The sequence below is a fragment of the Trachypithecus francoisi genome, unplaced genomic scaffold (genome assembly GCF_009764315.1).
Source record: "Trachypithecus francoisi isolate TF-2019V2 unplaced genomic scaffold, Tfra_2.0 Lachesis_group1, whole genome shotgun sequence".
Lineage (NCBI taxonomy): Eukaryota > Metazoa > Chordata > Mammalia > Primates > Cercopithecidae > Trachypithecus > Trachypithecus francoisi.
The window spans coordinates 111,974,852-112,046,940 of record NW_022681454.1 but is presented as its reverse complement, the minus strand read 5'-3'; the positions used below and the strand labels follow the sequence as shown (position 1 = coordinate 112,046,940).

The window sequence follows — 72,089 nt, the reverse complement described above, 5'->3', positions numbered from 1 at the left end:
ATATGTATGTGTGTGTGTATACATGTATACACTAGGGATCACACATTATGAATCTTTTAAATTGTTAACTAAGGTTTGTATTAAAAGCACCTATTTCTAAATTATTGCTTTTGCTTTATCAATTAAATTAGACTATTACTATAGATTTTTTATTATGTTTATCCATTTGTCAACTTCTGAAAATTCTAATTTTTCACTTTTTGTATTTTGAAATGATACCATCAGGAACATACCAATATATGATCACTATAGCATTTTTAGGGGCTTCTCTTTAATTATTGTATTATGTTCCTTTTTTAAACTTCTAATTATTCATTTTTACCTTAAAATCTTTTTCACTTATGCCAATATTGTTACCACAGTTTTTCAAAAATTGGCTGTTGATGTTATTTTTGGTGAATATTTTTCTAGTTAGATAATTTTTTCTTTAGCCTTATGTTGAAAACTTTCACTGAAGTGCCAGTTAGCATTTCAAATCATCTTCTCAGTCATCTTGAGAAATTTCACGATCTTAAAATATCATTTGGATACACTGTCCATTTACTTTTTTCATTATCTTTTAATATTTCATCTTGATCATTTGTGCTAATCATATTCCTTTAAAAATATGTAGGCAAATTATATCAATAGGCAATTACGTTTCTCAACTTCATCAAATTATGAGGTCACTGTGTTTCTTGTATATTATGTATTCTCTCTGTGTTCATATTTTTATTTAATAATAACACCATTTAATATAAATTTTAATAAAAATCTGGGATTTATAATCATTGTTGGTCTTTAGTATGTCTGAAGGTATCTTTATTTTGCTCCTATCTTGAACATTAATTTGGCTGTGTATAAGAATTCCACAACCCTTTGAAGATATTACTACCATGTCTTTTGTCTACCTCAATGGCTGCTGAGAAGGAATCATTATTCCTTCATTATTTGTATATAATCTGTTCTTTTTGGACAGCTTTTAAATTGTTTTCTTTATCTTGGACATTCTGTAGTTTTAATAAAATTTGTTTGGCATGACATTTATTATTTTTTATCTTGCTCAACCTGAGACTGATTTCTTGATTTGATTCTAGAAAATTCTTTGCAAGTATATTTTCAGGTATTGCTGTTATCCCATCTCCTACAGTTTATTCATTTGAAACTTCCAATTAAAGAATATTGAATTAGTCAACTTCATGCCTTTTATGTGGATGTTCATATTTTTATATACATGCATCTGGCTGAGCTTCTTCTAACTGATTATTTTGTTGTTTTATGTGTAAAGTGTAGAGTTCCTTTTATCGCTTGCATTTTTTATTTTATGACTATACACTTTATTTCCAAAGCCAGTACCACCTCTTTTTCACACATGTATCAGATATTATTTGATTTTTCCCTGTTTTTATTTTATGATCTTTTAAAAAATACATGCTATGCTGTTAAATTTTATAATAATGGAACATTTCCCATATGTTTATTATAAAATCTTTGAAGGAATATAATTTAGAAATTTTGTTTGAAAACATGGTATCTCTGATTTTTTAATTTGTTGGCTACCATTGATTTCTGTATTTTAATATTTTGCAACGCAAACCTTGTTGTTTTTTTTAAAAAAACTCTTTATTTTTACTCTACTCATCTTTTTCTCTTTAGCATTTGTAGGTGTAAAATATGACAGGCTCTATCTCACACAGAAGTTCAATTGGCCCGTAGAAGCCAGACTGTTGTCTTTCCATGACTTTTTTAGATTCCAATGAGCAGTTCAACAGTCTTTTTAAGGCTCTATCTAATGAGTTCAGAAGACCGTTGTCTTTAAGCAGTGAGTCATCTAATGGCTCCCAGTTCTGTGCCAGTACACTTTGTCTCCTTTTCTACAAACATTTTAAACGCATTTTATAACCTCTGCCCGTTTCAGGATCTAAACTGAGCAAGCCCATGGCTTCAGACTTTGTTTTCTGTTTATTTATCTGTATCTATTCTACTAAGATACAGGTATTTTGTTTGAGAATGGATTTTTTTAACCTTTACTTTTGCTGTTTTGAATGAACAGAGAGTTTTCAAGTGTGAATTTAACTGTACTCCATAGATCTAGAAGAAGTCATTTTATTGCTAAAAATAATAATCTACAAATAATTGCTTCCTTTTGAACTCTGGTTTTCAGTGCATACAATTCTCTCTATTTTCCATACTGGTTAATATTTTACAAATTTTTTTTTGCTTGTTTCTATCTTTCCCATTCTTCATGTCAAAATGCCTCATTTAGACAGTAGATTTATTATCTTTATTTTTCTTAACTCATGTCCTTATCATTTTGTCCAGTCATAAGGCTATAATTAAATATACAAATGTCACCCATATATTAACTATAACTCAAACATTTCCTCTGCATTCTAGAATTGAATAAGCCATTACCTACTCAATATATCCAATGGAATATCGAATATGCATCATAAACTTAACAGGCACAAAAACAAGCTTCTGAACATTTTACAAAACTATTTCCTTCAATACCTTCATAAAGCCTTAAAAATTGCCTCTCATAAGCATTGTCTCAAGAAATTCATGGAAGTCTTGCTATATAAGAATAAGGTGCACAAAGACAAGGAGAGCTGTGTTAGGATAAGTAGAATACAACATATGAGAATGTAAAAAGAAAACATTCTGAATCCCTGGATCATGGTTCAGATAAATTCACAATGTCACTTATGTAGCACAAACAAAAAACTAGTAAAGGCCAAAGCAGGAAGTTTAAAATCTAATACTTTTCACCAAAAACAAACAAACTAACTAAAAATTATGGTGCTTTGGTTACCATAGCTCTGTAGCATAATTTGAAGTCAGATAATGTGATCCGCCCACTTTTGTTCTTTTGCTCAGGATAGCTTTGACTAATCTGGTTCTTTTGTGGTTCCACATAAACTTTAGAATTTTTTTTTATTTATGTGAAGAATGTTATTGGTATTTTCATAGAGATTGTATTGAATCTGAAATATATTTCCATATTTCAGTGTCTTCTTCAATTTCTTTTATCAGTGCTTTAGAGTTTTCATTGTAGCAATCTTTCACTTCCGGTTAATTCCTAGGTACTTAATTTTATTTTTGGCTATTGTAAATGGGATTATTTTATTATTTCTTTTTCAGATTGTTCAATGTTGGAATATAGAAATGTTACTGATTTTTGTGTGCTGATTTTGTATCCTGCACATTTACTGAATTTGTCAGTTCTGGTATTTATGTACTTATTTATTTTTGGTGGAATCTTGATGTTTTTCTAAATATAAGATTATATCATCTGCAAAGAGGGATAAATTGACTTCTTCCTTTCCAATTTGGATGCCCTTTATTTCTTTATCTTGTCTAATTGCTCTAGCTAGGATGTTGAGTACTATGTTCTATAACAATAGTGAAAGTGAGCATCCTTGTTTTTGATTATAAAGACAATGATAGTTTTACTCAGAATGCCAGCCTGTGAACTGTTTTTAATTTGTGAAGATACATAAATTTTAAGCCAGAATGTAAATTGCCTATGTCAATGAACATACTGTTGTGTTCTGTTGACTATATATAAAATATTATATATACATATACAACATAATAAATATGTGTTTACTTATAGAACATATATATTTTTATTTTTGGAGAGGGATATCAAATCTGTCTCAATATAGGAAGCAATGCATTGGTTGATTATATATTTTTCTTTGCCATTAAATATACCATACATGTTATTCTTTATATGCATCTATATTTTTACCACCTATATCTCTTTAGAAACTCTATGTTCTTAAAAAAATTCCTACAATTAACAATCTCCATCAGTATATCTTTAAATTATATCTTTGTCCATTTTGTGCTGCTACAATAGACTACCACAGACTGAGTAATTTATAACGAACAGAAATTTATTTTCTCGCAGTTATAGGTATTGGGGAGTCTGAGACCAGAATCCAGTAAGGTCCTTCTTGCTGTGTAATCACATGGCAGAAGATGACAAAGCAAAGAGAGGGCCACAGGGGACCTTTACTATTATAAAGTCACCAGTTCCATCCACGAGGGTGGATGGCTCATAACCTAATCACCTCTTAATGATTACAATGGGAATTAAATTTCCACATGTGTTTTTATGGGGACAGATATTTAAACCATAGGAAATGATTATCTATTCTTTATTCCCCCTGGTATTTTTTTCATTCCTTTGGCTCTGCAGATTCAGTTCTCTCTGAGTTTTAAAAATAATGTTTTACATTTCTTCTCACATTCTCAGATTTTAAATACAATATCTTATTCTCAGAAAATATTTTCTCATCCATCCTGCAAGTTGTTTTCATTCAAGCCCATACCTCTAGCCTCATTCTGTAACTCTCTATCTCAATCAGCTTCGGATTGTTTCTTTCATAGAACTGCCATGGATATGTTTACCGGTAATCATCATCCATTTCTAGCTAATGTAGGCTGATTCTGCAGACAGCAGCAGAGATGGTGCCTCTTGGCTATAGCAGGTCTCTTGACTGTGGGAGATGCTCATTGTGGTATCCTGTGGAGCCAGCAGCTGTAGAGGCAGCTTGCTATAATGACAGAAATAGAATTCAGAATATGGATAGCAATGAAGCTCATCGAGCTACAGGAGTATGTTGTAACCCAATACAAGGAAGCTAAAAATCATGATAAAAAAAAACGTCAGGAGCTGAGAAACAGTACAAAGAAGAATGTAACTGACCGGATAGAGGTGAAAAGCACACTGAGAGGATTTAATAGTGTAATCACAAGTATTAATAGAAAAATAGACCAAATGGAGGAAAGAATCTCAGAGCTTGAAGACTGGCTTTCTGAAATTTGTCAGGAAAGATTGAATAGAAATGAATCAAACCTTTGAGAATATATGATTATGTAAACAGATGAAATATAAATGCTGACTGCTTTCCCTGAAAGAGATGGGAAAAATGGAACCAATCTGAAAAACATATTTCAGGATCTTATTTATGAGACTTCCTCAACTTAGGCCAACATACAAATTCAGGAAATACAGAGAACCCCAGTAAGATAACTCACAAGAATATCGTCTGCAAGCCACATAATGATCAGATTCTCCCACATAAAATTGAAAGAAAAATAATGGTAAAGGCAGCTAGAGAGAAAGGTCAGATTACTTACAAAGGGAAGCCCATTAGGCTAACAGTGGAACTCTCAGATGAAACCCTACAGGCCAGAAGAGATTGAGGGTCAATATTCAACATTCTTAAAGAAAAAAAAAATTCCAACCCAGAATTTCATATCCAGCCAAACTAAGCTTCATAAGCAAAGGGGAAATAAGGTTATTTTCCAACAAGCAAATGTTGAGGGAATTTGTAATCACCAGACCTGCCTTACAAGAGCTCCTTTAAGAAGCACTAAATATGGAAGGGAAAGATTGTTATCAACAACTACAAAAGCTCACTGAAGTACACAGACCAGTGACACTATAAAGTAACCACATAAACAGGTCTGCAAAATAGCCAGGCAGTATCATGATGACAGAATTAAATCCACATATATCAATACTAACCATAAATGTAAATGGGTTAAATATCAAATTAAAATACACACAGTGGCAAGCTGTATAAAGAACCCAAACCCAGTGGAATGCTGTCTGCAAGAGACCATTCTCACATGTAACGACACACATAGGCTTGAAATAAAGAAACAGAGAAAAATCTACCAAGAAAATGGAAAACAGAAAAAAGTAGGGTTTTCAATCCAATTTTCTGACCAAAACAGACTTTAAACAATAATGATAAAAAAAGGACAAAAAACAATTATATAATGATAAAGAGTCCAACTCAATAAAAAATTGAACTATCCTACATATATATGCACCCAAGAAAAGAGCACCCAGATTTATAAAGAAGTTCTTAGAGACCTTCACAGAGAAATACATTCCCACAAAATAATAGTGAAAGACATTAATACCCCACTGACAATATTAGACAGATCATCAAGAGAGAAAATTAACAAAGGTATTCCATACCTGAACTCAGCACTGTATCAAATGAACCTGATAAACATCTACAGAACTCTTCAATGAAAAGAACAGAATATACATTTTTCTCAGTGCCACATGACATATACTCTAAAATCAATCACATAATTGGAATTAAAACACTTCTCAGCAAATGCAAAAGAAAATAATAACAACCAGCCTCTAAGACCACAGTGCAATGAGATTAGAATTTAGGATTAAGAAATTCACTCAAAACCACATAACTACATGGAAACTGAACAACCTGCTCATGAATGACTACTGGGTAAATAAATAATTTAAGTTCTTTGAAATCAGTGAGAACAAAGATACAAGATACCAGAATCTGTGGGCCACAGTTAAAGCAGTGTTTAGAGGGAAATTTATAGCACTAAATACTCACAAGAGAAAGCAGGAAAGATCTAAAATCAACAGCCTAACATCACAATTAAAAAAACAAGAGAAGAAAGAGCAAACAGATTTGGAAGCTAACAGAAAACAAGAAATAACTAAGATCAGAGCAGGACTGAAGGAGATATAGACACGAAAAACTCTTAAAAAAATCAATGAATCCAGGAGCCAGTTTTTTAAAGATCAACAAAATAGATAGACCACTAGCCAGACTAATAAACAATAAAAGAGAGAAGACTCAAATAGACTCAATAAAAAATTATAAAAGTGATATCACCACTGATCCCACAGAAATACAAACTATCATCAGAGAATATTATAAAAAGCTCTACACAAATAAATTAGAAAATCTAGAAGAAATGGATAAATTCCTGGACACATACACCCTCCCAAGTATAAACCAGGAAAAAGTCAAATCCCTGAATAGACCAATAACAATTTCTGAAATCGAGGCAGTAACTAATAGCCTACCAACCAAAACAAGTCCAGGACCAGGTGGATTCACAGCCTAGTTCTACCAGAGATACAAAGAGGAGCTGATACCACCCCTTCTGAAGCTATCCCAAACAATAGAAAAAGAGAGAATCTTCCCTACCTCATTTTAGGAGGCCAGCATCATCCTTATACCAAAACCTAGCAGAGACACAACAATAAAAAAGAAAAATTCAGGCCAATATCCCTGATGAACATCAATGCTAAAATCCTCAATAAAATACAGGCAAACAGAATCCAGCAGCATATCAGAAAGTTTATCCATCATGAAAAACTCAACTTCATTCCTGGAACACAAGGCTGATTCAACATAAAACAAATTAATAAACATAATTCATCACATAAACAGAACCAATGACAAAAACCACATGATTATCTCAATAGATGCAGAGAAGGTGTTGATAAAATTCAACACCCCTTCATGCTAAAAACACTCAATAAACTACGTATTGATATAACATACCTCAAAATAGTAAGAGCTATTTATGACAAACCCACAACCAATGTAATACTGAATGGGCAGAATCTGGAAGCATTCCCTTTGAAAATTTGCACAAGACAAGGATGACTTCTCTCACCATTCCTATTCAACATAGTATTGAAAGTTCTGGCCAGGGCAATCAGGCAAGAGAAGGAAATAAAGGGAATTCAAATAGGAAGAGAAGAAGTCAAATTGTCTCTGTTTGCAGATGACATGATTGTGTATTTTCAAAACCCCATTGTTTCAGCTTAAAAACTCCTTACATTGATAAGCAACTTAAGCAAGGTCTCAGGATACAACATTAATGTGCAAAAATCACAAGCATTCCTATACACCAAGAACAGACAAACAGAGAGCCAAATCATGAATGATCTTCCATTCACAATTGTTACAAAGAGAATAAAATACCTAGGAATACAACTTACAAGGAATGTGAAGGAACTCTTCAAGGAGAACAACAAACCACTGCTCAAAGAAATAAGAGAGGACACAAACAAATTAAAAAAATCATGCTCATGGATAGAAAGAATCAATATCGTGAAAATGTCCATACTGCCCAAAGTAATTTATAGATTCAATGCTATCCCCACAAAGTTACCACTGACTTTCTTCACAGAATTAGAAAAAAACTACTTTAAATTTCATATAGAACCAAAAAAGAGCCTGCATAGCCAAGACAATCCTAAGCAATAAGAACAAAGCTGGAGGCATCACACTAACTGACTTCAAACTATACTACAAGGCTACAGTAACCAAAACAGCATGGTACTGGTACCAAAACAGATGTATACACCAATGGAACAGACCAGATGCCTTGGAAATAACACCACACATCTACAACCATCTGATCTTTGACAAACCTGACAAAAACAAGCAATGGGGAAAAGATTCCCTATTTAATAAATGGTATTGGGAAAACTGGCTAAACATATGCAGAAAAGTGAAACTGGACACCTTCCATAAACCTTGTACAAAAATTAACTCAAGATGGATTAAAGACTTAAAAAATAAGACCTAAAATAATAAAAACCCTAGAAGAAAACCGAGGTAATACCATTCAGGACATAGGCATGAGCAAAGAGTTCATTACTAAAATACCAAAAGCAATGGCAACAAAACCCAAAATTGACAAACGGGATATAATTAAACTAAAGAGCTTGTGCACAGCAAAAGAAACTATCATCAGAGTGGACAAGCATTTTACAGAATGGGAAAAAATTTTTGCAATCTGTCCATCTGACAAAGGGCTAATATCCAGAATCTACAGAGAACTTAAACAAATTTACAAGAAAAAAACAACTCCATCAAAAAGTGGGTGAAGTATATGAACAGACACTTCTCAAAAGAAGACATTTTTGCAGTCAACAAACACATCATCACTGATCATTAGAGAAATGTAAATCAAAACCACAATGAGATACCATCTCATGCCAGTCAGAATGGCAATCATTAAAAAGTCAGGAAACAAGAGATGCTGGAGAGGATGTGGAGAAATAGGAACACTTTTACACAGTTGGTGGGAGCCTAAATTAATTCAATTATTGTGGAAGACAATGTGGCAATTCCTCAAGGATTGAGAACCAGAAATACCATTTGACCCAGCAATCCCATTACTGGGTAAATACCCTAAAAATTATAAATCCTTCTACTATAAAGACACATGCACACTTATGTTTATTGCAACACTGTTCACAATAGCAAAGACTTGGAACCAACCCAAATGCCCATCAATGATAGACTTGATAAACTAAATGTGGCACATATATACCATGGAAATACTATGCAGCCATAAAAAAGTATGAGTTCATGTCCTTTTCAGGGATGTGAATGAAGCTGAAAACCATCATTCTTATCAAACTTACACAAGAAAAGAAAACCAAACACCACATGTTCTCACTCATAAGTGGTAGTTGAACAGTGAGAACACATGGACACTTGGAGGGGAATATCACATACTGGAGTCTGTCGGGGGGTGGAGGGCTAGGGGAGGGATAGCATTAGGAGAAAAATCTAATGAAGATCATAGGTTGATGGGTGCAGCAAACCACCATGGTACGTGTATAACTATGTAACAAACCTGCACGTTCTGCACATGTATGCCAGAACTTAAAATATAATTTAAAAAATTAAAAAACAAGGAAGGAAATTCTGACACATGCTACAACATGGATGATTCATGTGGACATTATGCTAATAAAATAAGCCAGTCACAAAAACTTATTTCTTTGGTAGTTACATTTCATCAAGAAAAATTATTTAATTGCATGTTTCTGAGCCTTTAGCTGTATAACTTACATATGCTGCCTTTAAAATGAAAAAAAACTCCACAGAACTTTCTTGGGTTATTCGCTTTTATCTTGTAATCTTTACAGTTATTGGGCCATTGCCTTCTGGAGTTTAATTTTGGAAGTCTATATCTTACCTGTTTCTTGTTATTGCTTGTTTATTTTTAGATAGACTCTCTTTTTTTTTTTTTTTTTTTTTTTTGAGACGGAGTTTCGCTCTGCCACCCAGGCTGGAGTGCAGTGGCCAGATCTCAGCTCACTGCAAGCTCTGCCTCCCGGGTTCACGCCATTCTCCTGCCTCAGCCTCCCGAGTAGCTGGGACTACAGGTGCCCGCCACGTCGCCCGGCTAGTTTTTTGTATTTTTAGTAGAGACAGGGTTTCACCATGTTAGCCAGGATGGTCTCGATCTCCTGACCTCGTGATCCGCCTGTCTCGGCCTCCCAAAGTGCTGGGATTACAGGCTTGAGCCACCGCGCCCTCCCGATAGACTCTCTCTATTGCATACCTGACAGCATAATTTCTTGGTCTTCATTTCTAAACCCTTTTACATCTGCATGTTTATTAGGAAAAGTTTTCATAATTATAGCTTTAAATGTATATAAATCTCTTTATTATTTTTGCAGAGGAAATTTTCAACTATTTTGGTCTAATAAAGTATTTCTATTTTGGTAAAGGACATCTTCTATCATATTATTAATTTTTATTTATTGTTTGTATTTTATTTGATATTCTTCAAGATGTTGAACATTCTTAAATTAATAGATTGAAATAATTTTCTGTTTTCCATTATCTATCATTTTCATTTTAGTTATTCATTTGCTCTTACATTCTACATTTGGAAATATATCCCGAATACATCCCTATACATTTGATTAAAATTTTTGCAGTGTTAATCTGTTTTATCTTGCTTCTATGTGGATATTATTTTGTTTTTTTTGTTTCCTGCAACAATTTATTTTCCCAGATACTTTTCTTTTTGCTTCCCTTCTCAGTTGGACATATTCTATTATTTACTTATTATATCCTAGCCTTGTTTTGTAGAGGCCATACTTTTTATGTCCTACATGGGAACATAAAATAGATTATATATGTAAAATATACACATATATGTATTTTTTAAATTTTTTAATGTGTGTTTTCCATTTTAGTCTTCATTGTAATATTTTCTTTCAAACACCAAAATTATTTTTATTTACTAATTATTAATTGTAGGGAAATAACTGTGTTTGTTTCTCATTGGACATTGATGTAATGCTTATTCGTATCCATTGCTTCATTTTAGATGTTGCCAAAATCTTCCACTCCATTCTTTAGATTCTGTTGTTTCTGGTAAAGAATCAGTAATGCAATTCACTAGAATAAGAGGGTTTTCACCTGCCTACATTGTTTTTCAACTTAAAGCATACTATCTGAAAAATCTGAGTTTTTTCTTGGTAAACACGCAGGAAAATGCAAAGGTCTACTCTTCAGCCAAGGCTTCCTTAACCCTTCTATCCCAACCACATTCTGTGCTCTTTGATGGCACCTCCTAAGATAAGAGTTCTCCACATAACCTGCATAAGATATTTGTCAAATTCTCTTCAGTGATAAAATGGGTTAGTCTTAGAACTGTAGTACTTGGATGTATGAGAAAGTCACAAAAAAATTTTATAAGATATATAAAAGAAAGAGGTTTGAAAGAAGCTTATAAAATGATGATGCATTGGCTACTCAAAAGACTCTTCCATAGAGTAGGGGCAGTGTCACATTTTTAACTATTTTCTCAAAATTTTCATCTTAATGGAGGGGAAAAATGTAGCTAAGACAAAAATCTTATTATTTCTACTTCAGATGCAATACTAAGGGTTTTAAACAGAAAAAGTACACATATATCTATAAGCATTGTTTACCAGTTCAAATCCTTCATCACTTTCACTGGTAAAATTCACCGCTTAATTGGCTTATTGCATATTCTTACTATTTCTCTATGGTATTATTGCTAACAGTTTTGTTGTGCTCAAGGGTACTGGGATTAAGAAATGAGAGTAATTAAATCAGGAACTACTTAACTTCTGACATGTTAATTTAGAACTTAATACACATAGTAAAAAGGAATATAGGAGATATGTTAGGACCTTTCACAAAAGTGTGTCATTACACAATTTCAGGTGCATGATTACTTAAATTATCCCTTTTAAATATACATAAGAACAAGATTTTACTCCTACCCACAAAGACTCATTTTATTTAATAGCTCATTGTCTTAGTTACGTTTATTGCTCTAGGGAATGTCGTCATTGTAGTAGAGTCAAGACTGATAAGCAAAAATTAATTTAAAACCCATCATGTACCGACAGGTCATAACAATATATAAACAATTTTACGGGTCAAAAAATTAAGTTTGAATATTATAGTGACAGAGTATCAAAATGTAGTAATAGTTCAACAAATATCTCAACAGAAAGTTGAGTTTTACTAACAAAGAGATTAAAATGTGAGAAAAGCTATAAGATGTCAATCAGTGCATGGATAACTGAAGGAGGGAAAATCTGACGTAAAACAGAAAGTAAGAATGAAAATCTGTGTGAACCCAAATAAAATGTTCACTACTACAAAATCTGTGTCCTTACAGAAGGTCACTTGAGAACTGTAACTGTTATTGTTAGCATTTTAAATTAATGAATATTATATGAATGAACCTGTGTAAAGTAACTGGAGCATATCGTCTTGGAACCAGTGATCACTCAAAACCACTTACACTGTAGGCCATGCATAAAGAATAAAAACACAAATAGCATATTTTATTTCTATATGATTATAGCCTTGGTGTTTTAATCTTGTGTATGAGATTAAATAGATATGGTTAGCTAACTTCCGGTAATTTCAATGCATTCTTTCTGAAAGTTATCTTTTAGATAAAAAAGTGTGGAAATAAAATTAGTATATACGCATTTCATAGAAGTATTTAATAAAATATTGACATATTTGCAGCCAGTCTGATATTCTCTAGTGAGAGAGCATCATCAACCTAATTTTCATTCAGCTGTTTCAAATGGCATATATTCTGCAAAAAACTGCATAGACACATTTATCAACTTCTGCAGGCTCTGAATTATAGATTCTGTTTAAGAATGTGTTAGGCGGACGGGTGCGGTGGCTCATGCCTGTAATCCCAGCACTTTGGAAGGCCAAGGTGGGCAGATCAAGAGGTCAGGAGATCGAGACTATCTTGGCTAACATGGTGAAACCCTGTCTCTACTAAAAATACAAAAAATTAGCCGGGCATGGTGGCACACGCCTGTAGTCCCACCTACTCGGGAGGCTGAGGCAGGAGAATGGCATGAACCTGGGAGGCGAAGGCTGCAGTGAGCGGAGATAGTGCCACTGCCCTCCACCCTGGGCAACAGAGCAAGACTCCGTCTCAAAAAAAACAAAACAAACAAAAAAAGGAATGTGTTAGGCATGCAAACAAAAAGAAAAAATGAGCTGAGAGCTTTAAAATACTAATTTCATGATGTGTGTAATATTTGTTAAGTATTGCAACTCACAGCTAATTTATTCAGTATCTAAAAGATTATAATGATGAGGAATAGCTTCATGATACATAAAATCTTAATAAATCTAATTTTATTTTACATACATTTATTTATTTAGGAGGTTGATTACCTTTCTCTATTCCTTTTGTTGCCTGGCTAAATCATACTGGAATATTGCTGTATTAATTTTCCACTTTTTTTCTCACCAATCCTGTCAATGTGGCAGAAATTGTTTTTTACCCAAATTGTTTTATCGCATCTTCTGTACAAAAGAAAAAAAGAACAAATTGTAACTAGGCACACTATTGTCCAGCCAAACTATCTGGTCCAGTCTTCCATATCATTAGAAATGGTGGACTTTTTTAAAATTTGAATGCCAGCCAAAGTGGTATCTGCCATTTCCATTGTTGGATAGTAGGAAATTGATGTGTCAATTTCACACTTTCTTTCTCTTTTCTACCAGGGGAAGCAAACATGGCAGTGACCTAGCTTCAACCATGCTTATAGTAACAGTGTCCTAATGCAGTAGTTGGAAAACTGCAGGCCACAGGCTAAATCCTTCCCTCTGCCTGTTGTTAAAACTTATTGGAATGCAGCCATGCTCACTCATGACGTGGAGTCTGAGGCTACTTTCCCATCACAGTGGCTATTTTGAAGAGCTACAACAAAGACAGTACTTCTGGGAAGCCTGAAGTATGTACACTCTGTTCTTTTACAGGCATACGTTTCCAGACCCCTGCCCTGGGAAATGGAGGAACAACAGGATAGAGGCAGCCTGGGTCCCTGAAGGAACACACTGAGCAAAGCTATACCACTGCCAGGAGTGACAGATAAAAAAGAAACTCATTTTTGTTTTTCAGCCACTGTATTATTGGTTCTTCGAATTACCAACATTTTGGTGTTTTCCCAAACTAAGCCAGTCAGAAAAAAAGTAAGTAAATGAGCAATGGTAAGGAAATAATAAAAGTAATCAAAATATCTAACCATCAGTCTCCTAACTCTGCAATAATGCTTTACTTCATTCTGGGTACTTTTTCTCTTTCAGAATAGGCATCATAGATAAACGTATTATTTTACAAATAATAATAATAGCACATTGTTGGATTTTTGCAATAGACACTTAGTGTCTCCTTAAATGTATAATTCACATGCAGGCAATATAGCTAGCTGATTTTCATAAAAGATCCATTTGCCTAATGAATCCTTATCTGAAGTGCTGTGTGAGTATTAATAAACCTTTTAATGTAATATCGAAAGAATTTTATATGTGCAATTTTAACATTATTGGTCCTAACATAAATAACATATTTTAATTTGTTCAGGGAATATTCCATTGATCTGATGTATATTTCGAGTCACTATTGCCAAATTTACACTATTAAATGCTCTCAGATCCATGAGAACCAGTTATTTAGAGAAAAGTCACAATATTGTTTCTATTTTTAAGAATGATTTAACAGAAGCAGAATGCGGGTGAAATTGGTACTAATTATAAGACCAATAGAGCTAGGATAAGGAAACTCTACCAGCACCAAATATTGTTCTATTTGTTTTGCGAAACTAAAATCAGTTGAGGAATACTGAATCTCTCCAGCTTCTCTTTCCATATTTCCATTATACAGGCCTTAGCAAGTGGATTGCTTTGTGAGGTTAACTAAGTATTCCTTCCAATTTCTAACCTCTCTACTTGTTTACATCATTTGCTGTAACTGGGTGATTTTATAATTTCCCCCAAAACATAATAACAGGGAAATGTGTTTTTGAATTCTGGAAGTCATAATCTCCAAAAGTAAATTTAGTCCATGATATTATGTTAATAAGATTCTTGAAATACCAGGCGTTGTGTGCTGGTAATTACACTTCTTTATACAGCAAATTCAGATATCAAAAAACTGAGAAGGAGGAAATGGAAAAACCCATTACACAGCAGAGGGTTGTATACAAAGTTAAAAGTCTAATGACACGAGAATAATTCAATTTGCTTTCACTGGCTTCTGAAAATAATATTAGAACATCACAAGTAACCTTTAGTGGATTAAATAACATAGAAATGGTTAAGTCCATTTCCTCAATATCCAAAATCTCAATAGAACTGTTAATACCATCTGTCAGGAACAGAATAAAAATATTATGACAAATAAAATGTGTAATATAAAAGACCTGAGAAAGTATTACAGATTATATAGACAAATCACAAAGCCATTCAAATAAGAAGAAAGAAATGTTGATTAAAATTAAAAGGAAACAATACAGTATCATGATATGGGCAACATGTGTTCATGACTCAAATAAAATATACCATATGCAATGATTAAAATATAACAAAAGTCAACTTATGTACTAGTCACGTTTGATGCTTATTTGTAAGCAATGTGACCTCTTATTTAAATAAGGAATAAATAACTTATTGATCTTAATTTGGATAGTTCACTGAATCTCTAGGATGAGGGAGAAACAGGGTCAGAAAATTGGCTGAAGAAAAAGAAAGCTAACCAGCCAGAGATATTGCCCATATCACACACCAAACTAGTTGAGTGAAAATACCAGCTGTTAGACCTCAACACCAGATGGCTTGCACCATGGATACTGAAATGGACATTGAATGCTACTGTTTCCCATGAAAATCTAGTTTTCATGGGAAAATCTTCAATTAATGACAGCTTTTAGTTCTAAGTGCATTTTACGTAGTTTTTGCTTTTCTTGCATCATAAATCCTGAAGACAAGTCACAGGCAAGGGCCTCTGAGGCTAAGTAATTTGTGGGTGTCCTAGTTAAAAGGGATGACTTCTTCAATTGGAGGTAAACTCTATTCATTTACATGGTAAGAATTCTCCCATCCTCCAAAAATGACTTATATGCTAGGAAACCAAAAAGACAAAAATGTCCTGAGTAATCCAGACTTTGGCTTTACAGTGTCAATACAAACCTTTCTTCATATAGTTTCACTACCCTTGACTATAATTCCAGTAACAATTCAATTATCCTCAATCAATACGAAGTACACCTCAAGGCCCATTAATTCTCCATCTCCAAGCCCCAAATCTTTGGGTAACGGTCATTCTTTCTCTCATTTTCTCATTTCCTATATTCAAAGAGAAAGCAAAGCAAAGAAAAAAAAATCTGAACATAGATAAATATAACATACATATACACACATATAAAATATAAATATATAAAACAGATAGTATGTATTATAAAATATGGACAGATATAGAATATATTTATATATTACATCAATCTATACATGTATTACATCTGTCTGTATGGTAGAGGTATGTCTATATATAACACAACAGTGAAGAGATGCTAATATGAGATATAATTGTCACTTCACTTCTGTAAGTGGTAACTGGGCATGAATGGCATGTTTTCTCTTCTCTGTTATCCATTACTTTTTTGTTTCTATGGGCTCCCAGCTGCGGGTGACTTGCTCTTAGAGTTATGCCTGTGGCCTTAAACTATACAGAGAGTACCCAGATGGCCCAACATAGGTAGTTAAAATTTCCTTAACACTAGCACAGTGTGCTTGTTAATAAAATAAACACTCTAGGTTCTCCTCCCCACTCTTTCCTCCCCCCTTAGGTAGTAGTAACCCTCTTTTTTTGTCCTCCAGTAAACATAAAAACTCATGTTGTTCTTGCAAATGAATTACTAATTATAGTAATCAAATGACCTTTCCCACTTTAATATCTTAGCAACAAGATATGTGTATTTTGGCTTTGGAAAAAATGCTTCATATATGGGTCACTAATATGAGCATAGTTTGAATGCTTAGAGAACTCCTATTTTTTTTTTTTTAAGGACAGTACCTTTGGGTGAGAGGATATAAGTATAATAACATCAGAAAATCTCTTGAAAAATAACTTTATTTACTCCAAAATAAGTTCTTGAATGTGAAACAATGTGGGTGGAATATTATTTCATAATTAAAGCCATTTAATAAGTCCAAAGAGCCCTTCAATAATTCTTCAGAAAAAAAGTAAGCATGACAAGCAAAAACAAATTCAGATGAAATGTGTATTTTCATGAGAAATATCACTGGCTACTCCAGAACAGAAAAGGTTTCACTGTAATCAACTGCTGTAGAGAACATGCTGTTCCCCTGAATTATAGTGTTGTATTGATATCATGACTAATTTCTACTAAAGAAAAAGTAGCCACATCATGTGAAGAGAATAACATGTTTTTGAGGTCCTGTATGGCTTGTATCCTGACATTAAATTTGCAAAGTATAGAGACTGTACTCAGAGTTCTCCCTTCTGCTTAATCTAAAACATCACTTATCTTCCTTTATGCTCTCACTCTGATGTAGCACATACCGTTTTCTGAAATAATATTGTCTACTCTTTGTATTATCTATTTAATTAGCTAAATTGTAAGCCCAATATTTTGCCTGCTTGTTTTCTGTATCTCCTGTGCTTAAAATAGTGCATGATACATTAAAACCCTTAAATAATACTAACATTGGTTATGTGAATGAACAAACATGGCAGAAGACAGGAAAGGTGGCTGAATTAATAATCTGTCAATTTGTCTGGCTAATTTCTAAGAATCTATTCAATAATTAGACATCTCAATGGTAATTCGTAGAGCACCTATACTTTTGTGCTACAGATAATTCAAGTGCCTCTTTCCCAAACAATCGTGACACCAGTTACAAAATGTTGCTTTTTTAAAGTCTGTGATCATCTAACCAATGAAAAGATAGTAGTTGATAATTAAATGCAGATAATTTTCTTAGGCCAGGTCTTCTCCACAAGGGGAAATCAGGGGACACTCCCTGGAATGGTTTTCCCCATTCCATATGATACTAGCTGTGGGTCTGTTGTATATGGCTGGTTTTGTGTTTTATTATGAATGGATTTTGGATATTATCAAATACTTTATCTTCATCTATGAATACGATCATGTGGTTTTTCTTCCTTTAGCTAGTTGATGTAATGAACTTCATCAATTGATTTTTGAATGTTGAACCTACCTTGTATATCTGTAATAAATCCCATTTGATTATGTTGAATAATTATTTTTATACATGTTGGGATTTGGTTTGTTATTTTCTTGAAAATTTTGTATTTATATTCATGACAGATATTGGTCTATAGTTTTGTTTTCTTAAAACCATTCTGTCTGGTTTCAGTGTTAGGGTAATGCTGTCCTAATAAATTGTGTTGGTAAGTATTCCTTCTGCTTCTGTCTTCTGGAAGTGATTATAAAGAATTGGTATAATATATTCTTTAAATTTAGAATTCACTAGAGAACCCGTCTGAGCTGGAACTTCTTTTTTACTGATGAACAGACATACTCTAATAAATTGGAAGTTCTGGCAAAAAGACCATACGTATTAAATTTATTCCAAAGCCCATATTTTCTTGCATCTTATATTTATTCCTCTATATTATGCCAAGTAATATCTGAAACTTCAGTTTCTTCACTATTTTGTCATTGTTGAATCAGGGTTTGAGTCAACCATTAAAGCAAATAAGCTCTAGGGCACTACTCTCCACTAACACTTATGTAATGAAATACATGTTTTATACCTGAAAACCCTGCAAAACAAACACAGAACAAAAGATTAACAGCCGTTGGGCAATTATAATAGTATCAGAGGCTTACAGCCTTTAGAAGATTATAATAGTATCCGAGGCTTGCAACATAATATTAACTATGTCCCAGATAAAAAATCAAAATTACCCAACATTAAAAAAATAAACCATGCACATAGGAAAACAAGACAAATGCTTGACAAGTTTGGCTCCAGGCCAAAATCCTAAAAGTCTCCTGGGTCTGATCTTTCAGGCCCAGATCCAGGCAATTACAAAATCTTTACCTAGACAGTCTCATGGGGGAAAACTGCTCTCCCATAAAAAACTTGGTGCACAATCAGTAGACTTCAGTCCCTGAAAAAGAGTTGCAGTCTAACTCAGGTGATTTCCATCAGAGGCCTCTCCCTCAGCAGTGAGATAATCCCCACTTTTATGCTGACAGACCTAACCCTTACTCAATACCATTCTGTGGGGAAAAATGAAAAACTGGACTCTGGGAGGCCGAGGCAGGCGAATCACGAGGTCAGGAGTTCGAGACCATGCTGACCAACATGGTGAAACCCCATCTCTACTAAAAATAGGTGGCGTGCGCCTGTTAACCCAGCTACTCAGGAGGCTGAGGCAGGAGAATTGCTTGAACCGGAGAGGTGGAGCTTGCAGTGAGCCAAGATCTCGCCACTGCACTCCAGTCTGGGCGACAGATTGAAAATCCATCTCAAAAAAAAAAAAGAAATCTGGAGGTCCCAGTGCTTTTTCCTGTTTAGCCTCTTGCTTTTGCTATATCAATGAGTGACTAAAAGCTTCCCTGTTACTTTCATTTTGGCTGTTGCTTTAACTGATCACCTAAATACCTGGGAGCTCAGTTCTCTGCAGCTCAGCTCCTGACAATTCTCAAAGGAAAATGAAATAAACAAATGTCAAACATTCACAGACAAAGACTTCAAAGTGCCTATTGTAACCAATCAACATGAGATAAATATAATATATATAATAATATATTACATATAAATATAATATATATTATATATAATATATAATCCAAAACAATACATTCACTAGATAGTCTCAATAACAGAATGGAGATAGCAGAGAAAAACATCAGTATACTTGAAAACAGATGAATATAAATTATCCACTCTCAAGAAGAGACAGAAAAAGTTGGAAAAACAAAAAAAGAATAAAAATATATTATCAGAACTAAATTATTGGACAATATCAAAAGATTTAATATTTTTATTATTTGAGTGCCCGGAGGAGAGAAGAAGGAAATTGGTGCAGAAAAATATTTGAGGAAGTAATGGCTCAAAATTTCTTAAATTTGGAAAAATAGATAAAATATATACTCAAGAAGCTCAGAAAACCTCAAACAGAATAAACTCAAGTAGAACTACACCCGGATACACCACAAACAAACTACTAAGAAGTCAAAGATTAAAAATAATAAAAGCGGCAAGAAAACAAATGGCACAATATATATACAAGAACAATTATTAGAATAACTGCAGTTTTCTATCGGAAACAATGAAGTAATTCACCAGTTGAAAGAAAAGAACCAGCAACCAAAAATTCTTTACCTTTTAGCTATGATGTGGATATTTTCTCAAATATGAAATCTTGGATAATTTCTCAACAGCTGACTTGCTCTGAAAGAAATACTAACCCAAGTTATTTAGGCCAATGGGGAATAATCAGAGAGAATTTGGAACTCCAAGAGCAAACAGCAACAGAAATGGCAAATATCTAGGTAAATACGAAATATTATATATTTGTTCTTATGCTTTTATTTTTTTAAATATATATTATTGTTAAAAGCAAAAATTATAAAATTGTCTTGGGGAATTATCAGTATATGTAGATGTCATGCATATGACAACTGTAATATTACGTGGAGAGGCTAAAGGGACTTATACAGTTTTAAAGTTTATATATTTTATTTGCAGGGATAAATAAAAATTTTAGGTAGACAGTGGAAGGTTAAATATAATGATCACAAAAAATACAAAGATATGGTCTGAATCCAGTAGATCAATTAAAATGGATACTAGAAATGTTTAAATAATCTAAATATGGTACGGAAGTGGAGCAGAGGAACAAAAAAATAAGGAGAAAAATGACTAACAAAATGGTAGACCTACATCAAATTGTGTCAACAATCACATTAAATGGAAAGGAGTTCTACAGTTTCTTAGCTGTAAAGTTATGAAACTTTATAAGTAAATACAAGTTATGCATATATATTTACAATATGACTTAGAAATCCTACTCCTCAGTGTTTAACTGAGATAAATAAAAACTATCTTCATAAAACCTGTATGCAACTGTTCTTAGCAGTTTTATTCATACTAATTTCTAAAAACTGGAAGCAATTCAAATATCTTTCAACTGGTGATTTTTTTTTTTTTTTTTTGAGACGGAGTCTCGCTCTGTCGCCCGGACTGGAGTGCAGTGGCCAGATCTCAGCTCACTGCAAGCTCCCCCTCCCGGGTTTACGCCATTCTCCTGCCTCAGCCTCCGGAGTAGCTGGGACTACAGGCGCTCTGATAATTCATAGAATAGGATTCTACAGAGAATAAAAAGAAATAAATATTTACAGATGCAAAAGCATAGTTGATTATGCTAAGTGGAAGAAGTCAGACTAGGCCGGGCGCGGTGGCTCAAGCCTGTAATCCCAGCACTTTGGGAGGCCGAGACGGGTGGATCACGAGGTCAGGAGATCGAGACCATCCTGGCTAACATGGTGAAACCCCGTCTCTACTAAAAATACAAAAAAAACTAGCCGGGCGAGGTGGCAGGCGCCTGTAGTCCCAGCTACTAGGGAGGCTGAGGCAGGAGAATGGCGTAAACCCAGGAGGCGGAGCTTGCAGTGAGCTGAGATCGGCCACTGCACTCCAGTCCGGGCGACAGAGCGAGACTCCGCCTCAAAAAAAAAAAAAAAAAAAAAAGAAGTCAGACTAAAAAGGCCTATTATTCCATGATTTCACTTATATGGCATTTCAGAAAAGGCAAAATCATACAATTGATGGGTGGTTGCCGTGGGCCAGAGGTGAGAGGATGGACTGACTGCCAAAGGGGATTATGAGGGATTTGGGGGGGTGAATGTTCAAACTGATTTATGCTTTTATTGTGGGATGGTTACATGATTCTATGCATTAGTTGTAGTTCAATGACCTATACAGCAAAAGTGAATTTTACTATATGTAAAAATAGTAATTTCAGAGCATAAATTTAAAAATAAAACAGTGCCTTGGAGAAATGTTCAACAAATGTGAGCTATAACGGTCACTATTACTCACATAATAATAATGTTAGTACATTTAAATATAGAATGACAGGTAAATTCAACCATTTCTATAAATTTACCTCCATCTACAATTATCTTCTTTGTTCTTTGTCTGTACTTCCAAACTCCACTCCCACATATGTTTTCTTAAATTTTGCTTATATAAAAGAGAAAAGTCTTCAAATACTTTTGTGAGGTCAACCTTCCTCTTTTGCTGTTTACTTTAATTTGCCCATCAGAATATAGAGGTCCTGATTCTAGTTGTATGTATAGAAGCAATGAGCAGTGGTGGAAAGAAAGGTTAGAAAGAATGATTTCTGGAAGGAGAATTAGCTTTCCCTCACACGTAGTTCACTAACATTAAGTAACTGCACAAACTGCACCTAATGCAAGAAATCATTCCTGAATAATAACCAGCTGTTCAGGTGGCAGTCCCCTCTGGGGATCGGGAGATGAATTACCAGGAGTCTCATTTTAATTCTTAGCTTCTCTCTATATATTCTTAAATATCCTCAATTTTGTTTTTAAATCTTGTGAAATTGAAAATCCTAGTAACACTGCAACTTGGCAAGCAACCAATTGAGACTTTGCATGTAGATTTTACTTACCTTAACTTTACGGTTTCATGAATTAAGAAACTCTTTCATCAGAGTTATAGAAAGTTCCTGTGATTCAGTCTGCATCTTGAGAGTAGATTGTAGACGTTTTGGTTTATCATTCTCTTTTTTTCTGGTTCTCTGTAATTATTCGAGATATCCAATCTGCCTCCAATTCTTATTTCCTCATCTTCTTCAAACAAACAGTTGTGGTTTTTTATTGTTTTAAATGAAGGATTTTTTATTAGTTTTAATCAATGGCCACTTGATTTTCAGTCTTGAATTGTGCCCTTCAATTCTAGGTGACCGTAAGTTACTATTTAATTAGTTGTTTTATTACTGTGTGCCACATGCTTCCAAATTCTATTCTTTAATACTTTCTGAATTTTCACTGTTCTCAGCCCTAACTGAACCAGATAGTCAATAACATATTATTACTTTTTTAAAATCTTCTGCCTACAGTCAGCAAGCACTCTGATATCTAAACCTCTACTAGTCAGCTTTGGTTTTAAAAAAATGCAAGTTTGAAGAAAGAAAAATAAGCATTCAGTGAATTTAGGGTAAATCGGGAGAGGTACTTTACAGTATTTCCCAGAATTCAGAAAGAATTTGGTAAATAGATGCTAAACCTTTTGTACCTAAGATGTACAAAATATAAGCAAAGGTACTGGATAAATGAACAAAGAAGATATTTACATGTGAATATGGCCAAAACTGTAACATTGATCAACATCAAAGGAGTATTTCAGTCTTCATTTTGTGACTTTTCTATAATTAACTTCCTCATTAATAAAAGGACAAAACTGTACAGTTTTGAATCTTTTTACTGAATAATGCTTTCTAAGCACTCTTTCACCTGTTTTTATTCTATATCTTCTTTTGTTTAAGGAACTTCCGTGGTTTTTTTCTATTTAGAAAAAAAGTTGCTAAAAGAGTGAATATTTGTGGGTGAGCAAGGAGTGGGAAGAGTCCTAAGGGGGACTTTCAAATTTTCACTGTTGCTTTAATGCCTGATTATGAAATAGACGAATACCATTTCACTAGTTTATTTCCCATAAGCTAATTATTACAACATAATTTCAATTGTAACAAAAGCAAACATAGAAACCGGAAGCATACAAACAATCTAGTGTAAAGTCACTTTTGTCTACAGGGTTTAGGATACTTTGTAAGATGACTATTCCTCGGAGCTGGTAGTTACAAGTGGTATAGTAGCTAAGAGTGTAGATCCTAGAAGATTATTGTTTGAATCCAAATAGTAGTTCTGCCACTAACTAGTTGGATGACCGCCAGCTATTACTTAACCTCACTGTGCTTCAGTTTCTTCATCCATGAAATGAAGGTGGGAATAATCATTATTTCATCAATTTATCTGAGGACATAAATGACTTATAGACAAAGAATATAGAACAGTGCCTGGAACAGAGTAAGGGGCAAAATTTTATTATGAAATAGAACTGAAATGTGTTTTGGCATGTGGAGAATGGAGAAAGGGCTAAAAGGTAGGTCAGTGGGAAAAACAAGAGTCGTTGTTGTTTTCTCTGGGGTAAGGTGCAAAAAGCTAATAATAAAGAGCCCAGAGCAAACAAAATGCAGAGAAGATACTGAAAATCACAATGAATCTATTGGGTGTTCAATGGAAATGCAGTGAACGTTCTTAAGTCTAGGAATTGTGTGCTGTTTGTTGTGATTTTCATAAGGCCTTTAACAGCATCTCTTAAATGTGTGGTAATTACAAAATAAATGATTTTCCAGTCCCATTTAAGCATAATATGAATTGCTTCTTACTTGTAAATACATAAAAATATCTAAAATATAGGATACCTTACAATTCAAACTGGAATCACAGAGGAGCAAATTAGAAACTTTTTATTAATATTAAAATCTCTAGAGAAGTAAGGAATTCAATTTTCAGACAATACAAAATGCAAAGATGCCTAATATCAAAATATACATATTACACCAAAATGCTTACAATATCTAAAGTCCAAAATTCACAGGATGATATCATTACAAGGGACATGGAAGATGTAGTCCCTGAGATGGCTAGTACTAGCCTTTGGGAGATCCCAAATGTAGAGGTAGGAGGGTATCACAAGTTATTTGAAACATGTATTAGAAAATAATATAATCTTTAACAAAAGGTCTTTTAAGAGTCACTGGTTAAACCTAAAACAGTTTATTTCTTGAATGTCATTTAAAAATTAATAATTGAATGTTTTTCCATATCCTGAAGGAGAACTAAGTCTACATTAACCATAGTCAATAGGAACATCTATTATTTATTAGGTATATTGGATGTTTCTATCACTTGGCAGCCTTTGGGCACATTTCTAATGGAAAGAAGGATACTATAGAGTTTCAAACAGTCCTCATTTGCAGATTTAAGTATAGAAATGGAAAGGTTAGGTTGTCCTGCAAATACGACATTTGTATTTATATATTCATCTAATACCACTTAAAATGGAACTTGCAAAATAGATTTATTTCTGTGTTATTCTTTTTATATAGCCACATTTTACAATAATATGAGCTCAGAAAATTCAATGACCAATTATATCCTGAATGTTACTCACCTGGGAAAGCTGAAAGTTATAGAACTGCAGGGTAAATGTCAAGTGAATGTGGTTGGACTATGGCCATATCTGATTAGCAAAGCTGTTTTCAGCATAGTCAATTGCCAGGCATATGTAATTTGCCCTGTATTCCTGAAACACAATGGAAGAAAATATGGTACTCTGCAATCCCTAGACAATTAAGGCAGCAGGGATTAAATTCTAATTAATAAACATTTATTGAATATCTAAAATCATACAATAAATGGGATAAATGATGTTGAAACTTTTTATGGGATATTCTTCACAGCTCCTTCAGCTATTAAAATACTTGAATTTTATATATATAGAGATTACATTTCTGATCAGATACTTGAAATACAAATTATCATAGATTACAAATTGTTTATTCATGTATGTCTTAACTCTTAACTAGATATTTTAAATGGTTGCCAGTGAGGTTATCTGTTACTAGGATATTCTATGTTTCCCTTGGTCTTGTGCAATGTAATGTACAGAGTAGGTGCTGAAAGAATTCTTTTTTTGTTTTGTTTTGTTTTGTTTTGTTTTAGAATATCTTTATTTTCTTACCTTTCATTGGTGAAATTTAGTCCCTCAGGGCTATTACAGGCCATGTCTGAGCAAAAGCTTAGGAAAGTATAAATTTAATTTATAAAATAAAAGTTTAAACACTTACATTTGAAAATTTAACATTTGTTGTATATGATACTAGCAATCTGCAGACTTAATAAAAGTGATTATATGATATACTCCTACAACAAAATAAATTAATCTTATAAGCATATAAACTCGGTGCTTGAAAATTAAGGGTGTAAATTAAGAAATACTTCTATAATGATCTAAGCATTAAAACAACAACTGAATATATAAATGATTAGCAATTTACTTTGAGTCCTAAATAGATTAGGACTCACACTAAAGCAAGTTAACTTACCAAATTTTTCTTTTATCAGGGAGCAAACACATTTAAAAAGTATTATCAACAGATAAATATGTTTATTTTTTACATAATAATGTTTTCTAATTTTTAGAATGAGAATATTTTAATATATAATTGTAGATGTCTTTTACATTAAATTGAAAATAAGAAACCAAATATCTTCAAGTAACTATCACAGCATATTGTACAAAGTGTTTCTTTTTTTTATTATTATACTTTAAGTTCTAGGGTACATGTGCACAGCGTGCGGGTTTGTTACATATGTATACATGTGCCATGTTGGTGTGCTGCACCCATTAACTTGTCATTTACATTAGGTATATCTCCTAATGCTATCCCTCCTCCTTCCCCCAACCCCACGACAGGCCCCGGTGTGTGATATTCCCCACCCTGTGTCCAAGTGTTCTCATTGTTCAATTCCCACCTATGAATGAGAACATGTGGTGTTTGGTTTTGCTCAGAATGATGGTTTCCAGCTTCATCCACGTCCTTCCAAAGGACATGAACTCATCCTTTTTTATGGCTGCGTAGTACTCCATGCTGTTTATGTGCCACATTTTCTTAATCCAGTCTATCACTGATGGACATTTGAGTTGGTTCCAAGTCTTTGCTATCATGAATAGTGCCGCAATAACCATACATGTGCATGTGTCTTTATCCAATGAGATTTATAATCCTTTGGGTATATACCCAGTAATGGGATGGCTGGGTCAAATGGTATTTCTAGTTCTAGATACTTGAGGAATCACCACACTGTCTTATGCAATGGTTGAACTAGTATACAGTCCCACCAACAGTGTAAAAGTGTTCCTATTTCTCCACATCCTCTCCAGCACCTGTTTCCTGACTTTTTAATGATCGCCATTTTAACTGGTGTGAGATGGTATCTCATTGTGGTTTTCATTTGTATTTCTCTGATGGCCAGTGATGATGAGCATTTTTTCATGTGTCTGTTGGCTGCATAAATGTCTTCTTTTGAGAAGTGTCTGTTCATATCCTTTGCCCACTTTTTGATGGGGTTGTATGATTTTTTCTTGTAAATTTGTTTAAGTTCTTTGTAGATTCTGGATACTAGCCCTTTGTCAGATGGATACATTGCAAAAATTTTCTCCCGTTCTGTAGGTTGCCCGTTCACTCTGATGGTAGTTTCTTTTGCTGTTCAGACGCTCTTCAGTTTAATTAGATCCCATTTGTCAATTTTGGCTTTTGTTGCCATTGCTTTTGGCGTTTTAGACATGAAGTCCTTGCCCATGCCTATGTCCTGAATGATACTGCCTAGGTTTTCATCTAGGGTTTTTATGGTTTTAGGTCTGACATTTAAGTCCTTAATCCATCTCGAATTAATTTTTGTATAAGGTGTAAGGAACGGATCCAGTTTCATATATTAATTGAAAATAAAAAATTAAATATCTTCAAGTGACTATCACAGCATATGTTACAAAGTGTTTCTAAGCTTTAATTTAGGTGTGATAAATATTTATCCAGTTACAGTGGAAAAATATGATATAGTATTTTTAACTCAAAAGTTTAGCCTCTAGCCTTCCTTTATATATTTTTTGTTTTATGAAAAAACAATGAAACCATCAATATTGATTATAACACAGGCAATAATGAATGAACAAAATATAATCATAAATACAACCAGGCAGAATTAAAACACCCTTATGACAAAGAGACATGAGGTAAGAACTTCAGATTTGTGTGTATATTTGCTTTCAAATAAAGAACACAGTTGGGCGCAGTGGCTCACGCCTGTAATCCCAGCACTTTGGAAGGCTGGCCAAGGTGGATCACCTGAGATCAGGAGTTCCAGACCAGCCTGGCCAACATGGCGAAACCCTGTCTCTACTAAAAATTAGCCGGGCATGGTAGTGCGTGCCTGTAATCCCAGCTACTAGAGGGGATGAGGCAGGTGGCAGGAGGCAGAGGTTGCAGTAAGCCAAGATTGTGCCACTGCACTCCAGCCTAGGCAACAGAGTAAGACTCCATCGAAAAAAAAAAAAAAAAAAAAAGAACACAACTGTGTGAGAAATAGAAGGTGGAAGTGAAAAATGCTTATGGTATCTTTCCTCTTCTGTCGTTTCAAACTAATGGATTAGGTGGTGTACTTCTAATTCTTGTTTGTGAGTATGAAACTGAACTGGCACAATCGACAAAAACTAGAAACTAATGAAAAATGGCACAATAAAAACTAGAAACTTTGCTGAATTCAGAAAAAGAGAGCAGTTTTTGGATATATTGGAAGGATCTATATTCGTAGGTTTTTCAAAAGAACCAAAGTGAGACCTATAAATAAGCTTGTTGTTGAAAAGGGTTGCTGCTAATTGGGCTAAGGAAGCATTATAGGCTAGAACTAAGTGGCAAAACATTGACTGTTACAATGCTGATAATGGGAAATGCTAACTCTAGGAGCCAAGATCTACCTATTTATATGATGTATTGCAGACTGATCTTTAAGGCAGTTTCTTTGAGGATATCTTAGAAGTATAAGCGATTACTGTAACCCTGCTGAACATACTGCACGGAGGGCAATTCTAGTTTCTTATCTAAAATTAGGCTAAACTGTGAACTCTGAGCAGTAATCTAACCCTGACATTAAACTCTATATTGAATGTCACACAGTTTTATAGCTCTTCAAAAAGCTAGTTAATTTGTATTCTGATACTTATCACATGGGGAAAAAATAGGATAATGTACAAAATATATTTATCATCCTGATCATAATCTGCTTTTATACTGAATTGTCACTATTTTTAGAGAATGTAAATCATCCGGAAATGGTATTTCTTAGGTTTTTTACAAAACTTAAGAATTTTTTTTTTTCCTTAAAAGGAAGAGAAGAATAAATGCAATCCTAGTGACAATGAGAGAACTTTACTTTTCAGTGTCCACTGGCAGACGATCTCCTGCCTCGAAGTCATGGTTAGGTCAATGAATAAAATGCACAGATTTCAACAGAAAGTGCATCCTATAATATAAAATCATGCTTTAACTCTACAATAATTTCTGCAATTTTATTCTATTTCAGAAAAAGTAAATTTCATTTGAGTAGTCTTTTATTTACCCCAAATGTAATATATTTATGAAATAAAATATATCCAAAAATTTCCAGTCTTTTCTAGACAGTCTATCCTTTAAATATTTTCAGGTAATAAAGACCATACCATTGACTATGTCAGCAATATTTTTTTTGTGTGATTACAGAGCCATTTTCCCAACAGTAAAATAGGGTGGTTAATCCTAATGCTTAATATAAAGCATTTGCTTAAAATATTTATCTAATAAATAACAGTTCACAAAATGTACACAAAAAAAGAAAATAATAACATTTACAGAAGAGATACTAAGATAATATATCGAATCTGATCAGGAAATGAGTCAGGAAAATTTTAATTCAATCATAGCAAATCTGTTTATGACTTTTTTCAGGAGTCAGACTGAACTATTTTCTAGTATATGTGCTGGAAAGTAGTTTTTTTTTTTTTTTTCAAGTGTGAGAACCTTGGCAAAATTAATTTACAAATACAGGGACATGGATGGAGCTGGAGTCCATCATCCTCAGCAAACTAACACAGGAACAGAAAACCAAATACTGCATGTTCTCACTTATAAGTGGAAGCTAAATGATGAGAACACATCCACACACAGAGGGGAATGACAGACACTTGGGCCTATCAGAGAGTGGAAGGTGGGAGGATGATGAGGATCAGAAAAAATGACTAACGGGCACTAAGCTTAATACACGGGTAAGCAAATAATCTGTACAACAAACCCCATGACACAAGTTTACCTGTGTAACAAACCTTGACTTGTACCCCTGAACTTCAATAAAAGTTTTAAAAAAAGAGAACTATACTGCTCTGTCTCAAAAAAACATACACACAGGAAAATGAATTTTAAAATCAGTCAAGAGGACTAAGAATAACAGATAAAGAATAAGAATATTTTTCTCATAATTTTAAAATTTAAAAAGATTTTAAAATGTATAAAGGTATTTTAAACATTATCCTGCTTTTTCTTCTATCATTAGGCCTAGTATTATCATAAGTAAGTCATTTATAAAAGATGAGATTGGTCTAATTTTAATTTTTTTAATTTAAGTTTTATATTTTTCAAACTTTTATTTTAGAAAAAGAAAGAAAAATAATCAGAGAAATCTATCATATTTTTAATTAACTTTGTCCTGGCTACTAGGATATTTCTGCATATATCTATATTAAGACATTTATGATTCCATTTTTAAAATTAAAATTAATGAAATGTGGATCTCTTCTTTTTTCTCTATAGGGGTAAATGGTGCATCTATCATATTTATTAAATTTGATTTAACTCCTATATAACAAAAAAATTTTTAGAATTTCCTTAAATTTGCTGTGTCCTGGGTGATGTGTAAGAGAGATTTTCTAGAGTAAGACTCTCTTAATTTTATCACTTTACCAGCAAAAAAATTAACTTGTATCTCAATAAATGTTCAATTATTTATTTATAAGTTATGTACTTGTATTATTATGCTAATATATGACATACATATTACATCTAAATAATAATGAAAAATAACAGAGTAAAACAAAAATAATATAAAAGCTATACTATTTTTTTCATATCAAGATTGAAATCCTCTTGAGTACACACAAACAGCAATGTTTGAGAGTGAATAGGTCATACATATTCATGTATTTAAGGATGCCTTAAATCACTGTATCATCATTATTTGATCCTTTATATGAAATTGAACATACCACTTTATTTAGAAATCAAATTTCAAAATATGAACTTCATTTTTGTTTTGCTTCAAATATGATCACTTTTCTACATGTACTCTTATATATTGCTCTGTCTCAAAACTAGTAGTAATATTTTAAATAGTATGATTTCGGTGGTCAGAGTAGCCTAACAAAACTAAAATAGATCTTAATTTTATTTTAAGGATCATATTTTTTAAACAGATATACATAATTGAATTATTTGTAACACAAAGTCTTTTTAACAGCTAAATTTCAAGACTCACATCTTTATTCATTTATGATGAAAATCGTTTTAATGTTATTTTCATATTCACATTAAACTCTCTACAGGATTGCATTTTTTGAAACTTGGGATAAGCATCTTTTCAGTGTTTTACTAAGAATGGAATCCCTAATTCTTAAAAAAGAAATACGAAAGTAAAGAAAAAGCAGAGTGAATAAAAACATAAATATTCCCAAGTTCACATTCCCCATTCACTCAATCTTAAATAAATTGTATTCTATATTACATATATATAATTGCATATGCTATGTTATATATACATATACATCTCTCTATATCTATGTATATCTATATCTATATCTATATCTATATCTATCAAAGTACTTTGATGTATTGGCCAGAAATCCAGGCCATTTGGGCTGACAACACTTTCCTGGTAAACTTGTCTATGTTATTTTTTATTGTTATTTTTTGTTTAGTTAAGAATACAGAAAACTAAAATTCTCAAATTAGGATTTTTATGTATCTCTACATAACACCTTCTACCTTTGAATCTCAAGGCATATTATTAGCATTAATTAGCAGTGCCTGAGGATAACGTGTGAGATACAAGTTGAATAATACCAACACATTGGACAGATGAGTAAACTAGGCTTTAGTGTAACTGTTAAACATCTATATGAATCCTAATTCATAGGAAGTGATGGGTTTCTGATTTTTAAAGCTATAAATTCTAGACAAAAAAATAGAGAGAAATTAAAAGTTTCAAGAAAATTTGATGAGTAAATATTCTGAAATTGACCTAATTATTAATCTCAATGTATGCTTAGAATTTAAATAATGATAAAAATCAATTATTTTTAACCCTTCCCCCAATGACTATGTCCTCTGTTGTTTCCTGTTATTGACTTGTAATAATGAATACAACACAAGATATGTATTTAGCTGTTACATATAGCATGTCAGTCTGCATGGCCCATAGCATTATTGAATGCCAGTCCTGTATTTGGAGCATCTTTGGAATAGAATAAATGTTCAAACCGGCTGACTGGAAGTGAGAAAATAATGCGGTGGCAACAATAAATGTTTTCTTTAATTATAATTCTGAATTTATTGAGAACATGTCTCTTGAAATATTTCAATGTGTGTGTATCACATGTAAAAGCAAATAGGAAAAGTGAATGACTGTAAGGTTGTTGTCATCACTTCCAATGGCAAAACCGCAATTCCTTTGCAACCAACATAATATTTTTCTTTTATTCCAATTTTATGAAGTATACACTTTGGAAATTCATTGTAACTGGAGTTTTTCCACATGACAGTAGTTTTAAAGTGCACTTTTGCCATCTCTTTTCCATTGTTATACTTGACGAAGCATGTGAAAGAGTAATTGCATTTTATACTAACGTTATCTATTAACAATTTCCTCCTCTCACGGTCCTTAGGAATCCTTATTCTCGCCATTACCTCTGCTTCAGCTGTTTTTTCTTATCCCCCATCTTGCTATTAAAAATACTATTAAACTTTTGGATTGCAGCTTTTACTGTTTTCTCTGACCTCTTAAGCCCCCAGAAATCTCTTTTTCCTTAGAACTTCTGCATCTTTTATTTCTTCTTCAGAAAAAAGACAAAAAAAAAAAAAAAAAGTGGCAAAATGCCTTGGATTCTTGTTTTAAACTTTTCATTTTTTAAAAATACATTTCCTTTTTAAGTAGAATTCAAGCTCTTTTAAAGTAAAAGTTGTGTTATATATTTGCTCATATGTATGTGAGCAAATACTTGGGCAGTGTGTGTACATAAAGTGTACTGGATTGATAATCTGCTAACATTATTTAGTTTCAGCTATTATTAGCTTTTGACAAATAATTTTACATCTCTGATCTACAGTTTCCTTGTCTGTAATAAGGGAATATGTTCTCCAATGCTTGTTTAGAGAATCAGAGGGTTAAATAACAGGATAATGAGTTGGAACAGTACCTAAGTACTTGGGAAACCTTCAATAATTATTAATTGAACCAAAGTTCACATACTACATTACATTGAGGACATGATAAACAGTCTATATGTGTATGGAAAATACATACATGACAGGACTTTATATATCACATATATATGTTTTTAAGCTAGCCTTGTATGTATCTTATTTGATGTTCAAACTTTATTAGAAAGATGGCTATATTCTTCATTCTGAAAGTACAGATGTGAATTTTGTGTGATTTCCTCACACACTTCTGTAGACTCTAACTTGATTCTAGATCTTTTCATTTTTAACTCATTTTTTTAACGTACATGTTGAGTTAGAGTATAGATGTGTTTATTATTTAACTATACAGAGTTTCCTCTTCAAAAAGAAAAAGGAAAAATTTCCAGGAATATAAAGTAGATTTTTTTCACATTTGCCCACTGTGAACAAATAGCATGGTTTATAGTTCTTTTATTCTGCAGTCCCCTACCCAATATTTGGTCCTGAGTTGGTGATCAATAAATACTTGAATACTGTTAGTTAGTTTAAAAGGAAAAGGAGAAGAAATATATGTTTTGTTGTTTTCTTCTTTACATATACTAACAGAGAAAGAAGAGTATTAGCAAGTGAAATCTTATTTAGATGCCAAACTCCCTAATTGAAATGGAAGCTTTGACCACCCCTCCATAAATCACCTAGATTCAGCCTTTTTGCTTGTGATTAAAACAAACAAACAAAAAATGGAACTCTATGTTTGCCTAGTCAAAATGTGAACAATTTGTATGGCACAATGTGAATATTAAGTGAAAAATAGGATATTGTCATTTTATTGAGAAGTATGACAGTATGTTCATGGGTTCTACTTTTCATTTATCTCACTTAGTCACAAAAGTGAGATGTCAACCCCCAAAAGCATAAGGATGAATGATACAGCACTTGCTATTCCTGTTATGATATGAATGCAAAGGAAAAGGTAATGAAAAACCTTCTAGTCCTGGGGTAAAGAACAGCCTTCTGGTCCTGAATGTGGCATTGGTTTCCCATGTGTGGTAACAAGCATATTAAACCTTTTTTGTTTCTCTCACCATTCTGACAGGAATACTGCATAAAAATATGTCTGCTCCCTTTAATCTTCAATAATATTTTGTATTAATATACAAAATATTCATAGTCTACACAGAACTAGGTTGCACAAGAAAGTATAAAGACTAATGTGTTTTTATAGTAGCGTAAGAATTAATTTTACATATTGTAAATAATCATAGGAATTAAAGAGAATCAGATTATAAAGAAGAAAATTTATGAGATTAAATTATACTTTTTTCTGATTTAATTTAAAGACAGTTTATGAGTACAAAAATGTAATAAGACATGACATTTTTAAAATTATATATGTAGGTGCAAAGACAAAAAATATTTCAAATGAGTTAAAACCAATCAAGTCCATAAAAATTATGCATTTAATCATACCTGAGTTGTCAAGAGTAGTTTGGCTTCCTTGTCAGTGTGTATATGCACATTCCAGCCCTATACTGGAGAAGGAGTCAGAGCACTCTTCCAGATAATGGACCTTCAGTGAATGATACAATATCCTCCATGATACTTGCCTCTTTCAGTCTAAGCATTCCCATAGCATTGCATAGTCATTTATGTGCCATGCTTTCTAGACATGGCACCTTTGCTTTGCTTCGTCAGAATTCCCTAGCTTATCAGTGCTATACTTAAAATGATTATCCAGAATTGAATATGGTAATATAAATGTTCTAGCCTGGTCCAAAATGCATGGAAATGATCACCATTCTTGACCTCTATATCACAATATCAGATACTATTACTACCTAATATTCACTCATCATTTGAAATTGCTCAGAACTCTGAGTTTACTAACAGTACCCTTCACATATAACTCACTGCTGAAAGGTAAATCCTGATATGTCCAAGCCAATTACAATGGTCCCATCCAGCGGTATGCTTATAAATGTTTAACAATCATCTCTACAGATTAAAAGATAGATACAAAGACAGAGATAGAAAGATTAAAAATAAACTGGTTCGTAGGACTCTTATTTGTTTGCTGATTGTTTTGGTGTAAAGTCTCCCATCGTGGAGCTATTAACATGCTGCCACTGAATATGGAGTTAGAAATTGTTGCCCACAATTTGTTTTCATGAACTGTTTCAAGCCATGAACAAGCTGGTCCCATCTCTCATGACAGAACTAATTTCATGCAGAAACTGAGTTTTGATTTAAACATGTGTCCAATTCTGCTAATAAACTTTGAAGAGAAATTCTTCTTAACCCCCTTACATCCCCACTCACATTCCCAGAAATATCTTGATTTAAACTGTTTAATGTATATCCATCCTGACCAATATAAAGATAAATGATAGATAGATGAATATGTTTGTATTTACGACATGCATACTCACAACTGTGTGAGCTTCCATAACTGACATCTATTCATATTCAAGTGAGAACTGCTCATATTTTCCTATGAAGATCATTTTTAAATGAATAATATATCTTGAATATTGAAGATTTTTCTATAACTGACAATCTAATATTAAAATAATCTTATGTTTAAAATTTTGCTTGACTTTGAGTGTTGTATTTTTATTGCACAAAAGGCTTCACTTATCTCTATTTTTAAAAAAATAAAGTGTGCATATTTGATCTCTCTTTTCTATTGGGTTCCTGATTTTTCTGCTAAGTTATAAGCACTTTTGTTATACAAGATATAGAAGCCCTCCAATATATACAACAAATGCTTTGGGCATTTGTTTCTATTCATCTATTTTTTTTAAAGAAGAGATTACAATAGTTAAATGTTGCTATTCATTTCTTCTCAGATGTCTAGCCAGTGTGAAAGATCTTCAAATGTGAGGGGTTTTTTTCTTGATTAAAATAATAAAAATAGTCACTTGCACATATCCCCTAAGGATTTTTATAAACACTTATATTTGCAGGTTTGTAAAAATAATGCAAAAAGTAGAAACCATTCTCACACTGTGGTCTCTCCTCAGAAGGATGGAAGAGGAAGAAGCTGAGATATGGGATGAGGCACAAGCTCAAGGTGGGATCTGGATATCTCCTGAGTTTTTACTTGCTTTATTCAATCTGGAGTCATTCTTTTCATCTAACAGGTACCTCATATTGACTGTAACAAATTGTTTGTGATAAAATGTTATTTTTCATGTAAGGGTATAGCACCAAGGGGCAAATAGAATTGTAAAGAGGAGGCTGGAAACTTTGAAAATAAATTTCCCCTTTTTCATAGTTTTTGCATAAAAGCAATCCTGAATTGTAATTTTAGATTGACACTCCCTCATAATAACTGTTTTCTCCACGGGAAGGTGATCTCAAAAACATATTTTTCATGTCTATTTAAAGACGTGATCATTGCTGCCTCTCCCACTTAGTCAGCACACACCATTTATTCTTAGTATTAGAGCTTGGGAGGGAGCCTAAAACCCACTCAACTAACCTCAGGCTGACTTTGTGCTTTTACTCCAAATTAAACCACCACATCTACTGATTGCACAAAGGCATAATCAGCTACGGCTATTGCGTCTCCAATAACAATGTCATGGTTATAATAAAATTCCTACCTTCCTTTGCCTTCAGCTGTTCCCATTGTTTGCATTTACAGGTTCTTTTTCAGTTGTTCACACAAAGTGCTGTTTTGGCATAATGCCATTTATCAGATTGGCATATTAACTCCTTGAATTCCCTCTCAAATTTTCTCCTTATACATTCGCTTAAAAACAAGGAAGAGAAAAGGAATTTCTGTGACTCTCTGAATATTTTTCTATACCTACTCTTGGCTTGGAGTAAAAGTGTTCTTGATGAAGAATTGGCATAAAAATAAAAAACTATTTACATTTTTAAAAATACCTGTAACTTTTGCCTTCCTTTAGTAGAGTGTACTTTTACATTTCCTCCTAGCTTCATACAAGCTTGAGTCCTTCTTCTATGGGCTGAGTTAATATGATAACATAATTTACACTAGAATGCTTTTCATACAGGTAAATGCATGTTTTTATTGTCTTTAAGTAAGTATAATGATAAAATGGTTAAAGCACTTAGGTTATCCTGAGTCAACTCCCATTTGCATTTATAATAAACTCTAAATTCTTCATTAAATGTCCTTTTGCCCACCTCAGCTTATCTATGTGCTCTACCTTCATTTTAAATAAAATAGCCTCAAATATGTCTTTTTTGACTGATCCTGTGAGCCAGAGTCTCACTCTTTTGCCCCAGCCATAGTGTAGCAATGCAAACACAGTTCACTGCAGCCTTGATTTCCTGGGCTGAAGAAATATTCCTGCCTTAGCCTCTCCAGTAGCTGGGACCAGAGACACACACCACCATGCCTGGCTACTTTTTTTTTGTTTTTCATAGAGATGAGGTCTTGCCATTTTTCCCAGGCTGGTGTCAAACTCTTGGCCTAACAATGTTCCTGCCTTGGCCTTTCAAAGTGTTGGGGTTACAAGCATTAGCCACCATGCTCAGCCAATGTTTTCTATTTGTTCTGAGTTCTAATACACTCTGAATCGGTACTATTGGCACAGTCAACACAACATAATACTTTTTGAGCACCTACTCTTGTCAGAAACACCTCTAGTCACTGGATTGCAGATGTATATAGAGCACAGAGCTTCCCCTCACAGTATTTGGTGCTCCTGTATGCTGCTTCTTCCTTCCTTCTTCTTCCTTCTTTCTTTCTCCTCCTCCTCCTCCTCTTCCTCCTCCTCCTCCTCTTTCTTCTTCTTTTCTTCTTTCTTTTGACTTTGCCTGTACAATGTTAAAGCTTAACTTTTTCTGTAGAAATATCTATCTCCTGTGAAGAGCCTCTATGACTTCTCATTCTTCTTACATGTTAAGAAAGGTAACTAAAAAGCACCAAGGAGATTGGGGTCCTAAAGGCAGAGACAGTGTCTATTCGGCTTAATTTTCTAACACATAGCACAGTGCTTAATGTAGAGCTAAACATTCAATAAGTGATAGTAAATAAGAATTAACATAGATTTGCCTGGATACTACAAATGCACACTACCCCAGGCATATAAAAGAACAACAGTTTTCACAAGTAAAGTTTCAGTAAGTGAACAATAGAAAAAAAGTGATCAAGCCAACATATAGATTTGTGGGGATGAGACTGGAGATGTTGTGAAGAGAATGAGCAAAACAAGAGTGAAATTTGTAGTCAAAGAGATCAAACCAAAAATGAGGAAGATAGTGTATCAAAATAAACTGGCTAATCTATGTTTTGAGTTTTCTCCAAAACTGAAAAAAAAAATACTGTTCATGCTCATTAATACAATAAGAGATCCTATGAGAATTAAACTCATGGGGATCATAAATGTGAGGCTAATTATTCTGACACTTATTTTTTTCATATATCATTCTTACTCCCAAGTTCGTGTTTACTCAAGAAACATCAAATTAAATTAAAAATATATTTGAAGAGATCAATTACATTGTAGTATTTAGATTTATAATTTCCTTCAGAGTTGAAGGGTATTTTTGTATAAAGAAGTAAATCTTTGTTTCTCTAGCTGATTACTTTCTCTTTATCATTGCACAATGCAAACACTAGAAAAATAAAACCTGAGATGGCATGCTAGGTAGAGTGAGAAGTAACTAGAGAAAAGCTGAAAGTGGTGGAAAGTGAAGGCTGTTTTCCATCTAGGCCAGGAAAAAATGTTGCACTCTACTTATGGTTTTTTTTGGGGGGGGCGGGGAGGGTACGGTGTCTCGCTCTGTCGCCCAGGCAGTGGGCGGCACTGGAGTGCAGTGGCGCGATCTAGGCTCACTGCAAGCTCCGCCTCCCGGGTTCACGCCATTCTCCTTCCTCAGCCTCCCGAGTAGCTGGGACTACAGGTGCCAGCCACCACGCCCAGCTATTTTTTTTGTATTTTTAGTAGAGACGGGGTTTCACCATGTTAGCCAGGATGGTCTGGATCTCCTGACCTTGTGATCCGCCCGCTGCGACCTCCCAAAGTGCTGGGATTACAGGTGTGAGCCACCGTGCCTGGCCTCTACTTATGGGTTATTTAATTGTTTTTCTGCCCTACGCTACAGAACACATAGTTTTGGTTTACTTATAAATATATTCACTTAATATGAGAGCCAAATGTATACAAAAATTTTAACTTCAAGTTATATCTTGAAGTTATAGTGAATATCTTCCTGAAATTTTCTTTCTGCCTTCAGCTTTGAAAAGCGATTATTATTCGAGTCTCCAGTAGGTCTGCTGACAGCCATGGCATCAATTTCCACGGAGGAAATGGAAGCCTGCAGATATGTGTGCATGTACTAAGCTATCTGGAATAGGGTTTCTCTGAGGAAAATCTTTGCATTATTTTCAAATCTAATGCCAGAGGGAAAAAAAAGAGTGCAAATATTTTGTGTGGTATATAGTATAGGCATAACTAACTAAAAATAACAACCTAAATTTCTTTATATTTTCTTATGTTTAGTAAAGCTAACATCATTTTAGATATTGATAGTTTGTTTTTATCTTAAAGGAGCCCATACTTAAGAGTTCTGAAAAATATTAAGAGAATATTAATTTCTTAAAATGTATGTATATATAAAGAATAAAACTATATATTGTCATTCTAAACACAAATGATTTGAATGGATTCTGATGCTTTAATTCCAGATACAAAGACATAAATCAAACATGTCCTACATAAAATGAGTTTCATTTAATTTCTTGAAATTACCTAGCTGATATGTTAGACAAAATATTTAACCACTTTGGCTCTCACGTAAGTCTACCAATAGAAAAAGTATAGCACTTGGGCATATAATCTCAAAGATTTCTTCCAGCAATACAGCTCTGATGTGTACACCCTTTAAGCTTCATTAACTACCTCTTTGTCAGTGTTCCAACATGTCAATGTGCTGTAATATAGAAGAGGTCATCGACTACAGTGGTTAAGAAGGCAGAAAGACTCAGCCCTGCCATTTCTAAATCTATTATAGAACTGGACCACTACTTAAAATGTATATATAATTTTCTAATTTGGGAAACATGAAATACTGCAATACCTAATTCCTTATAAGAATAAGTTAAAGAATGCATGCAAATTATTTAGCAGAATGGATGTCATTTATTTGGTGTGTGATAGGTATTGATTATGTAGCTACTGTGGAAATTATGGGGTTTCTTTAGAAGGCTGCAGGTCAAAGAATTGTGTCAGAAGATATTAATCGTTTTGGATCTCAAAATCCCATTAATGATTTATACATGCCTAATTATAAAAAGAATCATTCATCTTATATCAACTGTAGGTCAGAAAGGCTTATAAATTTACAGACCAATAGATTTGACTACACACACAAATATAAACATACAAAAAGCACACATTTATACCATACACAACTCCCATGAGAAAGAAATGAAAGAGAAAAAAGTCAAGACCAATAGACTAACGAAGTATGAAAAAAAGATGTAAAATGTCTTTTGGAGAAAGACTGAAAATATTAGTAACAAATAGAAGCAAGCATCTAGTAGAACCATCTCAAAAACTAAATAGTTCCAAGTAAAAGTGTTTACCTTATAAATATATTAAATATTCAAATTAAGACAATACCTATATGCTAATTGTACATTTCAAATTGGGATAAACTTAATAAACTTATACTTATATGTGCTACTTAGCACAGGTGTGAGGAGGAGAAATGACTATCCAGGGACTGAAATAGGATGTGTTGCTAATCATAATAAAGCTATGGTAGCTACAGACAAGTTACAAGTAATGCATGAAAGAGTACATCAGAAACGTAGCTGGATTTGGTGCCTGGGATATTAGTTTAACAACTTCAGAGATAAGTTTTGACAATTTGCATGTCAAATTTCACCCTCAACTCTCTAGAAAGAGACCCTCTCTAGAAAGAGAACTGATTTTATTAGATAGATGATAGATAGAGATAGATAGATAGATAGATAGATAGATAGATAGATAGATAGTAGATACTTAGATACATAGACAGAAATATCTCTGAGTATCCCATTGGGTATATCTGGGCAATTTCTCAATAGGCATCAAATATTTGAAAACTTATGCAGCATTTTTAACTTCAAAATTCTACTAAGAATGTATCACATAGTTATTATTGCTTTCATAACATCTACTATTTATTTTAGCAGTTTTATATTTCAGTCACTGGTATTATATTAACTCATCCAAGTCTCAGTCGCAACAATTTCATGAGGCAACAAATATCTTTATCTACATTTCAGTTAAGGAATTGGAGGTACAGAGATATTAGATAACACAGTACAGGTCATTCAGCTTGCAAGAGGCTGAATCATATTTCGAGTTCATGCAGTCAGTTTCCACGGCTTGCATTTTATTCCCTACATTGTTGGTTGTTATATCCAAGGATAACCTGTTTCATTATTATGTCTTTGAAATCATCATAGGCAAATAGAATATTGCCCTTGAAGGCAGAGTTATAAAGTATTATTTTATGATATGGGAAGTTATATATGGATGGAAATTATGTACATTCAAAGAACAAATTTACTAAACATTATACCACTATGACTCCAATCCTGGAAGAGTGGTGGGGAAACAAAGAGATTGAGAATAAATACATCCCAAACAATGATATTCACTTCTGTTTGGTGGGCTATTGGTAGCTTTTATTTATCATCTCTTTGCTTATATTTTAATTTATATTTTATAATGAACATCTTCCTTATTCTTATAAAGTAAAAATGTGTTTGTTTGTTGTTTGTTTTAATGCTGGACCATTCTGAAAGCCTCTTGAGGATCTGAGGGAATTAGTTTTATCTTAAAATTTCATTTATTTTTGATAAAGCTTTTCTAGTCAATAAGAAGTGGTCTCTTGGTTGTTGCCATAGGTTGGTAGGTAAGAAGTAAACCCATTGTTTTAGGTGTGAATCACATGACCAAGATAATTATTATTTTTACCTCATACTTGGTTTTTAATTCTGTATTGTTTTTAAAGTGTGATATGTACCTTTTTTAAAAAAGTCACTTATATTGCACCTACTATAAATTGCTCAATGTTACTTTATAATATATATGTTTCCTCAGAATTCCAATAATCCAAAATTCAACAATTTCACTGAAACTATTTTAAAACCTGGACACATTCAATGTTTATTTCATCCATATTTCAAACATTCAATATTTAATTCTACTTGGATGGTCTTAGATTTTAATTTTTTTTAATTTTCTCCCAGTAGATCAGTTTTCTGAATGTGTTTTTCATGCCAAACGGTGAATAAAATTCTTTCATTTAAATATAAAAGACCTTAAATAAACATATTTGTTTCACCTGTAATAACTGTTTAAACCTTAGGAAAGAAAAGCTGATATTAGAGAAATTCTAATTATAACTACAAACTCTTTATTATGTATTCATTGAAAAGCAAGATTTCTATAAAGCTCCTTAAAGCAAACCAAGTCAATGTTCAATGTAACAGAGAATGAAATGGATTTTCACAGCATCAGCTATTGTTTCTTTCAACGTCTCATTTGACTCAGATTGCTGACAGAGAAAAAAGTACCAGGGCTCCGATACATATTGAAAAATATGGAGAACTGGTTCAGAAACAGAAGAGGTACATGTCCAGTGAAAGCACGGTCAAAAGGCTTTACTGCTTTATATATGACTGAAAACAGGCAGCTCTCTGCTAAAATGAGCAGTTTATCCCATTCTACTGTTGAACTGTCTACAATCCTGTCCATTATTATATTGTTTGAAGTAAATTTTAGTCATCATTAATTATTTGCTTTTTTTCTTTTTCAGGTTTTCCTATGTGAGAAACATGAATTCCAGTGCAGGTGCTAAGGTGCAGATTCTTAAGTGACACAGCCAAAAACTCTTAGTAGGTCTGAGTGGATGGTCAAAGACAACACTTCTAAGAGTGGTTCAGAGAGCACAGGATTTTAAACCACAAAAACCTAAATCCACTTAATAGGAATATGATGTCGATATAGCTTTTTAATCTTTTTAAGTCTCCGATTTAACATTTTTTAAGTGGATATAAAGACAGTACTTATCTCATCTGGTAGTTATAAAGATTAACTAAAGAATTCATGTTAAGCACCTAACAAGTTTCTGTCACATAGTGTAATTGCTCAAAAAGGTATCATCTTTATCCTTATTATTTTATCTTTATTCATGAGTAAAGCACTTCTATATAGTAAAATATTTTTCAATCATTTAAAAAAAGTTTTGAGTATATTGTGACTTGAATTATTTTAAGTTGAAGATTAAGTTCTGATCTGGTAATGATGAATAAAGATCAGACTTTATGTTATTTTTCTCTATGTAATTTCCATTTAACTTTGAAATTCTAGTTTCTAAACCTGCAATAAATTTTAGTTTTGAAATGTAATAAAGTTTTATACAAGGACAGCACTGCTCTGAATCTCTTCTATTTTAATGTGCATTTTAATTTAGTAGGATAAACAAATAAATAAATCTAGGAAAACATGATTGTATGAAAGACAATCCTGAGGAAAATAAAAATGTATCAAGCAAATACCAATACAGGAGTTATCAGAAAGACAATAAAAACATGCATTTAAAACACCAAGCATATAAAACAGCACTGCATTGAATATAGTGGATATTATAAATTTTATTATAAACCAAAGACTAACTTTATAACTTTGTCTAGTAAAATTATATCTTAAATGCTTGAAGTATGAAGTCTATAAAATTAAGTCAGAGTCCCAGCAGATCAGAATGGCAAAAAGAAGATTCATCATCTTGAACCATAACTAGTTATGATTTCTCATTATACAAATGTGCCTTGAATTTCCCCATTACCAGAGGGTTATTACACCCAATAACTATTGACCTCTAGGTCACAAATTAAAATCAACCAAATCTACAACTCCATTTATATTATAATGCACCTCTCATTTCCTGGAAGAATCTCATCATGGAGATCATAAATGCAAATTGGCCACCATACACATTAGAAGTACTTGAATTTCTTTTAAATTAAAAGTAGCATCCAATATATTTAATCAGCATAATACAAGGTTGTTTATAACACCTTTAAAAGAATTAAGTGTGAGCATCTACTTAGCTACTCTTAAAAGAATATAAGGCTTTTTAATTAAATTAATAAGAAAGATGACTTTTCCAGTGAAAGTGGATAGAGAAAACAAGATTATAATAAATACAATTTGCTTTTATTCTCTTTCCATAGAGTCTTGCATTGCCTAATGACAGGGATACATTCTGAGAAATGTATCATTAGGTGGTTTCATCCTTGTATAAACATCATCGAGTGTACTTACAAGAACCTAGATGGTATAGACTTACACACCTAGGCTATATGGTATAGCCTATTTCCCTTAGGCTTACACCTGTACAGTATGCTACTGTATGAAAAACTGTAAGCCAACAGTCCCCAACCTTTTTGTCACCAGGAACCAGTTTTGCGAAAGACAATTTTTTCTCAGACCAGAGTTTCAGGAGATGGTTTTGGAATGAGTCAAGCAGATTACATTTATTATGCACTTTATTTTTATTATTATTACATTAAAATATATAATGAAATAATTATACAACTCACCATATTGTAGAATCAGTGGGAGCACTGAGCTTCTTTTCCTGCAACTTGACTGTCCCATCTGGGGATGATGATGGGAGACAGTGACAGATCATCAGGCAGTAGATTCTCATAAGTAATACACAACCTAGATCCCTGGCATGCTCAGTTCACAGTAAGGCTCACATTTCTATGAGAATCTAATGCCACCACGGATCAGAGAAGAGGTGGAGCTCAGGTGTTAATGTGAGCAATTTGGAGTGGCTGTAAATACAGCCTTCCACTCACCTCCTGCTATGTGGCCTACTTCCTAATAGGCCATGGACCAGTACTGGTCTGTGACCCAGCGTTTGGAGACCCCTGCTGTAAGCAATTGAAATACAACAGTAAGTATTCAAGTACCTAAACATGTCTAAACATAGGAAAGGTATAGTAAAAATACACTATGAATGATTTAAAAAATTTTACAACTGTATAGGGCTGCTCCATTATAACTGTATGGGACCACCGTCACATATGTGGTTCATTACTGACCAAAAAGTCATTATGTGGTACATGATGGTATGTATAGTTTCTATAAAACTTTCTCTTTCTACCAGGTTAACATACAGAGCTGGCTAAATAAGGTTTCAATCATGTTTCTTTTAATTTAAATATCAAGATAAGATAAACAAAAATCCCAAGCAAATTTTAATAAGTACATTTTGAGATAACTGGGTATTTATTGTTTAATATGTAGCGTATTACTAATTACACTAAAATTTACTTGTAATTTTAGCATAGCGTCACTTTGCTTACATGAAGCAAAGTACATAAAATAGTTTAAGGATCAAGGCAAAAAAATAACAAAAGCTAAAATTATTATATAATATGTATATTACTTGTTCTTACAATTTTTAAATGATTCATTTTATTTACTTTTTAAAATTTGTGAATAAAAATTATATATATTTGTTATGTACAACATAATGTTGTGAAAGATGCATATATATTGGACTGGATAAATTGAGTTAGTTAACATGCATTTTCTCACATATTTACAAATTTTTGTGGTGAGGACACTATTTACTCTCTTAGCAATTTTCAAGAATACAACACAGTTATTAAATAAAGTCACCATGTTGTACAATAGATCTGATGAACTTACTTATTTTATATAACTGAATGTTTCATCCTTTGACCAACATCTCCCTATCCAATTCCATCCCCAGACCCTGATAACCATCATTGTAATCTCTACTTCTATGAATTAAACTTTTTTAATATTCTACATATAAGTGAGACTATGTGACATTTTTCTTTCTGTGTCTGGCTTACTTAACAGAATATACCCCAGGTTCATCCATTTTGTCATAATGACAGGATTTCCTTCTTTTTGAAAGATGAACAGTATTTCATTGTTCATCTTGTGTGTGTGTGTATATGTGAGCATATTTATATGTGAGAGAGATATATATATATACACACACACACATATATATCACATTTTCTTTACGTATTCATTTCTCCATGGACACATAGGTTGATTTAATACCTTGACTGTTGTGAATAATTCTGCAATTAACATGGGAGTGCAGAGATCTCCTTGACATATTGATTTCACTTCCTTTGGACATATACCAAGTAGTAGGATTGTTGGATAGTATGAAAGCTCTATTTCTAATTTTTTTGAGGAACCTCCATGCTGTTTTCAATACTAGATATACTAATTACATTCCCATCAATAGCATATGAATGTTCTCCTTTCTTTGTGTATTTGCCAACAATTATTCTCTTCATCTTTTTGATAACAGCCCAGTTAACAGTTGATATCTCCTTGTGGTTTCAATTCACATTTCTCTATTGTTGATTGAGGGTTTTTCCATATACATGCCTGCTATTTGTATATCTTCTCTTGAGAAATGACTATCCAAGTATTTTATCCATTTTTAAAATCAGGTTATTTATATTGTTGCTATTCGGTTGAGTTCTTTCTACATTTTAGATATTAACCCCTTATCAAATGGATGATTTGCAAATTTTTTTTTCCCACTCTGTAGGTGTCTCTTCATTCTGATTACTTATTTTGCTATAAAGAAGCTTTTCAGTTTTATATAATCCCATTCGTTTATTTTTGCTTTTGTTGCCTGGGCTTTTTGGGTCCTATCCAAAAACATTATTGTCCATTCCAATATCATAGAGATTTCTCTTTATATTTTCTTATATTACTCTCATGATTTTAGGCCTTAAGTTTAAAGTCTTTAATACATTTTGAGGTTTGTCTTTTTTTAGCTTTAAGTTCATGGGTATATGTGAAGTTTGTTATACAGGGAAAGTTGTTTCATAGAGGTTTGATTTACAGATTATTTCATCATCTGGTTATTAAGCCTAGTGGCCATTAGCTATTGTTACTGATCCTCTCCCTCCTCCCACACTGCACCATCAGGTAGCCCCTAGTGTTCGTTGTTTCCGTCTGCATGTCCATGTGTTCTCATCATTTAGCTCCCACTGATAATTGAGAACATGTGATTTGGTTTTCTGTTCCTCTATTAGTTTGCTAAGGATAATGGCCTCCAGCTACATCCATATTCTGACAAAGGACATAATCTTATTCTTTTTTATGGCTGCAAAGTTTTTTGTGTTGTATATGTACCACATTTTCTTTATCCAGTCTACCATTGATGGGCATTTAGGTTGGTTCCATGCCCTTTCTATTGTGAATAGTGCTGCAATGGACATTTGCGTGCATGTGTCTTTATGATACAGTGATCTATATTCTTTTGGATATACTCAGTAATGGAGTTGCTGGGTTGAACGGTAGTTCTGCTTTCAGCTCTTTGAGGAATCACCACCCTGCTTTCCATGATAAATGAACTAATTTACACTCACACCGACAATGTATAAGCCTTCCTTTTTCTCTGCAACCTTGCCATCATCTGTTTTTTTGTTTGTTTGTTTGTTTATTTGTTGTTGGTTTTTTTTTTACTTTTTAATAATACCCATTCTGACTGGTGTGAGGTGGTATTTCATTGTGGTTTCGATTTGCATTTCTCTAATGACCAGTGATGTTGATTTTTCTTCACATGCTTGTTGGCTGAATGTATATCATCCTTTGGAAGGTGTCAGTTTATGTCCTTTGCCCACTTTTTATTGGGGCTATTTGTTTTTATTTCTTGTAAATGTGTTTAAGTACTTTATAAATGCTGGATTTTAGACCTTTGTCGGATGCAGGATGCATAGTTTACAAAAATTTTCTCCCATTTTGTAGATCGTCTGTTTCCTCTGTTGATAGTTTATTTTGCTGTGCAGAAGCTGTTTAATTTAATTAGATCCTACTTGTCAAATTTTTCTTTTGTTGTAATTACCTTTAGCATCTTTGTCATGTGATTACCTTTAGCATCTTTGCCAGTTCCTATGCCTTGAATGGTGTTGCCTAGCTTGTCTTCTAGGGTTTTTAGAGCTTTGGGTTTTACATTTAAGTATTTAATCTATCTTGAGTTAATTTTTGCATATGGCATAAGCAGGGAGTCTGTTTTCAATCTTCTGCATATGGCTGTCCAGGTATCCCAGCACCATTTATTGACTAGGTAATCCTTTCCCCATTGCTTTTTTTTTTTTTTAGTTTTGTCAAAATCGGATGGTTGTAGATGTATAGACTTATGTCTGGGCTGTCTATTCTGATCCATTTGTTTATATGTCTGTTTCTGTGCCAGTATCATGCAGTTTTGGTTACTGTAGCCCTGTAGCATAGATTAAAGTCAGGTAGCATAATGCCTCCAGCTTTGTTCTTTTGTTTGGAATTGCCTTGGCTATTTGTGCTTTCTTTTGGTTCCATATGAATTTTAAAACAGTTATTTTCTAGGTCTGTGAAGGATGTCTGCAATAGTTTGATAGGAATAGCATTGAATCTATAAATTGCTTTGGGCAATATGGTCATTTTAATTATAGTGATTCTTCCTATTCATGAGCATGAAATATTTGTTTCCATTTCTTAATGTCATCTCTGATTTCTTTGAGCAGTGTTTTGTAGTTCTTATTGTAAAGACCTTTTACCTCCCTGGTTAGCTGTATTCCTAGGTATTTTATTCTTCTCATTACTATTATGGATCAAATTGCTTGGCTCTTGGCTTGAGTATTGTTGGTGTACAGGAATGCTAGTGATTTTTCTACATTGATTTGTATTCTGAAAATTTGCTATAGTTGTTTATAAACTTAAGGAGCTTTTGGCCTGAGACTATAGGATTTTCTAGATATAGGATCATGTCATCTACAAACAGGGGTAGTTTGACTTCTTCTCTTTCTATTTGGATACTCTTTATTTCTTTTCCTTGCCTGATTGTTCTGGCCAGGAATTCTAATACTATGTCGAATAGAAGTGGTGATAGAGGACATGCTTATCTTGTGCTGGTTTTCAAAGGGAATGCTTCCAGATTCCATCCATTCAGTATGATGTTGGCTATGGGTTTGTCACAGATGGGTCTGATTATTTTGAGGTGTATTTCCTCAATACTTGGTTTCCACTAGCTAGACTAATAAAGAAGAAAAGAGAGAATATCCAAAAGAACACAATTAGAAATGACAAACAGGGTATAACCACTGACCACACAGAAACACAAATCACCATCATGGAATATTATGAACACCTCTCTGCACAGAAATTAGAAAATCTAGTAGAAATTAATACATTTCTGGGCCCATACACCCTCCCAAGACTGAACCAGGAAGAAATTGAATTCCTGAATAGATCAACAACAAGCTCTAAAATGGAATCAGTAATGAATAGCTTATGAATGAACAAAAGCCCAGGATCCGATGAATTCACAGCCAAATCCTACCAGATGTACAAAGAAGAGCTGTTACCATTCATACCAAGACTGTTCCAAAATTTGAAAAGGAGGGACTCCTCCCTAACTCATTCTATGAGGCCAGCATCATCGTGATACCTAAATCTGGCAAAGGCACAACTAAAGAAAGCTTCATGCCAATATCCTTTATGAATATCTGTGGAAAAAATCCTCAAAAAAATACTTGCAAACTAAATTCAGCAGCACATCAAAAAGCTCATTCACCACGATCAAGTGTGTATTATTCCTGAGATGTGAGGTTGGTTTAATATATATAAATCGATAAACACGATTCATCACATAAGCAGAACTAAAGATAAAAAACACATGATCATTTCAATAGATGCAGAAAAATCTTTCAATAAAATTCAACACTGCTTCATGTTAAAATTCCTCATTTAAACACTTACATTATTATTTTTTTAAAAGGTAGTCTTTTGTAATTACTTTGGTAATTTAACCCTACTTATTAAAAGTAAACTACTATTATTGCAGGTCAGTCTAAGTCACTCCTTATCTGTGGGTTATACAATTAAGAATTATATTTTCAGTTTGATTTGCTAAAGTTTTCACTATTGGATCCTTTATGTGTTTAAAGTCTAAGTTTTATATGTGTGTGTGTGTGTGTGTGTGTGTAGAGAGAGATCCTAAACATATACTCTCTCATTTATCCGATTTATTTATAAATTATATATATATATCCATATATAGAGAGAGAGAATTTTCTAAGCCCTAATCTACCCTTCACTCCTGCAGCTATTACTCTGTTCTCTACATATTCTTAGTTCTCTACATATTCTGACTTTTAGAAAAATGTATATTGTTATAGAATTATCTTAAGCAGATCAAGAAGATATATTGACTTCTTTGAAAATTGGCTTTGAGAAGATGTGAAACCAATACCTCAAATGCTAGCAGGCATATCTAATTACTTCTTTTCTACCTTTCTATATTTGCCTCCTACATTCTCTTTCACTGCTATCTTGCATTCTCCACACAGAGGTTCCCCTAAGATCATCTACTCATAGTTCACAAGAATAGCAGAAAAGAATATCTTTCTCCTAGCTTTAGCTTTAACTCTGATTATCCTCATTTGGTAAGATGCTGTATTAGTCAGTTTTCACACTGCAATAAAGAGCTGCCCAAGACTGGGTAATTTATTAAGGAAAGAGGTTTAGTTGACTCACAGTTCTAGGAAGGCCTCAGGAAACTTACAATTGTGTTGGCAAAGGGCAAGCAAAGCATATCTTACATGGTGGTAGCCAAGAGACAGCAAAAGGGAGAGCAAGAGACTTCATTACAAAACCATAAGATCTAATGAGAACTCACTATCATGAGAACAGCGTGGGGGAAACTGTCCCCATGATTCAATCACCTCCCATGACACTTGGGCATTATGGGGATTCCAATTTGAGATGAGATTTGGGTGGGGACATATAGCCAAATCATATTATTTTGCCCAGGTTCTTCCCAAATTTCATGTCCTTTTTACATTTCAAAACCAATCATGCCTTTTCAACAGTACCCCAGTCTTAACTCATTTCAGCATTAACTCAAAAGTCCAAGTCCAAAGTCTCATCTGAGACAAGGCAAGTCCTTTCTACCTATGGACCTATACAATAAAAAACAAGTTAGTTACTTCCAAAATACAATGGGGGTACAGCCATTGGATAAACGCTTCAATTCCAAATAAGAGAAATTGACCAAAACAAAGGGATCACAGGCCCCACGCAAGTTCAAAACCCAAAGGGGCATTCATTAAATCTTAAAGATCTGAAATGATCTCTTTTGATTCCATGTCTTACATCCAAGTCACATTGATGCAATAGGTGGACTCCCATTGTCTTGGGCAGCTCTGCCTCTGTGACTTTGCAGAGTACAGCCCTTCTCCTGGCTGCTTTCATGGACTGGCATTGAGTGTCTGAAGCTTTTCCATGGAAAAGAGTGCAAGCTGTCAGTGGATATACCATTCTGGGATCTGGAGGATGGTGGCCCTCTTCTCACAGCTCTACTAGGCAGTGCCCAGTGAGAACTCAAAAACTCACAGACATTCATAGATTCGTACTTGTCTGTAAAAATATGATTAGAGTTCAAGTCCCAGTGGTTCTTGAAACAAGGATTTACATAAACATCTTTCTGAAATGTAGCTCTCTCAATCCCACCACCTTCTATGCATGCACTACTTGAACACTTCGAGTACCATGCCTGCTTCCTAGTTTACAGGTCCACCCCCTAGTTTAGAAGTCTACCTCCAACAACTCTCCTCAGACGGTTGCTTCTGCCTCCTCATGCTCCAGATCTCACAGTCCGTTCTCCCACATTTGTACATAAACCGAAGCTACAGATTCCAAAGATGGTCTAAAGACTTATAGGTCTTAAATATGCTCTGTTTGAAATAAAAATCATTTAAAAATTGATAAATAATTGCCAAAATATAAAACCCAGGTGATTTTATATTTTATAAATCAGAAGTTCGAACTTATATTTCAAAAAATGAACATTTGGCCAACATTGAACCTTTATTTTTCATGGGTGAAAATCTGAGTAATGGCTCTCAATTTATAAGACTTATCTTCAGTCAAGCAGACTGCCTAGCCATCTTTACTCATTCCTTTTTTACACTTGTTTCCCATTGTTGGCAAAATGTTATGAAGTAAAATGCAGATATCATGATACTTACTTCCAAATACTTCAATGTACATCTCTAAAAAATAAATGCCTTTTTCTATATAATGACAATATTATTAAGACATCTAAACAATAGCAATAATGCCTTAACGTCATCCAATATTCAAGCTATCTTAAATTATATCCAATTATTCTTCAAACTATATTTTACAGTTAATTATTTTAATTTCCCATTTATTTCTTAAGCGTGACCAATTTCACTAATTCAGTTTACTTACTTTATTCTAGTTAAAATCTGAGTTTATGTGTCCAACTCAAGATATTAGTAGAAACATAATTTTTAAAACTTCTCTTAAATCTTCTTTTAGAACAAAAGAAACCCCAAGACTTCAAAACCTAAAACTTTGAGTATATTATGTATCTATTTACCTTTTTAAGACGATGGAGGATGGAAAGCATAGCTGGAGGTGTGAAATTAAACCAATAAAAATTTAAAAGCTCTCATTTTTCATAATTCTTTTATTTTAAACAAAAGCACAAAGTACAAATTAATATCTCTCCAATTTATCCTGACATGAATCAGTATTGTTTTATAAATATTGGCAAAGAAAAATGGGACGGACTCTAGCCGCCTTGGAACATGAGAAATCACTTATAAAAAAGAGATGCAGAGAAACTGACCCCAATAATTGGAAAAGAAAAAATATTTTATTCTGAGGCTTCTCATGATTCTAGGAATAGAATTAAAACCACTGAATGTGGTTTATAATTAATGTCATGACTTATCTTCTGCTTAAATAACCATTTTTTGCTGCCATTTCACCCAAATTGAACATGTGTTTTGTTTGTTGTATGTGTCAAATGTTGTTTTTGGCAATCTTTAAGCTTTATCACAAATACTCTTCCTTAATCCTTAAGTATTTATCTGAAAGGTCACTAACACAACACTGACCTCTGAATTCCCCTTATCTTTGTCAGCAACCCTCAAATGTACTTTCCTATGCCTCCAGTAACAGGTTACTGAACATGAGCCACCATGACGAACAGTTATCAGACATATCCACAAAACTCTAGCTGCTCTTTGTCTTTAGCACCATGGGTAGTCTCAAATTAATAACAGATATCTAATACACGAATGAAACAATTTGAAGCTACATCTTATTCTAAGACACTTGTTGAAAACTTAAGGTGAGCTCTTTAAACACACTGTAAAATATGTTGCATATACTTCAAAATACCAGCTTATTTCTTTCTGAAATTAGCTTCACTGCCGTAAATGGAATGCTAGGATATATTCTATGAGAGACAGAGACAGAGACAGAGACAGAGACGAGACAGAGGCAGAAAGAGAACATAAAAGAATAATGCCTTCAGAGATCATTACTAAGTTGTAGTTTTGTTTCTGGAGTCAGTTGATTAGGCATTTCCTGACTATATTGCTTTCATCTCACCAGTAAATCACAAGAATCAGATTCCCTTCCTTTTGTACATTTCTTGACCAAGGAGGTGGGGAAGGAATTTAGACATGATTATGACTAAAGCATTGGTTTTAGACTGTAAGAAAAATTTAGAAGCATACAAAATGATAAAATGTAGGCTTCAAATGGTGAAATGTACAAAAAGATTATGTAAAACCGTTACCAGTACAGAAGCAAAACTATGTCAATTAAGCTAATGCCTAAAAAATCAAGCAAAGTATAAATATGGTGATTATAATGTTACACAAATTATATAGTTTCTTGCCTGTAAGTTAAATAGAATTCTAAATGAGAATATCATAGTTCAAGCTGTGGTCAAGGGCTTCTGAATTTATGCCCCTGTCCAGTGATCTGTGACCTTGTACAAGGTCTCATTTTCTTCATGTGTCTCATTTTCTTCACTTGTAGAAACTTTGGTCTTATTTTCTTCACTTGTAAAATAAGGGTTTGGTAGATTTCCTCTAAGAACCGTTTTATCAATGTCCTTATTTAAGTCTCTGTAGCTACTTTCAAAGCTTATCAGAAGCAGCATATTTTTTTTTTTTTTTTTTTTTTGAGAGAGATGGAGTCTGGCTCTGTCGCCCAGGCTGGAGTGCAGTGGCCGGATCTCAGCTCACTGCAAGCTCCCCCTCCCGGGTTTACGCCATTCTCCTGCCTCAGCCTCCCAAGTAGCTGGGACTACAGGCGCCCGCCTCGTCGCCCGGCTAGTTTTTTGTATTCTTTAGTAGAGACGGGGTTTCACCGTATTAGCCAGGGTGGTCTCGATCTCCTGACCTTGTGATCCGCCCGTCTCGGCCTCCCAAAGTGCTGGGATTACAGGCTTGAGCCACCGCGCCCGGCCAGAAGCAGCATATTGACTTAACTTAATGAGTAGGCCATTTTCCCCCTTCTCAAAATCCTCATATATATTGAGATAATTTTATAACAGTATTTTCTCCATTATCTCATTTGAAACTCAAACAAATATATGCATTCCATTGTCACAGATGGTGAACCTATAGTGCAAGAATTTCAGGGACTTGCCCAAGTATACATTGGTTAATAAGGGATAAAGCCAGGAACCCAGGTTTCTAATTTCTATAAAGGTATTCTTTTTATTCCAACTCATTATCTAATTGCGTCTAGTTCAAGGGTTTCAATTCTAATAGGTAGTTAAACAGTTATTGCACTAGAGAGCTCCACAGGATATGTCAAATATGATCAGACTGATTCCTATATTTGTGTACCTGATGCTCTAACAACCGGCAAGGAATTAAGAAATTAGTCTACTAGCTGACATTAAAGAAAAAAAATGAGAAGATTACAATATATGTATAATATGTATACTGAAGTGCCTTTAAAATATGGCACTCCTCTCAGACAAAAGTGAAGTCTAATTTTTCCCCATTGAATATCAATTGGCTTTGATGTCTCATTTTCTTACAAATAGGTTGTTGAACTCAGATGACTTCTGAGGTTAAGTCGTAAAACCTCCACTTGGCTTTCTTTTTGGGGTGTGTGTTTTTGGAACCAATCTGTCATGCTGTGAGAAAGCCCAGGACACATACAGAGGACATGTGAAGATGTCCTGACTAAATATCTCACCTGAATTTCTACCTGACAGTCAGCATGAACTGACAGTCATGGACGTGAAGAAACCTTGGAGATGATATCAGCCCCAGCCACCAATTGACTGAAAGTCCAGGAGATCCCAACTGAGAATTGCTTAGCTAAGCCCAGTTATCCTCAAAAATATGAGATTTAAGTATTATATAACGAGACATGACCAGAACATACTTACTTCATTTAAAATTATATTTTATTTTCATCTCTTTCCTGAGCCCAGGCAGGCAGATAGTAAGTCTACTCCTTACCTTCCAAATAACTTTTAGTGTGCATATGGCTTGTGTACTAAGGCAGTAAGAATTATTATAAGTAAGAGCTTGAACATTAGAATCAGATATCCTTGAATTACACTTCTGACTGTGCCATTTACCTGATATGTAATCCTAGAGAAATTGCATAATAGAAGCATTAATTTCATAATATTTACAATTTGAAAAATAATGAAACCCTTTTTTATTTCTTTAATAAAAATAAACAATATTAGTCATCCAAAGTCCCTGGCACAAGTATTAATGCCAATTCTATTTATTGATTAATTGGAATATTCATAGAATAGATTTACCTTGATTCCATTCCTGCCACTTTAGCCCACATACCGTTTTGCCCTGGCTCCCATATTTTTCAAATACAAATTATAAATACCTCTGACTGCAAAAATGATGACTACAATAATAAAGATAAGGTAACATGATAGGCTATTCTAGCACCACACATACATTTTAATTTCACATGTTCAAAATGCTAGATTCAAAGGAAATCATAAAATATCAATTGAAAAGAATTAATTTTATAGACTCAAGTAAAACCTGGAACTACTTTTATCCTCCTACATTTACTTGATTTACAAAAAGGTAATACACTTTTGAACAACTTTAAATGCTTTCATTTATTTCTCAAAATTTTTGGTATAATGAGCAAAAATTCTTAATGAAAAAGTTTATATCTTATGAAATTTATGTCATGAACACAAAAAGTTTTCACCAGACTTTACGGAAGCAGAATTCTGGCTGATGAGAATAGAGCTTGACAACTTTATTAAATAAGATGATTTAATTTTCCATTACTCATTCATATCTAATACCTGCCCTATTAGGTTTGGTTATTTTAAAAATAAAACAATGAGAATGTTTACAGGTTAAAAACTTTAAAATCTTATTTTAAGATTTATATTCTTCTGCTTCTTTAATGTTTTTAATCAGTTAGATATGTATTTTCAATAGTTAAGAGTAAATATTCTACATCCTTAAATATGGTTAAAGGAGCAGAGTTAGAAAACTACATTTATTTCTCATAATCCTATTTCAATAATTCTTAGAGTAGATATGCAAAAACAATGTCTCATAATAGTAAGAGGTTATCTTTATAGTCATAGTATGAATAAAAATATTCAAAGAGATTTCTCCTCAGATAATTAAATTGCACATACATATACTCTCTTATCCTGTGGATTTTCTAACAAGCAAGGCACATTCAGCAACTCCATGTTGTTTATCAGAAAGAATAACTACATCACTGAGTGAAAATTATTTTGTAGCCTAAATATGCACAATGTCTTTTGAAGATAGGCAGAGAAACTAACTCAATCCCAAATTGTTCTTCTTTTCTTGGAGAGTTGGAAAGAAGTAAAAAAAAAAAAAAATCTATTGTCAAATATGTTGGATATAGTAAATGCCCAGCTTTCTTTCTTCCTTCTCTCAATTACATAGTGATTATGTATTAGTATTATATTTTATAAAGCATGCTTATGTGGCTAGTTTTAATATTTTCATTGTTTTCTTTGACCTGCTATGTTTTATCCACACTTAATATCTATTTTACTCCATTTTGGCTGCTATAACTAAATGCCACAGACTGAGTAGCTTTAAAAACATAGAAATTTATTTCAGACAATTCTGGAGGTTGGGAAGTCCAAGATCAAGATACTGGCAGATTCAGTGTCAGATGAGGGTCTGTTCCTCATAGATGGAGCCTTCTAACTGTATCTTCACATGATAGAAGGGACAAACAAGCTTTCTTTGGCCTCTTTTATAAGGGCCCAATCTCATTAATGAGGGCTCTGTCCCCATAATCTAAGTCCTCACCCTTAATACTCTGGCATTCAGGGTTAGGTTTCAACGTATGAATTTTGAGGGGCCACAGACATTTAGACCATAACAAGATTATTTTCCTTGCTTTAAAACTCAATTTACTTATAGCTTCTTTGCCTTTATTCATGTTTTTGATTACCATGCTTCATTAATATATAGCAAATCTCATACATAAATTATGATTATTCATATATACTTTCATAGTATTTTTATCATCTCTTGTCTAGAACACAAATCCCATGAGACAGATATTGCAAGCTTTTCTGTCTTTTTATTAACTTCCTATAAGGACTTAACTTTTTATTAATGGGAGGATACAGGTCATTTGGAAAGAATAAAGGAGATCTGTAGTGAACAGAGGACACCATAATCCTAGATGCAGTCAATTAAGTGAAATTCAGAGGTCAGAGGTCAAAAATTAATTTGGACAGGTCACAATGTACACCAGTAGATTCAGTTCACTTTCCCAAGGAAAAGTTAATGATAGGGATTCTAGATTGAGTGTAGACAATAGAGAAGTATAATCTTGTTTCAGATCTCAACTCACAATGAGTTGAATGCACAATATTACCAAAAGGAGTTTTGTAGTATGGCTGATTCTGGATTCTTCCCTTATTTTCTGATAGAACTATTTTCACTCTATCAAGATACATATTTTCATTGGCTATCACATTCTAGCAGAACATCTTACACATTTTAAGCACTAAATAAACATGACTATCTTCTGGCTTGCACTGCATTTAAGGAAAGAGATAGTCTCTTCAATTTTTTTTCTTTAATTTTAATGTAAATGCATTGAAGGAAGCCTAGGGATGTCTAGGTAATTTTTTATTAAATCAGTTGTTCACTTATTCAGTAAATATTTGTTGAATATATAAATCAGTAAGTTATTATTACATTAAAGATACTGAAATACACAGGAGGTTCATGATTCCTGTCCTGCTGAAGTTTACCAGATAATTGGAGGATACATAGAAGTAAACACAAAATTATAATCACGCATAATAAATGTTAAGATAAGAGAAATTCTTGGTGTTATGAAGCCACATAGAAAGGATACTCCACCCAGACATGGATATCAGGACAGATAACAGTGTGCCCTTTAAGTGTCTTTCTCATTTTTAGCCCCTCAAATTTGTAAGAGAAAGTAGATGTTTCTTTCACCTAAATTAAAATTATCTGCCTCTCATAACTGAATTATAGTTTATTTTGGTCTTGTGAGTTGCATATGTTTCTAAGAATATTTAACTGTTAAAGCATGTATTTACCTATTTAGTTAGTCACTTTTAGAAATTGTTTTGTTTTGAGTTGATTCATTTTGTCTTGGAAAAAAATATGCTTACACATATTATGCAAATAATGGGAATTTCCTTTTACATCAGCATGCTGTATTTTCAAATAAGTAAATTTGAATGCATAAACTTCAGTAAGTACTTGGGAAGTTCTCTGCTGTTAAAAATAATCAGTTATTGGACTCAGTATCAACCCACAAAGCGTGGGGAGAGAATATAACTGATACCGATTGAGATCCACTGCTTACAAGCTTAAAAGAGGGATGAAACAAAAAAGGCCTGGGCAGTATAACATTACCGATCTCTTCAGACCAAAAACATGGACTGACAAAGTAGGTGTACAAAATTACCAAAAGAGTCTAGTACAATTTTGGATTCTAGTAGTGTATATAATATAATAAACTCTATTGTAGTATATAGTATATATAGTAGACTATATTTAAAATTGTTATTACCTTATAAAACACAAAAGAAAGTATTTCCAAACTAGGCCTTTGCAACTCTTATTCTATATTATCTGGATAGAAATTGGTGCCCTAAATAAAGTGTACATTTAGAAAAGTTATTTATTTTTCTTAGAATAAGTTATGTATTTCTCAGCACATATTCCTCTGTAAAATAAAAATACAAATAATATGTTGCAGGTAACCATCTAACAGACAGGTGGGGTTTTGTGACCATATTCTGGGTAATGCAGTGTGAGCAGAAATTATGTACACCATTTCCACACTCTGCATAAAATATCCTCTGCATCATATGCAACTCTTTCTTATTTTTGAGACTGACCACATGTGAAAATAATGGATGTCACTAAATTGGTCATCCTGGATCTCTGGAGCAGAAACCTCAGTTTTTAACTCACATTGGCCTGTGACATGAGCTAAAATAAATTGGTATCTATTGAGCTTGATTTAGATGACAAGGTTAGAAAAATGCCCTTTTAGTAGTGTGTCTTCATTTTTAAATTGGCATATTTAGCCAGGTATTCAGTATAGACAGCATACACAGAAAGAACTCTCAACAATCTGGTGGACAGTATTTCCTGCCTTGTGAATATATCTGTGTTAGTTTCCTATTGTTGCTGTAACAAATTAGCACAAATGTAGTATTCCAGAACAAATGGTGGTCAGTGTCTTGCTTTGTACATTCAGACACTTGAGAGATCCATAATCACCCCAACAAGGCTATTCTCTTTATCATCTTATTTATAAGCCCTGGACTAATAACAAAGCTGAGTGATTATTATAGAAAGAGTTGTGCCCTACCCCAAAGAGATCCACATCCTAATCACTAGAATCTATAAGTATTTTAGATAAGTAGTTAATGATATTGAAAAGGGAGAATCATTCTAGATTATCCAAGTGAGTCCAATCACAAGGGTCCATAAAAAAGGAAGGGTTTAGGGTCAGAGTCAAGGAAACAAACATCACAGAAGTAGAGGTGGGAGGGAGAGAGAGGGAAGGGAAAAGAGAGAGAGATTCAAATTTAAAGATACTATGCTGCTGGGCTTTAAGATGGAGAAAGCAGTCACGAGCCAACAAATACAGGCAGAAGGAACAACTAGGAGAAAGATCTTGAAAGAAGTACGTTAGCTTGTTCAAAAATCGAGCAGGACATGTGGCTAAAGCAAAATAAGCAAGGAGGAGATAAAGTCAGAAAACAAGTGGAGAGTAGAGACAAATATATATCATCTAGAACCTCATAAGTCATTGAATACACCTTGGTTTTTATGCTGACACAGGGAGTAGAAACACTGTAGGATTTTCAGGAGATAAGGGATATGATCCAACTTTCATTTATAAAAGAATCACATCTTCTGATTTGAGAGTAGACTGTAGCGAGGAGACTATTTTAGTGAGCTACATAAGAAATGATCATGGTTTGGTCCAATGTTGTAGCTGTAAAATTGATGACGAGTACTTTTATTTTGGATGTATTGATGAAATAAAGCCAATGGGAATGGCTGCCATATTGGGTAAAAGCTGTGAGGGAAAAGAAAAAAAAAAAATGATGCAAGTCTGATTCAAGATGATTCCAAAGTTGTTGCTCTGACCAAATGAAAGTATGGACTTGAAAATAGTCTAGGCTTTTGGGAGATCAGAAATTTAGTTTTGAATATTTTGTGGTTAAGATATTTATACTTTTATACCCAAGTGGAGAAGCAGATTAGCACGTTAACAATATGGAGCAATAAATTTGAAAGCTGTTCATACGGACAGGGGGTTTGAAGTCATGGGGCTTGATAAGGTCACTAAGACAGTGAATGTTGAAAGAAGTGGAAAGAAAGTGATGCTCTGCACAGTCCAAAATAAGTGGTTGGGAAGGAAGAATAGGAAGAATTAATAAGAACCAAGAAGGAGCAACCAGTGATATAAGGCAAGAGGTGGGAAAAAATAAAGAAAAGGATACATTCTAGAAACAAGTTGGATAAAAAAATAATACAAGGAGAATTAATAGCTCTACTAACTGTTCTTACAAGTTCAAGTAAGGTCAGAACCGAGAATTTTGGTGGGCACAATCTACCAGAGAGGTAAAAATCATAATAGAAAAAGCGTGGAGTCCTGAAATAATGCCTTAAGCAGAAAAGAGGAGATAAAATTTGACGCACAAATGGAGAAAATGACTTCTGAAGGAAGTATAGAGAGTTTACATGTGTTATTAAAAAAAAAAATGACAGTATATGATCTGGCACATGGCTCATGCCTGTAATCCCAGCACTTTTGAAGGCCAAGGTAAAAGGATCGCTTGAGCCCAGGAGTTGAAGACTAGCTTGGGCAACATAGCGAGCCTTTGTCACTCCAACATATTTTTTTTAAAAATTAGCCTGGTATGGTGGCTTGTGCCTGTAGTTCTAGCTACTTGGGAAGCTGAGGCAGAAGGATTACTTGAGCCCAGAAATTTGAGGCTACAGCAAGCCAGGATTACATCACTGCACTCCAGCCTGGGTGACACAGTAAGATTCTATCTAAAACAAAACAAAACAAAACAAACAAACAAACAAAAAAGAACAAAAAAAAAACTGTGAGTGCAGACATTGGTTAGAAGAGCCTGAAAATCCCCTTCTAGCTCCTTTAGTTTGGTCAGAAATGCAGGAAATGTGGCCATTCGCTAAAATTTGTGGATGGGAAAGCAAGTCTTCAAGGTCTTTAAAAAGGGGAAATTGGCCGGGCGCGGTGGCTCAAGCCTGTAATCCCAGCACTTTGGGAGGCCGAGACGGGCAGATCACGAGGTCAGGAGATCGAGACCATCCTGGCTAATACGGTGAAACCCCGTCTCTACTAAAAAGTACAAAAAACTAGCCGGGCAAGGTGGTGGGTGCCTGTAGTCCCAGCTACTTGGGAGGCTGAGGCAGGAGAATGGCGTAAACCTGGGCGGCGGAGCTTGCAGTGAGCTGAGATCCGGCCACCACACTCCAGCCTGTGCGACAAAGCGAGACTCCATCTCAAAAAAAATAAAAAAATAAAATAATAAAATAAATAAAAAGGGGAAATTACAAAATCAGCATGTAGAAGAGACGGAGAGTAAATAGACTGGAGAATTGGAGTATGATTGGCTACAGCATTAATGGCTCACTTGAGGTTTTTAATCATGAATTTAAAATGAGATCGTCATATGTGGTTGTATTTTTTTTTTCTTATTCTAGCCATAGTCAGTTGCATTGATACAGATGTGAAGTAGGCAGAGAGATCAATCTAGCCAGGGCCATGTTTTTGCAAGTGTTTACAAAAGCAAGGAGAAAAACAATGGTACTGAAGGAATATACAAAGAGTGATTATAATCATTAAACATAGGTAAGGAAAGCATCAGGGACACCAGTTGTATGGTGTCCCTGATGCTTGAATATCAATAGTATTGATATTCAAAAGGCAGTAGAAACAATGAATTTCAGGCCTCCATGAGGTTGAAGGATTGTCGAGATCATGGTACAAGAGGAAATGAGCTGAGGAAGAGTAAGATGTAGTAGTTGAAGGTCAGATGTATGAAACTATGGACATATTTCAGTTATTTGTTTTAATAACATTGTAAATATGACTGTGGAAGTGAGATACAGAGATGAAGTAGAGGATAATATCCTAAAGAAGAATTCTAGGACAGGATTGGCTAAAATGTTAGAAAATTGCCTGCATGTTTGTGAAAATAGTATGAAAATAAAAGTAATGTTGTGGAGAGTAACAGTGAGCCATGAAACAGAAACTGTCATGGCTTGGAGTTGTCATTGTAAAACAGATTAAAAATAAATGCCCTCTTGCTTGTCATTTAGAGTAATCTGCAGGGCCTTGAAGAAAACAGAGAGTGTTATACAAAATGTAGTGTATACAATGTTTATATTACATTATTTTGTTTTGTTTTTGCTTCCTAACTAGACTTTTGAAAATCAAAATGGAATATACCAAGGGAAGAGAATCAACAATTTCATACTATAAACACAATAATAGTGTCAATAAGAAGATAAAATTCTGCTCTTCACTCTAAAGACATATATAAGGTCGGCTGAACCAAGAATAAGGAAAGAATATGTTGGGGCAAGAAGCAAGTTAGTAGTGAATGTCGAGAGATGGCCACAGGAAAGAGCCAATTAACCTGGGTGGAAGTCAAACCAACAGCTGCATAGGATTATCCAAAATCAAGTGACGGCGGGCTCTAAAACGCCCATGCTGAGAAGCCTTGTTCACTGCTCTCATTGACTATGTTGAATAGCTGTCTGCCCATTGTCTATGGCTCTTCCTGCAGAAAATTAGTCTCCTGAGCCACTAGATTTTGATTAGTATCTTACTTAACTTTAACTGTGGTCACCTCCTTTGCTAAAAGCCAAGGATTTGGACAGGAGCTTCCCTACCCAAGAAACAGGATGAGTCATTGATTCAAAGGTCCCATAGACGCATTGATGGAAAGACCTCTGTACAGGTGTTTGGGTGAGGCTGGACAGTGACCCATCCCTATAATATCTGCTTCAAATATTTTCAGAATTCTAAGATAAGAAGTTTCATTTTAATAAGATCAGGCCCTGTGACTTAATATATAATATAATCCCTCAGTAAACTAGAAAAGAATCAGAGAAAATATCTATCTGGATTCAACTTATTCCTTAAATCATAATTGCCAGGAAGAGAAATATTGAATAGAATTAGGCTTTGGTAGAAAGCCTAAGTAAAGAAAAAGAAAAAAGAAAGAAAAAAAGAATCATCCTAAAAATGTTTAAGAAAAATTGTGATTATTAAAGATAAACTGTTGACATTGATAATTTAATCAGAAATTAGGGAGACATACCTATTAATAGTAATGTGGCTATACGTGTATAAATGGAGTTGCTCATTAGAGGGTTTGTATCTTTAAAAAATATGAAAAGAAAAAATAAACCAAATGCCAGAAATTGCATCAAATGAGAGCAACATCAACAATACACAAGGTAATACACAATTTGATGACACATAAAATAAGAAAACATTAACAATTAGTAGATATGATTACTAAATATAACTCTCTTTGTAATAGATAACAAAATAAAGACATCACACTTGAATTATAAAAGCCACACAAGTACCAGGCGTGGTGGCTCACGCCTATAATCCCAGCGGTTTAGGAGGCTGAGGTGGGTGGATCACGAGGTCAGGAGTTCGAGACCAGCCTGACCAAGATGGTGAAACCTCGTCTCTACTAAAAATACAAAAATTAGCCGGGTGTGGTGCCGCGCATCTGTAGTCCCAGCTACTCTGGAGGCTGAGGCAGGAGAATCGCTTGAACCAGGAAGGCAGAGGTTGCAGTGAGCCAAGATTGTGCCACTGCACTCCAGCCAGGGTCACAGCAAGACTTCGTCTCAAAAAAAAAAAAAAAAAAAAAAAAAGACATTCAAAAGTGTATTGTTTTATCTTTTAAAAATAAATAATGAGGACAGTGTAATTAAGGATGCTAAAGAACAGAATGAGTTGAGCTTTTAGAAACAAAAACAAGAATTACTTGGAATAGAGTATGAAGCAGAATGAAAAGGAGATAGATTGAGAAGAGGTAAATAAGAAACACAATGTTTTATTTTGTTTTTTTTCTTAGAGAGGGAAGTTTTTTTTTTTTGTTTGTTTTTTTTTTTGAGGCGGAGTCTTGCTCTGTCGCCCGGACTGGAGCGCAGTGGCGGATCTCAGCTCACTGCAAGCTCCGCCTCCCGGGTTTACGCCATTCCCCTGCCTCAGCCTCCCGAGTAGCTGGGACTACAGGCGCCCGCCACCTCGCCCGGCTAGTTTTTGTATTTTTAGTAGAGACGGGGTTTCACCGTGTTAGCCAAGATGGTCTCGATCTCCTGACCTCGTGATCCGCCCGTCTCGACCTCCCAAAGTGCTGGGATTACAGGCTTGAGCCACCGCGCCCGGCCGAGAGGGAAGTTTTTGTCAACATTGAATGTCCACCTCTTTATAACATTGTGGAGAGTTAGATTATTTTAAATTAGATTGCATAATTCCTAAGTGCAAATCAGTTCTAAAGCATTTTTTAAAAAATATGTACCCACTCTAGTTCATTTTCATGGTTGATATTTTGGCTCAGATATTGAACATGTAGCTCCTAGCAACTATAATTGAGCGGAATTTCTGTCTTTTTTCTCTGTATTCTACAATCCATTCCAAAAACAGCATTTTTTTTCTTTTACTAATGCAAGAAATCCTTGAAAATAAATTCAGATGTTTAAGATTCCCCACATAATCCATCAACTTGTTTTCTCACACAGGAAAATGAATAAAACCAGCATTCCCTCCTACTTGCTTGACAATTGTTAATTGTCTTTCGTCAGCCAGCAAGTTTTCCTCCAAAGATCACCTAAAAATATTATATTTTGTTTTGTTTTTAATTGTTTTTTCTATTCCCTCTGATCAGTATGTATTATTCAACTAGGAAACTACCTTTCTGCTTCTCACCATTTTCCCACCAAAATCTATTATTTAAGGCCTGTGAAAGGTTTAGGTTTCATTAGTAAGGTAATATTTTTAGGATAGCACCTTTGTAAAGCAGATAGTTTACATAATTGCCCTGGTTATGAGTTGTCTTGTCAACTCAATGTTTCCGAATGATTTTTCAGTATAAAGATTGTGAGCATTCCGAAGAAAAAATTTCAAATAAGTCAAATATATGAGTACTGGAGAACAAATATTGTCATTTAGATTATTACTAGTTCAAAGGAAAATCTTGAAAAAGTAAAGAAGATTTACAACCATAGTTGATTTCTAATTAATGATGAAAATAATTTTAACTCATTAGACTAAAAGTCTGTCTTCTTTCTGCTGAATATGCAATTAATTCGTAATATTGACTTTCAGGGTAATTCTTTGAAAATACACAATTTGATAGCACATAGAATAAGAAAACATTAAACATTAGTAGATATGATTACTAAATGTAACTGTTTTCCTAATATATATCAAAATAAGTATATTGTACTTGGATTATAAAATATATATGAGTATTTTTATCTTTAGAAAACATTTATTTAATGAAAATATAATAATCATTGAAATTATGATTCAATTGATTCAAGTTGAATAGTATTCCTATTTCTTATCAATCATAAGAAATCATGATTCAAGTTGAATAGTATTCCTATTTTCTTGTCACTTGTCTCTTTGTGTTTAAAAAATGTGAATTTTATTTTAATAAAGTGTAACTCAGTGAAAGTTACATTACATTTAATTCTTTTGGATGCCCAAAGCTAAAATCCTTCAGATGTATAGCTTTTTGGTTATTTAATTGTACCCTAGAAGAGGATAACCAACACATTGAGAAGTGGATGGACAACAAATTTCTCATTCCTCCTTAAGCATCAATTTTCAACTAGCTGAATTTCTCAAAGTTAAAAAAAGTTCAATAAATAGACATTATGAGAAACATTAGTTATTTTGCTTGTCCAGTCTAGTTCTCATAATCATGTATAAAGTGCTTATCATCTAAAGTTTGGAGAGAAATACTTAAACATAATTAAATGTTTTAAGATGACACACAGCCGTATAATTTGTCTCCTATTTAACAGTTAGATTCAAAACATGTTTCAGCATTTTTCAGGCAATTAGTATCTTTATATACCTATCAATAAAACTGATATCTTTCTGTCCTGATAGTGCATCTGTCACTACAAATCATTAGAACCTATTCAACAATGATTATAATCATGAACATGATGCTGGTGCTTTATTCAGTTGTTTAAACGTTGTCTGTACCATAAATTATCTCCATATTTATAGAAGTTGAAAAACTGTATTGCTGTTCAAAAGTTTCATTCAATTGTCTTGACAGCAGAAATAGCATTTGCAGTCAGTGCAATTATGCAGTAAATGACAGGTTTTTAAATATACTTTTAAATTTTGAGAATTGTAATGTGTCAAAATATAACATACAATAGAAAACTAATTATTTCAGGGATATAGAAAGCAATTGAAGAATGGATTTTCTGAGATCTCCAGAATAAAATATAGACTAATAAAAAAGCTTCATAGATATAACAGGTATTTGATATTGTGTCATTTTTATAATTTCACTTAGAGATTAAAGATGTATTTCTGCAATATTAAAACAAAATACCATACAAGTCATATTAAGAGACATAACCCCTGCCAGATATAGGATATTAAGCACATCTGTTAGGGTGTATCTTCTCCCAAGACCTAAATTTCAAATTTACCTGACAACAAATCCTTTTTCTATAACATTATTCTACATATTATTAACTATTTCATACATGTGCAATTAAAATGTACACTCTAAGAAGTGATTGTCTTATTATTTTGTAAGAGAATGAAATGATACATGAGAAAAAATACGTTCTCAAACTTTTAGGTAAGCACAATAAGACAAAATTTCTTTTCACTAGTTTTAAAAAATGAAATCAGTTTTATACTACAATCTAATTACCCTCTTAAAAATATAATGCTGAAATATTTTTTGCATGTATAAAGAAGGAAGATGAAGCAGTGTAAATTACAGGCACATGGTGATTATCCCAAAATCTTGGTGCTAAAATGGAAGCTTAATACCAGTTAAGCTGTCACGAAGTCAGAGTTATGAATATATGCAGGTAAAATTCTGGATAATTGCTTATAGTTTTCAATGTTTAGAAAACAGTTTCGTTGGCAGATGTTTTTGCATTTTCCTAAATGTTTCTGTCTCTATCAAATGTTGAACATTTTCTATGGTTTATGCTCAAACACGTTAATCATTCCCAGTCTTTCAAGATGTTTACCTGACAACATTAACATACAAATGTACAGTGATCACTATGCTATTTGGATTTCCTTACACTTAATACACTTGAAAAAAATCAGTTTTGTCTTCATTACTTGGTGTGATGCCTTGTTCAAAAAATAAATTTGTCATGAATTTGCTAGCCTTGAAAATTAAGTATTAATTGAGATTGGACAATTAGAAATTATCTCAGAAAAGTATCATTTAAAAAGCAATTCCTTTAAACTTGTAATTTCATAAAGGAGGTTACTGGGCTATAAGATTGTCTATTCCAATGGCATAAGTTACCATCATTTCTATTTCTAAGATCAGTAAATACATAGTAAATATTACTTTTCACATTTTATTTTAAATTACCTTACAGCTAAGCATTAACTATTTAGGAGCTAAATACCCAGCTAACGACTTCTCTATACTTTTTTTATTTTGGTGTTTCATTTCTATAACCATTGAAATTTCAATATCTATAGAAAACAAGATGGGTATACACTAACAAGTTAATTTTATTACATATAACTAATTCTGGTGAAAGTCTATGATTATTGATGGTTTTTATAAAATAAGACTGGAAACTAAAATTCAATTTATTCCGGTTACTTACATGATAGAATACTGAATTGTGTGGCGGTATTTTGACCCAGAAAAAAAGTTAAGCCAAAAAAGTTAAATATTAGTTAATGTTGAAAGATTGCTATATAATCTTAATCTAAAGTCCATTCTGTATGACAGAATTATCTTAAACACCATTATTTTTAGTGTAAAATGACTTAATATTAGAAATGTTGAAGAAATCTTATATAGTGACATTTATGTAAAGAAAATGTTTCTCAAAATAGTTCAGACACAAACTGATCTTGATGTTTCCAAAAGAATCTCAGTCCTTGATGAGAAGCAACAATTCACTCCATTGAATCTCCTACTGTTTTCTTCACTGAAAAAATAACATTTTAGTGTTTCTAAAAAAATGAATGATCTCAAAGTATGAATATTTATAATTCTTTAAGTAGTTTCTTGTTTTACTCATTGACTTTGAGAAACAACAATTAACTTCACCTTTCCAGTCTCCTAAGTCTAATTCTTTTACTCTAATTTTTATTTCACAGGCCAATCTGTTCCAGCATCAAATTCTACTTACTGGACATTTAAAACATATACAGGCTTTCTTATCACTGCCATTTTACTACTTTGGTCTAAACCATTATATTTTCTCACCTAGATTGTTGTAATACTATTAAAAAATAATGATCCCCTGTTTCTGCTTTTTGGGAATCAAGCTGTTCTCAAATTAGCGACCAGAAGCTTTTTTAAAAAATAAAAACAAGATTATGATACTTTTCTGTATTAAAACCTATAATTTACCCACATACTACCCAAATTAAAAGCTAACCACCTATAACATGGCTCACTATGTCCCATATGTTCTGTACCTCCCTAACCCTGAACTCCTTGACCTTATCCCCAACACCGCTCCCATCCCCAAGGTTATTCTTCTCCCACTATGTTGTCTGCTCCAGGAATCAACAAGGCATAATTTGTTCTGGGGCATTTGCTCTTCTTTTTGTCTCTACCGAAAAGCATTTGTCTTATACATGAAAAGGTATATGTATTAGTTAGGTTTCTTCAGAGAACCAATAGGATATACCTATAAGAGAAGACTTCTTATGGGAATTGACTCATACAGTTACACAGTTATGAGGGCCAAGAAGTTCAACAGTCTTCCTTCTGCACGTTGGATAAACATGAAAGTCTGTAGTGTGACTTTGGCTGAGTTCAAAAGCTTGAGGACCAGGGAGCAGAGAGTGCAAGTCCGAATCTAATTTTAAAGACTTGAGAAAGAGGAATACTGATATCCAAGGGCAGGAGAAGATGAATGTTCCTGCGCAAAAAAGATAGCAAATTCACACTTTCTCCACGTTTTTATTTGGGCCCTCAACTGACTGGATTATGGCTACTTATATTGGTGAGGGTGATCTTCGCCACTCTACAGATTCAAATGTTAATCTTTTCTAGAAACATCCACATGGATGAACACGTACGTGCACGTGCATGCACACACACTCTCACACACGCGCGCGTGCACACATACACACACACACAGAAATAACGTTTTACCAGCTATCTGGGCATCTCTTGACTGATTCAAGATACATATAAAATGAGCCATCACAGTGTACTTCCTCACCTCTTCCAAGACTTTGCTCAGGTATCGCTGTCTCAGTGACTCTTCTATTTAAAATTGCCTCACCATACAGTACATATTCACTTTGCCCCTCTATTTTATTTGCCCCTTTCATTATAATACCTCCTAAAATATTATATAATTGTGTTTTTTTGTCTGTCTCCCTCCCAATATAATGTAAACTTTTCCTTGTATTCTCCTGTATTCCCAGATCCCTAGAAAAGTATGTCTCCTAGTAGACACTCAGTGGATATTTGCTGAATAAAATATAGCTAACAGGTTAAAAAAAAAAAAAGTCGAATAAAACTTAACCAAGAAAAAGATTTTTATATATGCATACATGCTAAATCTGCAGATTTTTTAAGGATTAGAAGAGATAAAATAGCATGCTAAATACAAAGCATAGAAAATGAAAGCCTCAATTTTTTTTTTATAAAATATAATGATGGGGCCAGGCGCGGTGGCTCAAGCCTGTAATCCTAGCACTTTGGGAGGCCGAGACGGGTGGATCACAAGGTCAGGAGATTGAGACCATCCTGGCTAACATGGTGAAACCCCGTCTCTACTAAAAAATACAAAAAACTAGCTGGGCCAGGTGGCCGGTGCCTGTAGTCCCAGATACTCGGGAGGCTGAGGCAGGAGAATGGCATAAACCCAGGAGGCGGAGCTTGCAGTGAGCTGAGATCTGGCCACTGCACTCCAGCCTGGGCGACAGAGCGAGATTCTGTCTCCAAAAAAAATAAACAAATAAATAAAATAAAATAAAATATAATGCTTTTGAAATAAATATCAATATTGTTTTCTAATTTCAATTGAAGACAGAGGAAGCTAAGAAGCCTTCAGTATCAATGAATGCCAGGACCACCTCCTGGTCTTGAATGCATTCTAGGGAAGCATGCACTATTACACGTGTATTGTTGCTGTTTAACACTTAAAAAAAAAAAATACAAAGCAGGTGAAGCAGGTGCTTAGCTGAGCAAGAGGTATCTTCCAGCCTTTACTCTTAAGTGTCATCTTGTATCTCAACCTGAATTACACCACAAAACAAAAATGCCTTCAGCATGCAATGTGTATGAAACCCAATGCAGGAAACATTCCTCAAATAAGGAACCATATAGAGCCTTAGATCTCTGAAAACACCCAGGAATGATCCAATTGACCATATACAACATATACCACAGTCAAATCCTCAAGGCATAAAGAGACTATAAAAACAAAAAGCCCCATCCGAATGACAGCAATATTTTTAAAAAAGGAAATGAAAATAAATACCAGTCCCCTCAGATGAAAAGAAATCAGTGTAAGAACTTCAGCAATTCAAAACCCCAGGATGATTTCTTACCTTCAGAGGCTCCCACTAGCTCCTCTGTAATACATCGCAATAAGATTGAGGCAACTGAAATGACAGACATGGAATTCAGAACCTAGATGGCAAGGAAGCTCAAAGAGATTGACCACATGCTCACCCATAAAGCAAGTCTCAATTAATTTTAAAAAATCAAAATCATACTAACTATACTCTTGAGCCAAAGTGAAATAAAAAGAGAAATCAATACCAGGACAATCTCTCAAAACTACACAATTACATGGAAACTCAACAACTTGTTCCCGAATGACTTTTGGGTACATAATGAAATTAAAACAGAAATCACAAAATTATTTGAGATAAAAGAAAACAGAAACACAACATGCCAAAATCTCTGGAAAGCAGCAAAAAAAGTGTTAAGGGGAGAGTTTATAGTGCTAACTGCCTATTTCAAGAAGTTAGAAGATCCCAAATTAACAATCTAACATTGCACCTAGAGGAACTAGAAAAAGAAGAACAAACCAAATCCAAAGCTAGCAAAAGAAAGGCAATAACTAAAATCAGAAAGGAAATAAATAAATAGAGACAAAAATTCATACAAAGGATCAATGAAAAGAAGTTGGTAATTTGAAAGAATAAAAATATTGATAGAGTACTAGCTGTGTTAATAAATAAAAAGAGACAGTCTAAATAAGCACAATTACAAATCACAAAAATGACATGTGACATTACATCTGATCACACAGACACGCGTAAGAGCCTCAGTCACTACCACGGACACCTCTAGGCATATAAACTAGAATCTAGGGAAAATGGATAAATTCCTGGAAATATACAATCTCCCAAGATTGAATCAGGAAGAAATCAAAAGCATGAATACACCAATATCGAGCT

General features: G+C 33.7%; 1 long non-coding RNA gene across 1 annotated transcript; it reads left to right on the top strand.

The window, feature by feature from the left end:
• The first annotated feature begins 13,874 nt into the window (after positions 1 to 13,874).
• Positions 13,875 to 43,351, top strand: LOC117086417. The gene is made up of 3 exons (XR_004438330.1): positions 13,875 to 14,093; positions 36,051 to 36,170; positions 42,823 to 43,351. It is a non-coding gene; the product is annotated as an uncharacterized LOC117086417 (long non-coding RNA).
• Positions 43,352 to 72,089: the final 28,738 nt, after the last annotated feature.